The sequence below is a fragment of the Scyliorhinus torazame genome, chromosome 19 (assembly GCF_047496885.1).
Source record: "Scyliorhinus torazame isolate Kashiwa2021f chromosome 19, sScyTor2.1, whole genome shotgun sequence".
NCBI classification, from domain to species: Eukaryota; Metazoa; Chordata; class Chondrichthyes; order Carcharhiniformes; family Scyliorhinidae; genus Scyliorhinus; species Scyliorhinus torazame.
The window spans coordinates 98,487,197-98,559,285 of NC_092725.1; the positions used below are offsets into that span (position 1 = coordinate 98,487,197).

The 72,089-nt window shown below is 53.4% G+C and overlaps 1 protein-coding gene across 2 annotated transcripts; it reads right to left on the bottom strand.

The window, feature by feature from the left end:
* Nucleotides 1-11,253: 11,253 nt before the first annotated feature.
* Nucleotides 11,254-59,996, bottom strand: LOC140396347 (carbohydrate sulfotransferase 1). 2 transcript variants are annotated; one of them, XM_072484890.1, is made up of 4 exons: nt 59,843-59,996; nt 44,467-44,485; nt 13,313-13,332; nt 11,254-12,355 (listed from the first exon to the last, which is right to left on the bottom strand). In XM_072484890.1, the coding sequence occupies exons 1-4, from the start codon at nt 59,993-59,995 to the stop codon at nt 11,288-11,290; spliced, it is 1,260 nt and encodes a 419-aa protein (XP_072340991.1). In that variant the 5' UTR covers nt 59,996; the 3' UTR covers nt 11,254-11,287. The 2 variants fall into 2 exon arrangements, with proteins under 2 accessions (XP_072340991.1, XP_072340990.1); XM_072484889.1 differs by lacking the exons at nt 13,313-13,332; nt 44,467-44,485 and having other exon boundaries at nt 11,254-12,405; nt 59,851-59,996.
* Between the last annotated feature and the right edge of the window lie 12,093 nt (nt 59,997-72,089).

The window sequence follows — 72,089 nt, forward strand, 5'->3', positions numbered from 1 at the left end:
ACTACCAGAGGAGGTATCTGAGACATATGAGGAGGTGAAAAAATCCATCTTAGGTGCATATGAACTAGTGCCTGAAGCCTACAGACAAAGGTTTAGAAATTTAAGGAGAGAATTTGGTCAAGCATACATGGAGTTTGAAAGGATCAAACAGAGTAATTTTGATAGGTGGATAAGGGCTTTGAAAATAGACCAAACGTATGAAGCTCTCAGAGAAATTATACTTTTGAAGGAGTTTAAAAATTCAATTCCTGATGTAGTGAGAATTCATGTGGAAGAGCAGAGGGTTAAAATTACAAGATTGGCAGCAGAAATGGCAGATGATTATGAATTAGTTCATAAATCAAAGCTTGGTTTCCGACATAAGTTTCAGCCTGTGAGGGATAGAATCTGGGGACATGAGAAATACTCAAGTGGTAAAGATAAAGGTGATCTGATGGGAGATAATAAGGAGAGTGTACCTCAGATTAAAAAAGAAATCCAGGAGGGTGGAAAAGAAATTAAAAATGTCAAATGTTTTCACTGCAATAAACTAGGCCATGTAAAGTCACAGTGTTGGTGGTTGAAGAAAAGCACTGGGAAGGCTGATGTGGTAAAACAGGATAAGACAGTGGGGTTTGTTAAAGTGGTAAAGGAAAGCCCAAGTGAAGCGAAGGAGGTGCAAAAGATTGTACAGCCTGATCAAGAGATAATTGATAAGATGGTGCCAGATCTCTTTAAAGAATTTACTTGTGTGGGTAAAGTTTCCTCATGTGTATCATGTAGGTAAAGAAGTCACAATTTTAAGAGATACGGGAGCTAGTCAATCTTTAATGGTAAGAGATGAGGAGTTATGTAGTTTGGGAAGAATGTTACCAGAAAAGGTGGTAATATGTGGAATTCAGGATGAGAGGAGTAGTGTTCCATTATATAAGGTAAGGTTGGAAAGTCCAGTGAGGAGTGGTGAAGTGGTAGTATGAGTAACAAGGTCGCAAAGTCACAGGTTAAGACAAGAGGAGAAATCAAAGAGTGAAGATGATGTTGAAGTGCAATTATCAGAAACGATTGTTGATCAGATGGTTGAAAAAGAACAAGAACAGATGGAGGATGAGGCAGATATTTTTAGTTCAGGAAAATTGGCGGAGTTACAACAGAAAGATGTAGAAATAAAACGGATGTGTCAGAAAGCATATACGGAAGAGGAATCTGAGTGTATACCAGAGTGTTATTACTGTAAAAGTGGTGTCTTGATGAAAAATGGAGACCTTTACATATGCAGGCAGATGAAAAGTGGGCAGACGTTCATCAAGTAGTATTGCCGGTAGGGTATAGAAAAGAGGTGTTGCGAGTTACACATGAGGTACCAGTGGGAGGTCATTTGGGAACAAGGAAAACTCAAGCTAAAATCCCAAAACATTTTTATTGGCCTGGACTACATAAAGATGTAGTTAAATTTTGTCAATCATGTCACACATGTCAAGTGATAGGGAAACGTCAAGCAGTGATAAAACCAGTGCCCTTAATACCCATTCCAGCATTTGAGGAACCTTTTACAAGGGTCCTAATTGATTGCGTAGGACCGCTTCCTAAAACAAAAAGTGGGCATCAATATCTTTTGACTATAATGGATGTGTCTACTAGGTTTCCAGAGGCCATTCCAGTACGTAATATTACAGTTAAAAAGATTGTGGAGGAGTTACTTAAATTCTTTACTAGATATGGACTACCCACAGAAATACAATCGGATCAATGATCAAATTTTACCTCAAGATTATTCGAAGAAGTTATGGATAGCTTAGGAATATAACTATTTAAATCAACTGCGTACCATCCAGAATCGCAGGGAGCATTAGAAAGGTGGCATCAGACATTAAAGACAATGTTGAGGGCTTATTGTCAAGATTATCCAGAAGATTGGGATAAAGGAATCCCATTCGTATTGTTTGCAATTAGGGATGCACCTAATGAGTCAACCAAATCCAGTCCTTTTGAAATAATTTTTGGTCATGAGGTAAGAGGACCACTTAAATTGATTCAGGAAGACTTCCGGGTGCGGCGATGACCAGCTAAGTCGCACGTTTCGGCAGCTCCCGGTGGAACGGACTTTTGGGCTCTTGATAGGAGCCCCAACGGCAATTTTAACAGCAAAAAACACTGTGCTGTAATCCAGAAGGGAATCCCCCCTAGACACGGATGGAAAAAAGAGAGGAAGGTGGCCGGATTGCGGTGGATCCTCTAGAGCAGCGGCCAGGAAGGCAGGCACAAAGCAAGATGGCGTCGGAAGGAGGCAGTTTAATATGGGGCCCTGACCAACAAGAGTTCCTGCGGCGTTGCGTGGAAGAACTCAAAAAGGAGATGAAGAAGGAGCGGTTGGCCCCGATATTACAAGCGATTGAGGGGCTAAAGGAGGAGCAAAAGACCCAGGAACAGGAGCTTCGGGTCGTGAAGGCAAAGGCTGCTGAGAATGAGGACGACATACAGGGCCTGGTGGTGAAAACGGAGATGCACGAGGCACAACACAAAAGGTGTGTGGAAAGGCTGGAGGTGCTGGAGAATAATGCGAGGAGGAAGAATTTAAGGATTCTTGGTCTTCCCGAAGGTGTAGAAGGGGCGGACGTCGGGGCATATGTGAGCACGATGCTGCACTCGTTAATGGGATCAGAGGCCCCGACGGGTCCGCTGGAGGTGGAGGGAGCCTATCGAGTTATGGCGCGAAGACCGAGGGCTGGAGAAATTCCTCGAGCCATAGTGGTGAGATTTCTCCGATATAAGGACAGAGAGATGGTCCTCAGATGGGCGAAGAAAACTCGGAACAGTAGGTGGGAGAACGCGGTGATCCACGTATATCAAGATTGGAGTGCGGAGGTGGCGAGAAGGAGGGCAAGCTTTAATCGGGCCAAGGCGGTGCTGCACAAACGTAAGATTAAATTTGGAAAGCTGCAACCGGCAAGACTGTGGGTCACACATCAAGAGAAACACCACTACTTCGAAACGGCAGATGAGGCGTGGACATTTATTGTCGAGGAGAAACTGGAGTGAGCGGGCCATAAAAAGAACGTTTGGGACAAAGTGGGTGGGTGAATATGTGGGATGAAGGGGGGGAAAAGAGGGAAGAGACGACTTCCCAAGTTGTTAATCCTGCGACCCTGTAACTTTTCTCTCTTCCCCATGTCGTGGGGGAGGGAGGATGAGGAGCTGAGGGCGCCGGCCATTGGGGGCGGGGCCAAAAGGGAAGCGCGGGCTTTGTTCCCGCGCTATGGTAATCACGGCGGGAACAGGGAAGCAGGAAGGAGGGGGCCTTGCACAGTGTGAGCCGAGGTCACGGGGGGAAGCCGAGATCGGCCAGAGTTTGCTGACTTCTGGGAGCAACATGGGGGGTGCAATTACGCTAGTTTGGGATCTAGCGGAGGGGGGGGGCGTTAACTGGGTTGCTGCTGTTGGGGAGAAGGGGGAGCTGGTATGGGGGGGGGCGGGGTGGTCGGGGCGGGGGGGCGCCGCTTGGGGGAGATACGGCTACGTGGGAACCGGGTGAGGAGCTGGATTGGAAAAGGAGATGGCTAGTCGTCAAGGGGGGGGGTAAAGAGCCCCCCAACCCGGTTGATCACGTGGAATGTGAGAGGGCTGAATGGGCCAATTAAGAGGGCACGGGTACTCGCACACCTAAAGAAACTTAAGGCAGATGTGGTTATGCTTCAGGAGACGCATCTGAAGCTGATAGACCAGGTCAGACTACGCAAAGGATGGGTGGGGCAGGTGTTTCATTCGGGGCTAGACGCAAAAAACAGGGGGGTGGCCATACTAGTGGGGAAGCGGGTAAAGTTTGAGGCAAAGACTATAGTGGCGGATAGTGGGGGCAGATACATGATGGTGAGTGGCAAACTGCAAGGGGGGCGGTGGTATTAGTGAACGTGTATGCCCCGAACTGGGATGATGCCAACTTTATGAGGCGTATGTTAGGACGAATCCCGGACCTAGAAGTGGGGAAGTTGATAATGGGTGGAGATTTTAATACGGTGCTGGACCCAGGGCTGGACAGATCGAGGTCCAGGACCGGAAGGAGGCCGGCTGCAGCTAGGGTGCTTAAGGACTTTATGGAGCAGATGGGAGGAGTAGACCCCTGGATATTTAGTAGACCTAGGAGTAAGGAGTTTTCGTTTTTCTCCTATGTCCACAAGGTTTATTAGATAGACTTTTTTGTTCTTGGAAGGGCACTGATCCCAAAGGTGACGGGGACGGAGTACACGGCTATAGCCATTTCGGATCATGCTCCACATTGGGTGGACCTGGAGATAGGGGAAGAAAAACAACAGCGTCCACCCTGGAGAATGGACATGGGATTATTGGCAGATGAGGGGGTGTGCTTAAGGGTGAGGGGGTGTATTGAAAGGTACTTGGAACTCAATGATAATGGGGAGGTACAGGTGGGAGTGGCCTGGGAGGTGCTGAAGGCAGTGGTTAGAGGGGAGCTGATATCTATTAGCGCACATAAAGGAAAGCAGGAGGGTAGGGAAAGGGAGCGGTTGTTGAAAGAACATCTGAGGGTGGACAGACAATATGCGGAGGCACCGGAGGAGGGACTGTACAGGGAAAGGCAAAGGCTACATGTAGAATTTGACTTGTTGACTACGGGTAATGCAGAGGCACAATGGAGGAAGGCACAGGGTGTACAGTACGAATATGGGGAGAAGGCAAGCAGGTTGCTGGCCCACCAACTGAGGAAAAGGGGAGCAGCGAGGGAGATAGGGGGGGTGAGAGATGAGGAGGGAGAGATGGAGCGGGAAGCGGAGAGAGTGAATGGAGTCTTCAAGGCATTTTACGAAAGATTATATGAAGCTCAGCCCCGGATGGGAAGGAGAGAATGATGTGCTTTCTGGATCAGCTGGAATTTCCCAAGGTGGAGGAACAGGAGAGGGTGGGACTGGGAGCACAGATTGAGACGGAGGAAGTAGTGAAAGGGATTGGGAGCATGCAGGCGGGGAAGGCCCCGGGACCAGATGGATTCCCAGTTGTATTCTATAGGAAATATATGGACTTGCTGGCCCCGCTACTGATGAGAACCTTTAATGAGGCGAGGGAAAGGGGGCAGTTGCCCCCGACTATGTCAGAGGCAACGATATCGCTCCTCCTAAAGAAGGAAAAAGACCCGCTGCAATGCGGGTCCTACAGGCCCATTTCCCTCCTGAATGTGGACGCTAAGATTCTGGCCAAGGTAATGGCAATGAGGATAGAGGATTGTGTCCCGGGGGTAGTTCATGAGGACCAAACTGGGTTCGTGAAGGGGAAACAGCTGAATACAAATATACGGAGGCTGCTAGGGGTAATGATGATGCCCCCACCAGAGGGGGAAGCGGAGATAGTGGTGGCAATGGATGCCGAGAAAGCATTCGATAGAGTGGAGTGGGATTATTTGTGGGAGGTGCTGAGGAGATTTGGTTTTGGGGACGGGTATATCAGGTGGGTACAGTTGCTGTATAGGGCCCCGATGGCGAGCGTGGTCACGAATGGACGGGGGTCTGACTATTTTCGGCTCCATAGAGGGACGAGGCAGGGATGTCCTCTGTCCCCGTTATTGTTTGCACTGGCGATTGAACCCCTGGCCATAGCATTGAGGGGTTCCAGGAAGTGGAGGGGAGTACTCAGGGGGGGAGAAGAACACCGGGTATCTCTGTATGCGGATGATTTGTTGCTATATGTGGCGGACCCGGCGGTGGGGATGCCAGAGATAATGCGGATACTTGGGGAGTTTGGGGATTTTTCAGGGTACAAACTGAACATGGGGAAAAGTGAGTTGTTTGTGGTGCAGCCAGGGGAGCAGAGCAGAGAGATAGAGGATTTACCGTTGAGGAAGGTAACAAGGGACTTCCGGTACTTGGGGATCCAGATAGCCAATTGGGGTACATTACACAGGCTTAACTTAACGCGGTTGGTGGAACAGATGGAGGAGGACTTTAAGAGATGGGACACGGTGTCCCTGTCATTGGCAGGTAGGGTGCAGGCAGTTAAAATGGTGGTCCTCCCGAGATTCCTTTTTGTGTTTCAGTGCCTCCCGGTGGTGATCACGAAGGCTTTTTTCAAAAGAATCGAGAAGAGTATTATGAGTTTTGTGTGGGCTGGGAAGACCCCAAGAGTGAGGAGGGGATTCTTGCAGCGTAGTAGGGACAGGGTGGGGCTGGCATTACCGAGCCTAAGTGAGTACTACTGGGCCGCCAATGTTTCAATGGTGTGTAAGTGGATGGGAGAGCGGGAGGGAGTGGCGTGGAAGAGATTGGAGAGGGCGTCCTGCAGGGGGACTAGCCTACAAGCAATGGTGACGGCGCCGTTGCCGTTCTCACCAAAGAAATACACCACAAGCCCGGTGGTGGTGGCTACATTGAAAATTTGGGGGCAGTGGAGACGGCATAGGGGAAGGACGGGACCTTCGGTGCGGTCCCCGATAAGAAACAATCATAGGTTCGTTCCGGGGAGAATGGATGGGGGGTTTGGAGCATGGCAAAGAGCTGGGGTAGTACAACTGAGAGATCTGTTCGTAGATGGGACGTTTGAGAGTCTGGGAGCGCTGACGGAAAAATATGGGTTGCCCCAAGGGAATGCATTTCGGTACATGCAATTGAGGGCTTTCGCGAGGCAACAGGTGAGGGAATTCTTGCAGCTCCCGACGCAGGAGGTGCAGGATAGAGTGATCTCAGAGACATGGGTGGGGGATGGTAAGGTGTCGGACATATACAGGGAAATGAGGGACGAGGGGGAGATCATGGTGGATGAGCTGAAAGGGAAGTGGGAAGGGGAGCTGGGGGAGGAGATTGAGGAGGGGCTGTGGGCTGATGCCCTACGTAGGGTAAACTCATCGTCCTCGTGTGCCAGGCTAAGCCTGATACAATTTAAGGTGTTACACAGGGCGCATATGACTGGAGCACGGCTCAGTAAATTTTATGGGGTAGAGGATAGGTGTGCGAGATGCTCGAGAGGCCCAGCGAATCACACCCACATGTTCTGGTCATGCCCGGCACTACAGGAGTTCTGGGTGGGGGTGGCAAATGTGCTTTCGAAGGTGGTGGGGGTCCGGGTCGAACCAAGCTCGGGGTTGGCTATATTTGGGGTTGCAGAAGAGCCGGGAGTGCAGGAGGCGAGAGAGGCTGACGTGTTGGCCTTTGCGTCCCTAGTAGCCCGGCGCAGGATATTGTTAATGTGGAAGGAAGCCAAACCCCCGGGTGTGGAGACCTGGATAAACGACATGGCAGGGTTTATAATGTTAGAACGGATTAAGTTCGTGTTAAGGGGCTCGGCTCAGGGGTTCACCAGGCGGTGGCAACCGTTCGTCGATTACCTCACAGAAAGATAGAGGGAATGGAAATGAAGTAGACAACAGCAGCAACCCAGGGGGGAGGGGGGGGGGGGAGCGGGGGGGTGGGGGGGGGGGGGATTGAACGGACTCTCAGAGATGTTATTGTATATGTATAATATGTATAGGTAGTTGTTATAGGTAATTGTATATTGGATTGTTGGATTGTATTTTTGGAGAGTATTTATTTTGGACAAGGCAGTTGCCATTCAGTTCTGTTTTTGTTTTTGTTTATATATTATTTATTTATTTGTTTAAAACTGGCCACTGTTATTTATATTGCTTTATTGTTGTGTAAAAGAAACACTACGTACTGTTATGTTTGGCCAAAATTCTTGAATAAAATATATTTTTTTTAAATTTAAAAAAATTGATTCAGGAAAATTTGGTGAGTGAGAAATTACATTACTGGATTACGTGTCAAATTTTAGGGAACGATTAAGTAGAGTGGGTGAATTGGCTAGACAACATTTGAAAGTTGCACATAATGTGATGAAACGGGTAGCGGATAAGAAATCCAAAGTTCATAGTTTTGCCAGTGGAGATAAAGGGCGAAATTCCCCCCAATGGCGCGATGTCCGCCGACTGGCGCCAAAAACGGCGCCAATCAGACGGGCATCGCGCCGGCCCAAAGGTGCGGAATGCTCCGCATCTTTGGGGGCCGAGCCCCAACATTGAGGGGCTAGGCCGACGCTGGAGGGATTTCCGCCCCGCCAGCTGGCGGAAATGGCATTTGTTGCCCTGCAAGCTGGCGCGGAAATGCGGCGCATGCGCGGGATCATCAGCGGCCGCCGACAGTTTCCCACGCATGCGCAGTGGGGAGAGTCTCTTCCGCCTCCGCCATGGTGGAGGCTGTGGCGGAGGCGGAAGGGAAAAAGTGCCTCCACGGCACAGGCCCGCACGCGGATCGGTGGGCCCCGATTGCGGGCCAGGCCACCGTGGGGGCACCCCCCAGGGTCAGATCGCCCCGCGCCCCCCCCAGGACCCCGGAGCCCGCCCACGCCGCCTGGTCCTGCCGGTAAATACCAGCTTTGATTTACGCCGGCGGGACAGGCAATTTCTGCACGGGACTTCGGCCCATCCGGGCCGGAGAATTGAGCGGGGGGTCCCGCCAACCGGCGCAGCCCAATTCCCGCCCCCGCCCAATCTCCGGTACCGGAGACTTTGGCGGGGGCGGGGGCGGGATTCACGGCGGCCAACGGCCATTCTCCGACCCGGCGGGGGGTCGGAGAATGACGCCCAAAGTTTTAGTGTTGTTACCAGTGGTAGGTGAGCCTTTAAAATCTAGGTTTTGTGGACCTTATCAGCTTGAAAGGAAATTAAGTGAGGCTAATTATGTGGTAAAAACACTGGATAGAAGGAAAACTCACCAAGTATGTCATTTCATAGAATTTACAGTGCAGAAGGAGGCCATTCAGCCCATCGAGTCTGCACTGGCTCTTGGAAAGAGCACCCTACCCTAGGTCCACACCCCCACCCTATCCCCATAACCCAGTAACCCCACCCAGCACTAAGGGCAATTTTGGACACTAAGGGCAATTTATCATGGCCAATCCACCTAACCTGCACATCTTTGGACTGTGGGAGGAAACCGGAGCACCTGGAGGAAACCCCCGCACACACGGGGAGGATGTGCAGACTCCACACAGACAGTGACCCAAGCCGGAATCGAACCTGGGACCCTGGAGCTGTGAAGCAATTGTGCTATCCACAAAGCTACCGTGCTGCCCAATATGCTTAAAAGGTACTTCGAAATGGAAGGAGAGAAAAAGGAGGTTTTAATGATTCTAACTCAAAGTGACAACCAAATCCAGATGACTGTGAATTTGACATACCTCAATTTAAATTGGAAAACGAGAATGTTCTTAAAAATTGGGATAAATTGTTGAGTTACCTTCCAGAGGAAAAACGGACTGACCCGAAAGAGTTATTGATATCACATGGGCAAGTTTGTAGAGATAAATTGGGATGTACTAAAATGGTTTACATGATGTAGATGTGGGAAATGCTGTTCCAATCAAACAACATCCAGATAGACTAAACCCTTTAAAATTGGTGCAGGTTAACAAAGAGATTGAGAGTATGCTTAAAAATGGCATAATTGGAGTGCGTTGCCACCAATGGAGCTCACCCATAGTGATGGTACCTAAACCAGACGGTACCCAACGGTTGTGTGTGGACTATAGAAAGGTTAATGCAGTTACAAGAACGGACTCTTATCCTATCCCACGTTTGGAGGATCGCATTGAGAAAGTGGGACAATCAGCTTTTATTTCCAAACTGGATTTACTTAAAGGTTACTGGCAGGTACCTTTATCCGAATGTGCGAAGGAGCTTTCAGCTTTCGTGACTCCAGATGGTATATACCAATTCAAAGTTATGCCATTTGGATGAAAAACTAACAAAGTTGTTTCATGATTACCCAATTGTGCAGTATAGATCGATGATCTGATAATTTTCAGCCAGACATGGAAAGAACATTTCAAACATCTGATGGAGTTATTCGATTAACTTCAGGAGGTAGGTTTGGTGATAAACCTAGCCAAAAGTGAATTTAGAAAAACCCAAGTCACTTTCATTGCAGTTTCCGATATCCTCGAGACGAAGGGAAATAATGCAATTTCTTGGCATGCGTGGATTTGATCGAACATTTGTGAAATGTTTTTGTAGCGTGGTTGCTCCACTGATAGACTTGCTGAAGAAACGTCGAAAATTTCAATGGACAGCGGACTTTCAACAGACATTTGACTGTCTAAAAGCTGTGATAACTATTGCTCCTGTGTTGGAGAATTACAAGGGACTCTGTGATCAGATTGAACTAAAGTATCTGACTTTAAAGAGAAATGCCGAGGCATAGAGAAATGGACATATCGTGCAGAGACCTTCTTGTTCAAAGAGATGTCAATCGAGAAGGATTGTTTGTTTTAAAAAGGTTAACTTGAATTCATAGAACAATGTTTTGCTTAAAAAAATACTTTTCCATTTCTGCTGTACCACACCTGTAGAGTGGGCCGTGTGCTCCCCATTCCACAATCTATTAAAAGTTGTGGGTCAGGTGAACCCCATGATACACTTTGGGGTTCTCTAAACCCTGGCCCATAACACTTCATTAGTACTCTTTCCCTAAATCACCATTCTCTTCCTCACCATCCTAATCACCCTCTCTCTCTCCACTCTCTTGTCCATTTCTCTCTAAATCACTCACTCTCTCTCCCTTATAATGTCCCCGTGCTATATGTAAGACCATAAGACATAGGAGCAGAAGTAGGCCATTCAGCCCATCAAGTCTGCTCCACCATTCAATGAGATCATAACTCATCTGATATGGTATATAACTCTTTCTCTCTTATCCATTTCTTCTCCCTCCCAATCTGCCCTCTCTCTTTCTCCTGTTCACCACTCGCTCCCTCCTAATCCCTCTTTTGTCCTCCTAATATCCTACACATTCCTGATCACCCACTTACCCTATCTCTCCCTCCTACTCGTCTATTCTGTCGCTCTCCTTTCTTATCTTTTCCACTACTAATCACTCTTTATGTCCTTCTCTCCCTCCTAATTCTTCTCTCTATCCCCTAATCACACCATCTCTCCCTCTGCCATCTAATCACTCTCTCCATCCTAATCCCTCTCTCCCTCTTTCTCTCTCTCTCTCTGCTGATCGATACTGCTGCCAGGGATTCAACATCCAGCTCAGCGTTGTCCCCATGGATCGGATGAGCTCTTCTGAAGTCTGACTGGAGACCACAGGAGTAGGCCGTGGTGGGGGGGGGGGGGGGGGGGGGGCAATTCCGGGTGTGACTTTAGCCTCCGGTGTCCACCACACTTACTTCAGGCCCGTGGATGGACCCAACCCAATTTCCGCCCTACCTTTCCTGGCTCCCCTTCCTGTGGGCTCCCCTCATCCCCCCAGGAAGCTCCCCATCTCAGAAGACCCTCAGTTGATCATTCAAGATGTAGTCACAGAGAATGTGGCTACAGGAAAGGTGTGAATGTCTTGGATTCCACTAAACTGTTGGAAACGTTCCGCAGTTCCCTGAGTGAGTGCACCGGTTGGTAGCCCAGCTGGGTCAGAGTGCCATTGCACAGATGTTGTACTGTTTGGGTAATCTGGAAGGAAAGGCTGAGTCTCCAGCTTTCTGCAGTTGCTGTTGAGTTTCGTGTGGTTGTGTATTTATAATTTCTTGCTGTACCACTTGTTCCCCTGGTGTTCTGAAGTATCCATTTCTTAACCTGATTGTCCACATCCAAACCGATGAAGTGGTAAATCTCAGTGATTTTTTTGAAGGGTTCTCTGGCCAGTTCCTCGTATCTCACCAACATGTACTTCCCCCTCAGCCAGGGCGGTTTGCTGAGTCCAGTGCCGACTGAGTTGAAGAGATCGTTGCAAGTGGTTGCTATTTGGGATAGATCCACACTCCGTGGCTTTCTGCCGGTGGCGTTCCAGATTTTCCAGGCCCGGAAATTATCCGTGAAAGTCCCCATCCTGGAGGCGAGTATCCCCCTGGGATCTCGGACCAAGTGGATGATCTTCAGATTGAGCCTGGGGTCCTCACTCAGCAGGCGGAGGTCTTTGATCTCAGGAATCCTGACCGTCTTTATTGCCATGTGTGAGCGTGTCTGACAAACCTGAGATGCCAGCGTTAGGTTCAGCACTTTGCACTGCTTGGCACAGAGGTGTTCAAATGGGTCTTTCGAATTCTGATTCAGATGGCAAAGCGGCGGTTCGCACAGAGCGTTACTGGCACCCCTGCGGAAAAACACTGTGGTCGCATGGTCCCTAGGCGCGGGTTTCATATAATTCTCCAGGAAGTTCAGATTGCAGTCGTACAGGTTGCTGAGCAGGTCCCGGTGAGCCCCCAGGAGAGCTCGTCTGTCCACCACATTCCTCATTCTGGTACTGGAGTTCACAAACACCTGTTGCACGTGATAGAGAGGCTCAAAGAGGTAAAAGATAGCAGGGTGTTGATTGAATAACTGCCCCAGGAAGGACGATCCACTCCTGGTGGTGGCAAAGATCAGGATGTGCTTCCTGTCGGGTGCCTGATCGCCGTTTCCGGGCGGGTGAGACAATCCAAAACAGCCACTGAAACCTGCAACAAAACAGAGGAAAGGCCACAGCCTGTCAAACGTTTTGGCGTGGAGCTGTACTTTCCAGCTGCCAATGTAATATCTGACTCAATAATGGGCCACACATTCCCTGCAGCAAGAGGTTCACAAGAATGATCCCTGGAATGAAGAGCTTGTCGTATGAGGAACGACTGAGGACTCTGGGTCTGTACTCGGAGTTTAGAAGGATGGGGGGGGAGGAGATCTTATTGAAACTTACAGGATACTGCGAGGCCTGGATAGAGTGGACGTGGAGAGGATGTTTCCACTTGTAGGAAAAACTAGAAGCAGAGGACACCATCTCAGACTAAGGGACGATCAGAGAAAGAGGAGAGGAGAAATTTCTTCAGCCAGAGGATGGTGAATCTGTGGAACTCTTTACCGCAGAAGGCTGTGGAGGCCAAATCATTGAGTGTCTTTAAGACAGAGATGGATAGGTTCTTGATTAATAAGGGGATTAGGGGTTATGGGGGGAAGGCAGGAGAATGGGGATGAGAAAATATCAGCCATGATTGAATGGCGGAGCAGACTCGATGGGCCGAGTGGCCTAATTCTGCTCCTATGTCTTCTGGTCTTATACCACTACCTTTACACTGACGGCTATGAATTCTCTACCCCAGAGGGCTGTGGAAGCCCAGTCATTGAGTATGTTTAAAGCAGAGATGGATAGATTTCTGTTTAACAATAGCGTGGGGGTAATGGGTAAAAAGCATTGAAGTGTCTGATCAGCCATGATCCTATTGAGTGGCGGAGCAGGCTCGATGGGCTGAATGGCCTACTCCTACTTCCTATGAACCTATACCCGTAAATCATTTAATTCAGGAGATATGTACCCAGTGCTCTAGGTGTAACGGTGCAGACTCATTTCCTCGTGGGATTTGCCTTCCAAACCTCCCAAGCGGACCAGTCACCTTTGGAATACTGAATCAGAAACCCAACAAACTCTAATCTTCCCTTAGTGGAGAGCACCCTCATCTTTGACTCAGAAGCTGATGAGATCAACCTCACCACAGCACACTTTCCAGGTCGACACCCCCAGCCCTTAACCAACAATGGGAAGGGTTCAGATGAGGGGAAATCTGTTGGAGCACCTTGAGGTCCTAATGGACAGACTAAACGCTTTGGGGATGTCGTTAATGTATCTCTAAAGAGGCAAAACATCCTCACTGACAGGTGGGAGTTCCTGGTCTGTGATCAACCAAAATGGAGGCGGTTTGTTTAGCAGGGCACCAAACACATCGGGAATCTGCAGAGGCAAGGTGAGATGTCGGAAAGAGCTCACAAGCAACTGATCTACCCAGCCCCTCGAGTGCCACGTTCCCCACGTGTGGCAGAGTCCACAGATTGTGTGCTGGAATTATCAGCCGTCTCAGAAAGTGTCGAACTGAGATGGGAAGCAAGTCATCCTTGATCCCGAGGGACCGCCGAAGAAGAAGATATAAACGTTTTCTTTCATTCCCCAGGTCTTTCGTTTCCTCAGAAAGTTCCAATAAATCTGTGAAGGAATCCCCACCCCCTCCTAAACCCACAGTGACTCTGTCTTGCCCTTTCTCTGCATTTCATTATCCCCAAAACCCCCGCCACTAATACTTTACCCACAGTACAATCTCAACATTCAGGTTTGTAAAATGTATTATTCTCTGCAGTGTTTGGGAAATATTTCTTTGACCGCACCAGCTGTCGATGGGCATCACTATGGCCATGGTTTATAAGTCGCTGAGTCCAGTGGGAATCATGGGCAGACACAGAGGCTGAAACTTAGATTTCCTCTCCTCCACCTCACTTATCACCAAATGTCACATTGACTAAATTGAGAAAGTTAGAAGAAGGAAGGTTCAGCAGCAAACAAAATTATTCTCTCTGCTCAATCCAATTCAAAATGACAGACATAGTCTGCTGGTACGGAGGAGGGGGAGATAGAGCATCGAGGGCGGGTCGCTCTGTGGTTGGCCACTGAATCCCGAGGACTGGTGAGCAGGGCAACACTTTGCACGAGGATGGATTCTGAAATAAAGATCCGCCTTTCGGAGCAAAGGGCTAAATAGCGTGGGTGTCAAAAACCTGAGACCTGAAACAGAAAATGCTGGAAACACTCAGCAGGTCAGGGAGCCTGTAAAGAGGGAGAGAGACAGAGGCAGAGAGAGAGAGGGAGAGGGAGGCATGGGGTTAATGTTTTAGCCTATCATCAGAACTCATGATACTGCCTGACCTTTGGAGTGTTTCCAGCCTTTTCTCTTTTTGTTAAAGCTTCACTTTAGTATAAACCCGCTGACAATCGAGACACGCTGTTGCACCAATCACTGATGACCTTCACGGAATTTTACGCTATCAAATCACATCTGAGTGCTGGAGAGTCTGAGACAGTCTTAAACCTATGTCAAAATCTGCAATGACACAGGAATAAGGGATGATCTCATTCAACCTCTGCTCGATAAAACTTTGACATCGGTCACTGGAAATAAAACAAATACAGACTCAAAATGACCAATTACAAAGTAAACTAATGCTGGCCAAGATAATCCAGAAATGTCATTAAATGACTTCTCGTACTTCTGTATTGTTTTGGCCTGTATACTTTATTAGGTGGTAATGTTTTAAACTGTCTCTTTTATTTTAAGGTTAAACAGAGGGCGGGATTCTCCCAACTGAAGGCAGAGTGTTAATGCCGTCGTAAAAACTGGAGTGTTTAACCACGGTGTCATCAGACGGCTATGTGTAGTGATCCTCTGCCCTACAGGAGGCCAGCACGGCACTGGAGTGACCCATGCGTCAAATGGCCGCCGCAGGTCTGCGCATGCACACTGCGACCGGCGCCGACGCAACATGGCGTAGGGCTACAGCTGCAGGAGGCTCAACATCTTGTGCAATAAAGCCTCAATAGTTTCACCATTTTCGTCTCGTGGACATTGATGGTACATCACCCACCCAGCCACCCAATTGGCAAATCACCTGCTGGAGGCTTCATGTCAATGGGTGAATGTAAAAAAGACACCTTGTGCTATCTAACACCAGCAAACCACAGGAAAGGTCTGACGGGTAAATTTCAACACAGTTTATTCCAAACTCTAACGTGTAGAAATTGGAAGAAACCACAAGAAAATATACCCAGCAATACAGTAATCACAGCAAGATATTTTTTCACCTCAGACACACCCTTGGTCCGCTTAGGAGCCTCTAATGACAAAACAAACCAACACATTCACAAGAATTAATAGTGCAACAGGTTTCAAATCATTCTTCAGGACATAAATCTAATCACTTCCGGCAACATACATGGAACAGGACTGCAGGACCCACAGAGAGAGGGTAGAGGATTATGGGGAATGGGATTGAGGGAGAGCTCCTTCAGAGAGAGGGTACAGGATTATGGGGGATGGAATCAAGGGAGAGCTCCCTCAGAGAGAGGGTAGAGGATTATGGGGAATGGGATTGAGGGAGAACTCCCTCAGAGAGAGGGTACAGGATTATGGGGAATGGAATCGAGGGAGAGCTCCCTCAGAGAGAGGGTAGAGGATTATGGGGAATGGGATTGAGGGAGAACTCCCTCAGAGAGAGGGTAGAGGATTATGGGGAATGGGATTGAGGGAGAGCTCCTTCAGAGAGAGGGTACAGGATTATGGGGGATGGAATCAAGGGAGAGCTCCCTCAGAGAGAGGGTAGAGGATTATGGGGAATGGGATTGAGGGAGAACTCCCTCAGAGAGAGGGTACAGGATTATGGGGAACGGAATCGAGGGAGAGCTCCCTCAGAGAGAGGGTAGAGGATTATGGGGAATGGGATTGAGGGAGAACTCCCTCAGAGAGAGAGGGTAGAGGATTATGGGGAATGGGATTGAGGGAGAACTCCCTCAGAGAGAGGCTACAGGATTATGGAGAATGGGATTGAGGGAGAGCTCCCTCAGGGACAACATCAACATAGGAATGGTGGGCCAAAAAGGGAAAAGTAGGACTCTAATCCCCTCAAACACTTCACAGCAGCTGAAGCAGGTTTGACTATTTCAAGGTGCTTTGACAGGCTACTAGAGATTTGCAGGTGTATTTTATTTGCATGTTGACCAATTGCAAAAAGAGTTTACGACCATGAGTTTAATGGCAGATGGTGAGGGTGCAGCCTGGGGTCTGATGTGTGGTCCTCTGTACATTGCACTAGTCCAATATCCCATTATTTCTTAAAAGCATTTCCTAAAACGCCTTTCGCAATCTATCTCAATGGCTTTGAGAGTAAACGCACAGGGCGCCATCGACCGCAAATCACGTTATGGCCGCTAAATCTCTCGCGTGGCCAGAAAAGGAATTTGCGCGGCATGATCTGTTTGAGATATTCCCCGCCCCTCGCCAGTGATGTCATCAGGTTTATGTGCGCAAAGAGCATAAACCTGATTTCCATCGGGTGGCCCAATGCTTGTGGGGGTGGTCCTCCGTGTCCATGGGGGGTTGGGAGAACTATATTTTAAATGCAGATCAGGGTGCTCTGTCAAGATTCTGCCCGATCTCTGTGAAGCCGGCCTTACCAGCTCTACCAGGTTTGCTGTACCAGAATGACGGCGTCAACCACGCCTCCAGATTTTCTGTGCATTAGTGTCTGAAAAATCTGGGGCGAAATTCTCCGGCATCGGCGTGATGTCTGCCGACCGGCGCCAAAAACGGCACAAATCAGTCAGGCATCACGCCACCCCCAAGATGCCTTGAGGGGCTAGGCCCGCGCCGGACTGATTTCCGCCCCGCCAGCTGGCGCGCAAATGACTTTGCCGTGCGGCGCATGCGCGGGAGCGTTAGCGGCCGCTGACGGCATTCCCATGGACCAGGAATCAGCAGGTACTGCCAGGGGCTTTACGCTGCGTGCCTGCTAAACCACATCAGACGGAAGACCGGTGCAGCTTTTGTGCCGTTTTTGTTTCGGCCGTAAAACACCACTGTCCCCACGCCGGCGTCGGCTCTTAGTCTTCAAATCGGGGAATTCAGCCCCATGTTTTAAAATTACTCCACGGTCTCATCCGCCACCTGGGGCGAAATTCTCCCGAAACGGCGCGATGTCCGCCGACTGGCGCCCAAAACGGTGCCAATCAGACGGGCATCGCGCCGCCCCAAAGGTGCGGAATGCTCTGCATTTTTGGGGGCCGAGCCCCAACATTGAGGGGCTAGGCCGACGCCGGAGGGATTTCCGCCCCGCCAGCTGGCGGAAACGGCCTTTGTTGCCCCGCCAGCTGGCGCGAAAATGACATCTCCGGGCGGCGCATGTGCGGGAGCGTCAGTGGCCGCTGACAGTTTCCCGCGCATGCGCAGTGGAGGGAGTCTCTTCTGCCTCCGCCATGGTGGAGGCTGTGGCGGAGGCGGAAGGGAAAGAGTGCCCCCACGGCACAGGCCCGATCGCGGGCCAGGCCACCGTGGGGGCACCCCCCGGGGCCAGATCGCCCCGCGCCCCCCTCAGGACCCCGGAGCCCGCCCACGCCGCCTTGTCCCGCCGTTCAAAAGGTGGTTTAATCCACGCCGGCGGGACAGGCAATTTATCAGCGGGACTTCGGCCCATCCGGGCCGGAGAATCCAGCGGGGGGGCCCGCCAACCGGCGCGGCCCGATTCCCGCCGAATATCCGGTACCGGAGACTTCGGCAACCAGCGGGGGCGGGATTCATGGCGGCCGACGGCCATTCTCCGACCCGCTGGGGGGTCGGAGAATGACGCCCCTGAGCCCCCAAACCCACCCTCATTGTAACCTTGTCCAGTACCACGGCAACATTACCCACATACAGCCCAACCCACTCCCCAACCCTACCCCAAACTCTCTCCATCTGACTCTGGCCCCTTGGTGAACAACAGCCACTTTCATCCCACCATTGGTGGCCATCCCTTCAGTCGCCTGTGCCCCACACTCGAGAATTCCCTCCATCAACTTCCTCACCTCCATGAAGATAATCCTGAAAACAACCCTCTTTGACCAAGCATCTGGTCGACTGATCTCTGCTTTCCCGTATCCTGGGGATGTTTTCCGTGTCACAGGTGTTCTACAAGGGTACGGCGCTGTGGCTGTTAAAGCTCACTCGTCATCTTTTATCATCAGTTAAATCAAAAGCCTAAACTCAAAATGTTCAGTCCGTCAATATAAATCGATTTACTCTGCATTTCCAGCAATTGCAGGTTTACTTAAAATTTAATCTGCTCGGGTGAACTTGCTTCATGACATATAATATTTACATTAAATTTTCATAGAAAATCAACCACAAAGAAATAGGCATCATAAATAATCCACTCTCGCACTGACAATAATCTACATCACCCTCACACAGACAATATCCTTCACTTCATAACGATCACAGCTAAGTCTGTCCTGTTTTTGCATTAACTTTCAAATAAATGCCATTCTAGTGTTGAGAGCAGGTTAGGGTCATTGATCCAAATGGCAAAGATCTTGGGCGAGATTCTCCGACCCCCCACTGGGTCGGAGAATTGCCGGGGGCTGGCGTGAATCCCGGGTATCATTCTCCGCCGGCGGGAGTCTCCGTTTTGCCGGCGCCCGGGGGTTTCCCGACGGCGTGGGGCTGCCCCACAATGGGAAACCCCATTGACCGGCCGGTGTAACGGAGACTCCCGCTGGCCGGTCGGGGCAGAAATGTGGCGGGGCGGGTAGGAGAATTTCGCCCCCTGCCCCCGCCGGTTGCCGAATTCTCCGGCACCGGATATTCAGCGGGGGCGGGAAGCGCGCCGCACCGGTTGGCGCCCCCCCCCCCCCCGTGATTCTCCGGCCCGAATGGGCCGAAGTCCCGCCGCTAAAATGCCTGTCCCGCCGGCGTAGATTAAACCACCTACCTTCCCGGCGGGACAAGGCGGCGCGGGTGGGCTCCGGGGTCCTGGGGGGGGTGCGGGGCGATCTGGCTCCGGGGGGTGCCCCCACGGTGGCCTGGCCTGCGATCGGGGCCCACCGATCTGCGGGTGGGCCTGTGACGTGGGGGCACACTTTTCCTTCCGCCTTCGCCATGGTCGCCACCATGGCAGAGGCGGAAGAGACTCCCTCCACTGCACACGGCCGGGAATGTTGTCAGCGGCCGCTAACGCTCCCGCGCATGCGCCGCCCGGAGATGTCATTTCCGCGCCAGCTGGCAGGGCACCAAAGGCCTTTTCCGCCAGCTGGCGGGGTGGAAATTCGTCCGGCGCGAGCCTAGCCCCTTGTGGTTGGGGCTCGGCCTCCCAAGATGCGGAGCATTCCTCACGTTTGGGGCTGCGCGATGCCCGACTGATTTGCACCGTTTGGGCGCCAGTCGGCGGACATCGCGCTGATACTGGAGAATTTTGCCCCTTTGGTGGGATTCTCCGACCCCCGGACGGGTCGGAGAATCACCGGGGGGGGCGGCGTGAATCCCACCCTGATTCCCCCGAAGGTGCGGAGGATTCCGCACCTTCGAGCGGCCCGACGCCGGAGTGATTCACGCCACTCCTTTGCGCCGGAGTTGCCTGCCCCGCCGGTTTGCGGAGAATCCCGCCCCTTCTCTCTCTCGCTCAGTCTCATTTTTTCGATATATATCGGCACCTCTTTGATCTAAAAGAACTGACTTGTCCCCAGTAATAACGCATATGATTCAACACTGACAGCAGAACCTTCACACCACACCACTGACTTCCTGTAAATTAAGACGACGATCTTTGTCAAGTTTGTTTCCTCCGTTTAATTGCATTTATTCTCAAAATTATTTTGATTTGCTGCAGCAATCTCCTGCACTAATTAACACGTACAAGAATCTGTTTGATTTTATCAGAAAGGCCCTAAAGTATCAGTATTGGGGATTAGGGATAGAGGTGGCGACCAGTCAGCCCCTCATATCTGTCCTGCCATTCAATGAGATGCTGACAGATGTGTCTCTGAACTCTATCCACTCTCCTTGGCTCCATCTCCTTTACAGAATGACTCTCAAAAATCTAGTGGTCTCAGATGTAAAATGATGAACTGAGCTAGCCTCGGTCGCTTTCTGTGAGACAGAGTTCCGCACTTCTACCCTTCTTTGTGCGAAGAAATGTTTTATACCCTCTCTCCTGGATGGCCTGGCTATGATTTTAAGGTTATGTACTCTTGTTCCCCCACCAGTGAACAATGTTTATCTCTCTACTGTCATGATATGCAGATACACACATAATAATATACAGATAAGTAGCTAATGGACACAGAGAACAGGACATGCCCAATAAGCAGGCAGGACACACAGGGGTGGGATCTGTCTATAAGACACGAGGCACTCACACTCCACCTCTTTCCACTGATGAACATCTAGAGAATCAGTCAAGGGTGTTGTTACAATCTCACACCTCCACCACGTGGTTAAGAGCTGGTCTGGTTCAGTCAGACAGAGTAACCACACTTAAGTTAGCAGAGAGTCGAACTCACAGAGAACTGTGCTAACTGTGCTACTGGTTCAATAAATCAGATTGAACTAACTTCAAGGTCTGGAGTATCTTTCTGATCCAAGCTGCATCCAGTTGCATCCAGTGTTAGACCAGTGTACCTAACACGACATCTACCACACTTACAAGAGCAATGATTCAAAAGTACATCATTGGCTATAAAATGCTTTGGGACACCTTGTGGTCAAAGATGCTACACAAATCCAACAGCCTTTCTTTCCTTTCAAATTCCTTTCAAAATCCTAACAATCTCAATCTTTTCAACAACAATCAAGATGCACCATCCACGACAAAGCAACCCACTTGATTGGCACCCTTCCACAAACATTCACTCCCTCCACCACTGGCGAATAATAACAGCAGATGCATTATAGTAACTCACCATGCACCTTCCATACCTCAGGGACTGCACCTCACTACCACCTTCTGAAGGGCAACTAGGGCTGGGCAATAAATGCTGGCCCAACCAGCGACGCGCACATCACATAAATTAATTTTTCTTAAAGTTCACGTGCTGTAGGAACACCCGAGGGAGGGGGGTTCCAGGATTCTGGCTCAGCGAGAGTGAAAGAATGGCAACATATTTCCAAGTCAGATTGATGTGTGATGTGGAGGTGAACCTCCAGGTGGTGGGTTTCCCATGCATCACCTGCCCTTGTTCTTCGAGATGTTAGTGGTCGTGGGTTTGGTAGGTGCTGCCGAATGAACATTGGTGAACACTTGCAGTGTACCTTGTAGGTGGTACACACTCCTGCCACCTGTTTATCGGTGGTGGAGGGAGTGAATGTTTGTGGAGGGGGGGAGGGATTCAATCAAGCGGGCTGCAGAGATTCAAGGAGGCGGCTCCCCACCACCTTCTCAAGGGCAATTAGGAATGGGCAATAAATGCTGGCCTAGCCAGCGAAGCGCACATCCCATAAACAAAAATATCAATCAGCCCGATCCAGGGAATAGAAACGGACTTAATGTGACACAGCAATAGGTTTGGCTGAGTTTAATCTGCATCAGTTATCAAGTTTGTGGAGTAGTGTCAGGAGAAAAGTTATTGAAAATATGGAAAGATGTGTAATTTGAAACATAGAAGTCTGGCAATATCTGGTCTGAGAGAAACATGAGAGGATACAGGGAAAGATCCCACAAAGGGTTAACAGCAGCTGCAAGGAGCAGGATTGTAAAATGCAGATAGCCTTAGTCAAGCAGGCTTAGCAAACACACAGGATTTTGAATGAAGCCAAAAACAATGGCTCACACCTTCATTGAAAGTAACTATCTTAGTAAGCATCTGGAAAAGCATGGATGATGGTTTCAGTTGAGCTAAGTGATAAATGTAAACCTTTGAAGTTATAACCAAGTGGATTTTTAGCATAAAGCTAAAAGCAATGTTTCACACCTCTGTTGAAATTAACTATCTTAGTAAGCAGCTGTAAAGGAAAGGATGAGGTTCAGTTGAATTTGGTGACAATTCTAGGTGTGAAATTTTGCTACTACCAGGTAAATTAAAGAAAACTGGAGACTATCAGTCTACGAGAAACATCAAAGTCAAAATTATGAGCTGAGGACACAATTGGAAAATAAAACTATAGAAATGACAGGAACCAAACCAAAATTTGGGGCTGTTTAGCACAGGGCTAAATCGCTGGCTTTGAAAGCAGTCCGAGGCAGGCCAGCAACACGGTTCGATTCCCGTAACAGCCTCCCCGAACAGGCGCTGGAATGTGGCGACTAGGGGCTTTTCACAGTAACTTCATTTGAAGCCTACTTGTGACAATAAGCGATTTTCATTTCATTTTCATTTCATTTCATTTTTCAAAATTCACACCTCTTGAAACCAAAGCATTTTTGAATATCACAAAGGAACTTTGAACATCACAAAGGACACAATGTAATCAGATCTATGAGGTGAGGTCATGTCAAAATGAATACTTAGTTGTAACAGAATGTTTAGATCAAAGATACTTTTTACAAACAAAGTGATAAAAGTTACTTTACAATAAAGTCATAAAAACTTAATAACTGTTAGAAAGAGAATATAAACCTAGAGACCAGAGCAGGAACTACCAGAACTCCGAGAGAAGCAGAGAGGCAGAGAAGCAGAGCAGGAACAAGCAGCTCAGAGTCAGATTACAGTCAGCTCGGCCATGGGAAAGGGACAGGGCAAAGCAGCCGAGCTAAAACAGCTAATACATCTAAGGAAGACTAGAATTTAAAGAGTAGGCAGAGTCAGCTCAGAGTCAGCTCAGAGATAGCCAGCAGAGCCAGCTCTCACAGCTCGGTACATGGGAAAGATAGGACACAGCAACCGAGCTAACCAGTGAATACATCTAAAGAAGACCAGATTTTAAAAAGAAGATTGATTGTCAAGTTGGGCCTGAAGGTCCCTTCAACCAACCAGAAGGATCCAGAAGCAAGATCTTTTTACCTTTCTGTAAATACAGTAATTGCAGCTTTTAAAAGAAAAAATATAATAAAATAACTTAATTTAACCTGAAATAGTTGTTATTCCTAAGTCTACTTTTCTTACTTAGCAATGCAGGACCCAGGATCGATGCTACTAAGTTGATGAAATCTTCGGTGAAGGTATGGGTTATACCGGGGGATAACTTGAAAATATAGTTTGACCTGAATAGCACCCACTAAAGCCTGCATTGGAGTCAGAGAGTGAGAATCCCTGTTCACCATTTAGAATGTCAGAAATTTTCGGTATATGGGGACTTCTAAGAATAGTGGTGAGTTTTCAACAACATCTTGTAATTTACCTTGTGCTCATGGTGTGGTCAATGTTAAGAAGCACGGTAGCATTGTGGATCGCACAATTGCTTCACAGCTCCAGGGTCCCAGGTTCGATTCCGGCTTGGGTCACTATCTGTGCGGAGTCTGCACATCATCCCCGTGTGTGCGTGAGTTTCCTCCGGGTGCTCCGGTTTCCTCCCACAGTCCAAAGATGTGCAGGTTAGGTGGATTGGCCATGATAAATTGCCCTTAGTGTCCGAAATTACCCTTAGTGTTGGGTGGGGTTACTGGGTTATGGGGATAGGGTGGAGGTGTTGACCTTAGGTAGGGTGCTCTTCCAAGGGCCGGTGCAGACTCGATGGGCTGAATGGCCTCCTTCTACACTGTAAATTCTATGATAAGCTGTACTGAGCTTGTTCCCTGATCATACGGTGCCTAATGATGTTAAATTAGTTTGTAACTTTCAGACCAGGTAAAAGCAGCAGGTTAACTTTCCCTGAAGATATTAAAGTGAGCTTATTGGATTCCTGTAATAATGGTTCAGTCCTCCTCCTCAGGTTACCTTGGAGCTGTATACAAATGTTCATACCAATGGAATTATATAAAGAAGGGAACTCAACATATTTTAATATCTCCAATCCTGTTGTAATTGCAAACTAGCAAGAGGATGGTAAAAGGCAATCTCGATGCACCTTTCCCCTTCTTCATTCTGCCAATCCTAAATTCTAATTTATAGAGCGACCCCACCCCAGGCAGGTCAATTAGTTTCAGAAGTACGGTCGCCAGCAAAAAACTGGAACGGAATCAGGAGTGGTCCTAATTAACCCATTGAGGGCTCTCTCACTCTCTGCGTTTCTGTCAAACCTTCGGGAATTGCTGTTTGCTCGGTGCCTGCTTTTACTGGTTGTAAATAAATTAGTAATGGCTCCAAGGTGAATGTGTTGACCCCATGCTGCTGATATTGACTGTCGAGCTCTGTGATGAACTACCGTTGCCCCGTTAGCAACAGAGGCGCTGGTGGAAATTCTTAATCCCACGGGTAAAAATAAGGCAGGAGGGTCAGTAACCAGAGGATAAAGATTCAAGATAATTGGCAAAAAGGTCAGAGGGGGAACTGAGAAGAATTCTTTTACACAGGGAGGTTTTGTGATCTGCCTGAGAGGATGGTGGAAGAAGATTCAACAGTAACTTTCAAAGGATAACTGAATGAATACGAAAGCTAGGAAGGAAGGAGGCTGCAGGGCTATGAGAAGTGAGGACGGCAGTGGGGCCAATTGGAAAGATCATTCAAGGAACTGGCGTGGGCACGTTAACATTAAACCAAGGACCCACCAGCCGGAGGCATGGTAGCACAGTGGTTAGCGCTGTTGCTTCATAACTTCAGGATCCAGGTTCGATTCCCGGCTTGGGTCACTGACTGTGCGGGATCTGAACATTCTCACTGTTTCTGCGTGGGTTTCCTCTGGGTGCTCTGAATTCTCCCTCAGTGTTGGAATGTGGTGACTAAGGGCTTTTCACAGTAACTCCATTGCAGTGTTAATGTAAGCCTACTTGTGACACTAAGATTATTATTATGTAAAAGTTCCCAGTCGGAATGCCCTGGCCACTTGCTGGCAGCGGGATTCTCTGATCCCGCAGCGTCACCGTTCGCAGATTTCCCGGCGGTGTGGGGTGATTTCAATGGGAATTCCCAATGACAGCGGCAGGAGACAGGAATCCCACCGCCAGTGATCGGCGAGCTGCTAAGAAACACGTGGCTGGGAGGTCAAAGTTTCCCACACCCCACATACACTATTTTGAAGAAAAGCAGGGGAGCTCTCCCCGGTGTCCTGGCCAATATTTATCCCTCAATCGACATCACCGAAACTGATTATCTGATCATTATCAGTTTGTGGGAGCTTGCTTTGTGCAAATTGGCTGCAGTGTTTCCTACATTATAACAGTGACTACACCTCAAAAGAACAGCTTTTTGGTTTAAAGTACTTTTGAGACATCCAAGCCGGGATTCTCCGAGCCTCCGCTCCGCAATCACGCTCGGCGCAGGGGCGGAGAATGGCCGTCAGACCCACGATCGGGTCTGATACCTTCCCACGATTCTCCAGGGACCGGAGAATCGCTGGCAATCGCTCGTGCGCGGTTCGACGCGGTGTCGGTCGGGCGCCATTGAAAGCGGCCCCCGTGGCAATACTGCGCCGGCAACGTGCCGAGTTCCCACCGGCACCCTTCACTCACGGTTCCACACAGTCCGTGGCCGCCCTGGTGGGGGGCGGGGAGATCCGTCATTGGGGGGGGGGGGGGGGCCTCCAGGATGGCCAGGCTCACAATCAGGGGCCACCGATCGGCAGGTGCACGCGATTTGGGGGGGGCGGGGTCTATATTATCGAGGCCGCCCCGCTGTGTGGGTCCGCCAAGTTGCGCAGGGCCGCCGCCACAGGCGGTTGCCGCAAACATGCGCAGACCCGCAGCAGGAAGTGCAGGGCCCCTTATCAGCAGCCGGAGCTGCCCGAACTACTCCGGGATCCTGCAGGCCCCCTTCAAAACGGAGACTCACTCTGGACTTTCTCCAGGGAAGTGCAGAGTGATTCGTGCCCATTTTCTCACAGGCGTGAGGACATAGCCCCATTTTCAGAGAATTCCGCCCCCAGTCGTTTTTTTGTGTGACGCTGGAGCAGGCACAACTAAACAGGCACCAGTGCTGACTGGCGGCATGGCAGCACAGGGGTTAGCACTGTTGCTTCACAGCACCAGGGTCCCAGGTTCGATTCCTGACTTGGGTCACTGTCTGTGCGGAGTCTGCACGTTCTCCCTGTGTCTGCGTGGGATTCCTCCGGGTGCTCTGGTTTCCTCCCACAAGCCCCGAAAGACGTGCTGTTAGGTAATTTGGGCATTCTGAATTCTCCCTCTCTGTACCCGAACAGGCGCCGGAGTGTGGCAACTGGAGGCTTTTCATTGCAGTGTTAATGTAAGCCTATTGTGACAATCAGGATAATTGTCATTAACACATTTCAAATCATACAGGTCTTGGTAAGGCCACACCTGGAATATTGTGTGCTGTTCTGGTCTCTTTATCTGAGGAAGGATGTTCTTGCTCTGGAAGGAGTGCAGCGAAGGTTTACCAGGCTGAGTGAGATAGCGGGACTGACGTATGGGGGGAGATTGAATCGTTTAGGATTGTATTCGGTGGAGTTCAGAAGAATGAGGGGGATCTCATAGAAACCTATAATATTCTAACAGGACTAGACAGGGTAGAAATGCAGGACAGATGTTCTCAATGGTGGGTGTGTCCAGAAACAGGGGCGAGATTCTCCGACCCCCCGCCGGGTCAGAGAATCGCCGGGGGCTGGCGTGAATCCCGCCCCCGCCGGTTGCCGAATTCTCCGGCACCGGATATTCGGCGGGGGCGGGAATAGCGCCGCGCCGGTTGGCCGCCCCCCCCCCACCCCCCTGATTCTCTGGCCCGCGTGGGCCGATGTCCCGCTGCTAAAATGCCTGTCCCGCCAGCGTAGATTAAACCACCTACCTTACCGGCGGGACAAGGCGGCGCGGGCGGGCTCCGGGGGGTGCCTCCACGGTGGCCTGGCCCGCGATCGGGGCCCACCGATCCGCGGGCGGGCCTGTGCCGTGGGAGCACTCTTTCCCTTCCGCCTTCGCCACAGTCTCCACCATGGCGGAGGCGGAAGAGACTCCCTCCACTGCGCATGCGCGGGAATGCCGTCAGCGGCCGCTAACGCTCCCGCGCATGTGCTGCCCGGAGATGTCATTTCCGCGCCAGCTGGCGGGGCACCAAAGGCCTTTTCCGCCAGCTGGTGGGGCAGAAATTCGTCCGGCGCGGGCCTAGCCCCTTAAGGTTGGGGCTCGGCCCCCCCAAAATGCGGAGCATTACGCTCCTTTGGGGTGGCGCGATGCCCGACTGATTTGCGCCATTCTGGGCGCCAGTCGGCAGACATCGCGCCGATACCGTAGAATTTCACCCTTGGGGTGGGATTCTCCGACCCCCGGCCGGGTCGGAGAATCATCGGGGGGGGGGGGGTCGTGAATTCTGACCCCGTTGGCTGCTGAATTCACCGATCACGCCGATACCGGAGAATTTCGCCCCAGGATTCACAATCTGAGGATGCAATGGGTAGACTATTTAGGACAGAGAGGAGGAGAAATTTCTTCACCAGAGAGTGGTCGGCCTGTGGAAATCATTACCACAGGAAGTAGTTGAGGCCAAAACATTGCATTTTTTCAAGAAGCAGTTACATAAAGCACTGAGGGCGAAGGGGATTAAAGGATATGGGTGGAAAGTGGGATTAGGCTATTGAGTTGGATGATCAGCTACTCAGGGGCAGTTGCTCATACAGTCTAAGATGGAAAATGAAACCCACACAAACACTCTGCTGACGTCACTACAGATCATACGCTACATGATGTTCCATCAGCCGGGATGTATTTTCTGATACATAACAATAATAATTTTAAACCATACTAATAAATATGAGTGTTACATCAAATTTAAGTTCAGTTTTAATTAAATGTCGCTGTCCTAGGCGCAAGGCAATGGCACTAAATCTAAAGTAAAACAAGATATTACATGAGGTTAAAACCACACCGATTTACAACACAGAGGGTGATTTTTCAGACCATATTTCATGCCCTGGCTCCTTCCGAGACGAACCCCAAACTAGTCCCACTGCCCACCATCTCCCCTCAACCCTGGATCAGCCCTGATCTAATCCCATTCTCTCTCTTTCGCCCTGTTTCTTTCACTGTTTCAGTCTATCCTTCTCCTCATTGAACAACCTGTCCACCCCGGAGCTGAGTGCTCAGGAACATTTCCTGCCACAATGTAATCTGTCCCTGCCCTTACTGCTCTCTGTCCCTGAACCCCTCAGCTATGTGTCTCACACCCGCGTCCTCTCAAAGTCCTGGATTTAACACTAGATTCTTCTTTAGATTCTCAGGGATTTATTCTCTGGTACGTAACAGTAATAAAAAATTTAATTAAAACCTTGAATAATAAACATAATTACAAGAATGCTACCATCAAATTTAAGTTCAGTTTTAATTAAATGTTGCCATCCCAGGAGCAAGGCACTAAATTTAAAGTCAAATAAAACATTACACGAGGTTAACCCCATGGATTTGCACACTGATCTAGGGGGCGGGATTCGCCCCTACCTGGCGGAGCAGGGGGTTCCGGCGTAATGGAGTGGCGGGAACCACTCCGGCGTTGGGCCGTCTCCGCACCTTTAGGGGCCAAGCCCTCACTTTGAGGGGCGAGGCCCGCGCCGGAGTGGTTTGGCTCCGCCGGCTGGCGGGAAAGGCCTTTGGCGCCAAGCCAGCCGGCGCCGAAAGGACTTCGCCGGGCGACGCATGCGCGGGAGCGTCAGCGGCTGCTGATGTCATCCCCGCTCATGCGCAGGGGAGGGGGTCTCTTCCGCCTCTGCCACAGTGAAGACCATGGCGAAGGCGGAAGAAAAAGAGTGCCCCCACGGCACAGGCCCGCCCGCGGATCGGTGGGCCCCGATCGCGGGCCAGGCCACCGTGGGGGCACCCCCCGGGGCCAGATCGCCCTGCGCCCCCCCAGGACCCCGGAGCCCGCCCGCGCCGCCTCTGTCCCGCCGGTAAGAGAGGTGGTTTAATCCACGCCGGCAGGACTGGCATGCCAACAGTGGGACTTCGGCCCATCTCGGGCCGGAGAATGGGCGGGGTGGGCCCGCCGACCGGCGCGGCGCGATTCCCGCCCCCGCCGAATCTCTGGTGGGTGAGACTTCGGGACACGGCGGGGGCGGGATTCACGCCAGCCCCCGGTGATTCTCCGACCCGGCGTGGTGTCGGAGAATCCCGCCCCAGGTCTCCTCTGATCTGGAGGGTGGTGAATCAATTCAAGGGGCAATTAGGCAATAGTTTGGCCCAATGATTGTTACAGAGAATTCCTCTCACCTGTACCAGTGACTAATCTTGTATATCCCACACTGCTAAACAGAGAGAGATGATGATCCAACTATCCACTTCTACAGGTATGATTTTAGCTTTTGATGACAAAATCATTAACATAAACTCCAGTTTGCTAGGAATTTTATTTATTTACAACTTTGTAACAAGAAACCTGGCAAAGCGCATCCGCATTGTCACAGCTTTGGGGGTTGCACAAGTTATCTCTTAAATCTCAGAAGAAGCATTCTGACTACAGTCACCCACAAACAAACACCCACACAACACTCCCCACACCCCCACACACAACACTCCCCACCCCCCACACACAACCGCACAACACTCCCCACACCCCCACACACAACACTCCCCACCCCCCACACACAACCGCACAACACACCCCACACACAACACTCCCCACCCCCACACACACCCACACAACACTCCCCACACCCCCACACACAACACTCCCCACCCCCACACACACCCACACAACACTCCCCACACCCCCACACACAACACTCCCACCCCCCACACTCAACTCCCACCCCCCCCACACACACACAGATACACCCACACAACACTCCCCACACCCCCACACACAACACTCCCCACCCCCCACACACAACCGCACAACACACCCCACACCCCCACACACAACACTCCCCACCCCCCACACACACCCACACAACACTCCCCACACCCCCACACACAACACTCCCACCCCCCCACACACAACTCCCACCCCCCCCACACACACACAGATACACCCACACAACACTCCCCACACACACCCACACACAAAACACTCCCCCCCACACACACACAGATGCACACACACAACATTCCCCCCCACACACACACAGATACACACACACAACACCCCCCACCCCCCAGACACACACACAGATACACACACACAACACTCCCCACACACACCCACACACAAAACACTCCCCCCGCACCCACCAACACTCCCCACCCCCCCACACACACACAACACTCCCCAACCCCCACACATACACAAACACTCCCACCCCCCCACACACACACACAGATACACACACACAACAATCCCCACCCCCCAACAACACCCACACAACACTCCCCCCCCCACACACAGATACACACACACAACACTCCCCATCCCCCCCACACACACACAGATACACAGACACAACACTCCCCACCCCCCAACAACACCCACACAACACTCCCCACCCCCACACACACCCACACAGATACACACACACACAGCACTCCCCACCCACACACTGATACACACAGACACACCCACACAACACTCCCCAACCCCCCACACACACCCACACAGAGATACACACACACACAGATATACCCACAGAACACCCTCCACCCCCACCCACAGATACACACACACGCACACCCACACAACACTCCCCACCCCCACACACCCGCAGACACACACACACGCACACCCACACAACACTCCCCACCCACCCGCAGATACACACACAGACACACCAACACAAAACTCCCCACCCCCACACACAGACACACCCACACAATACTCCCCCCTACACACAGACAACCCACACAACATTCCCCACCCCCACACAAACCCACCCACAGATACACACACACAGACACACACACACAGCACTCCCCCCCCACACACACACACCCACAGATACACACACATTGACACCCACAACACTCCCCACCCCCCACACACAGACTCACACACACAGACACACCCACAAAACACTCCTCCACACCCACCCACACACAGATACACCCCCACAACACTCCCCACACCCCCACTCAAACACAGACATCCATGCCCACACAGACACAAACACACCACGCGCACATAAACACCGCGCTCTCTCTCACACACACACACCAATACCCACACAGGCACACACTCCCACATCTAAATATTCCCCCACACATACACCCTCACACACACCCATATACCATATACCTCACACGCACCCACAAAGGCACAGCCACAAAAACACACTCCCACAAACCACACCCACCCCACAGATACCCACAGACATAAGCACACACATACTAAGCTACGGATACCTACATCCACACACACATCCCCACACACACACACACAGGCTAACAAACTCACGCTCACACACCCAAATGCCCACAACCATCTTCACCTGTGTATGCCCACAACCGCACACACATACATCCCACACACACCGACACTGAAACCCACAAAGACAAACACACACCCTCACACTCACACACCCACTCATATGCTCACACACACATACTCACACACTCATACACACACCCGCACACCTCCTCACACACACCCACACCCACAAACATACCCCGCCACACACACCCACAGATAATGACACAGGCATGAAAACACAGACACACACAGACACACACAGTCATGCAGACACTCATGCACACAGACACTGCACAAGCATCCTCACAGAGACACACCCACAATCATACACCGAAAGACACACACTAACATACATAGACACACACACACATACACTGAGACATGTCATGTGAGAGTCCCTTTAAGAAAAGTGTGTTTCATCAAATGGCTGCAGTGATGTCATTGTGTGGGTGGAGCTGGGCTTTGCTATGCTTTTACTATTGTTTTGAGCTGAAAGCTGTTTTTGACTCTGAGTTTAGTTTTGCTTTCAGTTGGAGAGCTGCATCCAAACCAAGCAGGTGTATGTTTGATCTCTCTGCATGATAAAGAATGTCTCCAGATCACTTGAGGATTTCCAATACCTGTTTCTGTAGAGAATTTAAACTATGGTCTTTGTTTAAAAAGGGTTTAACTTATGGATGTTGTTAGAAATCGTATTAAGGGTTATGTATAGAGTACTGTATCTTTTGGGAGGTTATCAGGATTGGTAGTTGATAAACTGTTTACTGTGTGTTTATAAAATGTTAACTGGATTCATAGAAGAAACATTGTTTTTGTTTAAAATTCTCTGCTTTTAGTTCTCTGTTGCATCACACCTGGAAAGTGGGCCGTGTGCTCCCCATAACCAAAATCTATTCAAAGTTGTGGGTCAGGTGAACTCCATGATATACTTTGGTGTTCTCTAAACCCTGGCCCATAATAGACACACACGCACACACTGAGATACGTGCAGGCACATACCAAAACAGACTCTCGCGCAACCAGACACACAGACACACAGACACAGACCATACACATGGATGAATTGATGTACACACACAGACAGAAACACAAACACACATACACACAGTGGGATACATCAACACAGTCAGACACAAACAGATAAACACAGGCAACCACAGACACAGACCATAACACCGACTCATCCACAAAAAGACTCAACTACACACACAATGCACTCTGGGGGCGATTCTCCGAGCCCCACGCTGGGCCGGAGAATCACCGCAACCGCGCCACAACGCCCTGATGCCGGCGCGCGATTCTCCGAGGTGCGGAGAATCGGCGCCATTTGCGCCGGCGTGTTTGGCGCAGCGCCGTGGGCCGCTGGAATCGGCGGGGCCGCCGATTCTCCGGCCCGGATGCCGAGCAGCCGCCCCGATATGACAGAGTTCCGCCGGCGCCATTCACCCCTGGTCGTTGCCGGCGTGAACTCTGCGGGAACGCTCGGGGGGGGGCGGCCTGTGGGTGGGGGAGAGGGGGCTCCTTCACCGGGGGGGGCCTCCGATGGGGTCTGGCCTGCGATCGGGGCCCACCAATCGGCGAGCCGGCCTCTCCCCCACCCCGGGCCTACTTTCCAGCGCGGCCGGTCCCTGAACAGCGACCCCATGTTGGGTCGGGGCCGGCGCACGTAAGAAGTTCCCCGCGCATGCGCAGGATGGCATGGCCCAATTGCGCATGTATGGGTTGGCACGGCGAGGCGGGAGCGACGGCGCGAACACTTGGCCTCCATATCGGAGAATCGCCCCCTCTCTCTCGCACACACATACAAACTCTCACAAACAAACAGATCTCTCTCAGACACACACTCACATGCAAACATACCCCCCAACGTACACCCTCGCACACACCCCATGCACAAGCCAATGCACGCAAATGCAGACGCACACACGTCAACGCACACAGGCACCCATTTACATGCATACAGACACATACGCAGACATACACACACATAGACATGCGTACAAACAATTGCAGACCTACACAGACGCATATACAAATTTATACAGACAGACACATACACAGACATGCACACACCAACACACACAGATGCATAAACACAGACACGAATACAGAGACAGACACAGGCACACACAGATATGCACACCAGTATGGACAGATGCACAAGCACAGGCACATACGCGCAAACATTGACATTGTTAGGATACCGGACCAAGCCCCAATTTTTGTTAGGATATCGGACGAGAAATCCCAAATAATCTGCAACTTGTAAAACTGTGAGGAAAGGGTACTTCACCCCAGGAGTGATTACACTGACCAATTGGTATATTTTATGTTAAAACAAACTTTTAATTTCAACACATTAACATCAAAGGAACAGCTTTTACAGTTAAATAGTTAAATAATTAAGGAAAATGAAAAACATTAACTTTTGCTATATCCTAACCAAGCAACCCAATATAGCTCAAATGCCGCTTATAAATAAAGTTAGGCAGGTTTATTTGTTCTCCTCTGTGTAGAGAGTCTACAGAGAGACCCTTTCAGAAACAACCTGAAAATCCTTCTGGCTTGTCAGGCTCAAATCCTATGGCAAAACTGCCAAAACTACAGACAGACCTGGCTCCTCCCATTAATTACACCACCTGTATCCCACTGAGATGTCCCATGACCTGCTTAGCTAGGACTAAAGATCATCCTTCAAATTATCTACAGCCCAAGGAACTGTTCAAATATAAACAATATTCCATTGTCCATCTATAGGTGAACAAATAAATCGGTAGGGTCAATATTTACCTCACTTTATGACACCTTAATTACAGCTTTAGGAGACACACTGCCTGTATGAATTTTAACCCAGGGTTGTTAATAACATTACTGCAACAAAATATAAAATATATAACAATTTCCTACATTCATCACAACTTGCACACAGACGCATGTGCACACACATATACACAGACACACATTCAAAAGTACATACACACATGCAGACACACATAAAGACTGATATGCACACACACGGATACACATTGGCACAGACACACATATACACACAGAGAGTCACACAGACACCACATACACACACCCAGACATATTCACGCAGACACACACACATTACAGTCACATATATATTATTTTAGTGGTCTTGCAGTGTAGTTAGCCCTCCCTCTTAGCTAGAAGCTTCAGGTTAAAGCCGCAGCAAGGATGACCAAAGAGGGTTTGTTCCTAACATGGCCAGACAGGTTGAGTATCAACTGTTGTAAATCTTTCCAACACCCACCAATGGCAGGCAGTAAGATCGGGAGAGATTCATGGTAAACCATTTATTGGAAGGAGCATTTGATCCATGGCTCCAGATTGCAACATGTAAAAGTGCATGTTGCCACAGCAACCCAAATTCCCTGAGTGAAGTGTAACTCACCCCCACCACCATATTAGGCTAGTCTCATTGTGCCAATTTTGGTGCATATAGTTCCAATCTTCAGCCAGCGGATTGACGCACACTAGCGTTACAGCTGCACTATGTTGGCATAAACAAATCATTAATGTCCCACATGCAGCTGTTCCAGTGGCGCTAATCCTGGAACAAAGTCTCTAATTGATCGTAGTGAGAGGGAAAACTACTGGAAAAAACAACAATACGAGGTACAAAAGAGGAATCTTCTCTCCAGTCCAAGAAATATTTCGACACCTTCATCCTCAGCTTGATTCCATTTGCACAGAGCACCTACACCACCAGGAGGAGAAACATGAGGTCATTCAAATCCTTCAGCATGTTCCACCATTCAACCGGATTATGGCTGGTCTGTATCCCAGCATCATCTAATCACCTGGGTTTCCTAATCATTGATGCAGAAATTTATGAAAATGAAATTTGCTTATTGTCACAAATAGGCTTCAATGAAGTTACTGTGAAAAGCCCCTAGTCACCACATTCCGGCGCCTGTTCGGGGAGGCTGTTACGGGAATTGAACCATGCTGCTGGCCTGCCTTGGTTTCAAAGCCAGCAATTTAGCCCTGTGCTAAACAGCCCCACTATCAATCTTAATATGAAACTTTCATACCTGCCCCAATATTCTTTTTGTGTGGGAGGGGGTTGTGGGGGGTGGGCAGCATTCCAGTTTTCTTTAGTGTAGTGAAAATTGCATTGTACATTGTGTGCACTTGCAGCTACAATATGCACATGTACCAGCAGAGGGAGGCTGCTGGGAAGAGCAAATAGAGGATCCATATTTAACAGCTCATGCGGTACAAATTCTAATTGTCCCTGGCTAAATATAAAAGTGTTTCTATCCAAAGTCTTCACAATTCCCCCAACCTTTTGTGTGAAAAAAAGGCTTCCTGATTTCACCCCTGAACAGACTAGCTCTAATTGTAGGTTTTTAAAAAATAATTTTTATTAAAGGTTTTCATAAAATATCAATAACAAAATGAAAAAGAAATCCAACAGGGTTAAGTACAAAACACAGTCCAGAAAAACAACCCTCCATACCCCCCTCCCCCCTGTACATAAATAATAAATTAACATTAACACCCCGACTTAATACAACAAGTATATACACCCCCTCAGACCCTCCAGTGTAACAAAAACAAAAAAATATAAAGTGACCCCCCCCCCCCCGGGTTGCTGCTGCCATTGACCAATGTCTACCGCTCTGCCAGGAAGTCTAAGAACTGTTGCCACCGCCTAAAGAACCCTTGTACCGACCCTCTCAAGGCGAATTTCACCCTCTCCAATTTAATATATCCCGCCATATCGCTGATCCAGGATTCCACGCTTGGGGGCCTCGCATCCTTCCACTGAAGAAGGATCCTTCGCCGGGCTACCAGGGAAGCAAAGGCCAGAATTCCGGCCTCTTTCGCCTCCTGCACTCCCGGCTCCTCTGCCACCCCAAATATCGCGAGCCCCCAGCCCGGTTTGACCCTGGATCCTACCACCCTCGACACCGTCCTCACTACGCCCTTCCAAAATTCCTCCAGCGCTGGGCATGCCCAGAATATATGGGTGTGATTTGCTGGGCTCCCTGAGCACCTAACACACCTGTCCTCACCCCCAAAGAACTGGCTCATCCTTGTCCCGGTCATGTGTGCCTTGTGCAGCACCTTAAATTGTATGAGGCTGAGCCTCGCGCACGATGAGGAAGAGTTCACCCTCCCTAGGGCATCTGCCCACGTCCCTTCCTCAATTTCCTCTCCCAACTCCTCCTCCCACTTACCTTTTACCTCCACCACCGAGGCCTCCTCCTCCTCCTGCATCACCTGGTAAGTTTCCGAGATCTTTCCCACTCCCACCCACCCCGAGAGCACCCTGTCCTGTACTGTGTGTGGCAGTAGCCGCGGGAATTCCACCACCTGTCGTCTGGCGAACGCCCTTACCTGTAAGTACCTGAAGGTGTTCCCCGGGGGGAGCCCGTACTTCTCCTCCAGCTCACCCAAGCTCGTGAACTTCCCGTCCACAAACAGGTCCCCCGGTTTTCGTATCCCTGCCCTGTGCCACCCCGCAAACCGTCCACCTGTTCTTCCTAGGGCGAATCGGTGGTTCCCCTGTAATGGGGTCCCAGCCGAGGCCTCCACTTCCCCCCTGTGCCGCCTCCACTGCCCCCAAACTTTGAGGGCAGCCACCACCACCGGGCTCGTGGTATACCTCCTTGGAGGGAGCGGCAGCAGCGCCGTTGCCAGCGCCCCCAGACTCGTACCCACACAAGACGCCGTCTCCAGCCTCTTCCATGCAGCCCCCTCCCCCTCCATCACCCACTTGGGCACCATCGTCGCATTGGCGGCACAGTCGTATCCACAGAGGTTGGGCAGCGCCAGTCCCCCCCTATCTCTACTCCGCTCCAGGAACACCCTTCTCACCCTCGGAGTCCCTCGCACCCACACAAACCCCATTATATTCCTGTTAACCCGCCTGAAAAAAGCCTTCGGGATAAACACGGGGAGGCACTGGAACAGGAACAAAAACCTTGGGAGCACCGTCATTTTGATTGACTGCGCCCTACCCGCCAAGGACAGCGGCAACGCGTCCCACCTCTTGAACTCCTCCTCCATTTGCTCCACCAGCCTTGTAAAATTAAGCCTATGCAGGGCCCCCCAGCTCCCGGCCACCTGGACTCCCAGATACCTGAAGCTCCTCTCCGCCTTTTTTAGTGGGAGCTCGCCAATCCCCCTCTCCTGGTCCCCGAGCTGAACTACGAACAGCTCGCTCTTCCCCATATTGAGCTTGTACCCCGAAAAGTCCCCGAATTCCCTAAGAATCCTCATTACCTCCGGCATTCCTCCCACCGGGTCCGTCACATACAGCAGCAGGTCGTCCGCATAAAGCAACACCCTATGCTCCTCCCCACCCCGCACCAACCCCCTCCAGTTCCTTGACTCTCTCAGTGCCATAGCCAGGGGTTCAATCGCCAGTGCGAAGAGCAGGGGGGACAGGGGACACCCCTGTCTCGTCCCTCGGTGCAACCGAAAGTACTCGGACCTCCTCCTATTTGTGGCCACACTCTCCATCGGGACCTCATACAACAGCCTAACCCACCTGACAAACCCCTCCCCAAACCCGAACCTCTTCAGCACCTCCCACAGGTACCCCCACTCTACCGTTTCGAAGGCTTTCTCAGCGTCCATCGCCACCACTATCTCCGCCTCCCCCTCCCTCGCCGGCATCATGATAACGTTCAAAAGCCTCCGCACATTCGCGTTCAACTGTCTCCCCTTCACAAACCCCGTCTGGTCTTCATGGATGATCTGCGGCACACAATCCTCAATCCTCGTGGCTAAGACCTTCACCAGCACCTTGGCATCTACATTTAGCAAGGAAATCGGTCTGTAAGACCCACATTGCAGGGGATCCTTGTCCCGCTTCAGGATCAAGATCAGTGCCCGGGACATCGTCGGGGGCAAGGCCCCCCACTCCCTTGCCTCATTGAAGGTCCTAACCAGCAACGGGCCCAACAATGCCTTTTCCCCATACTCGTAAATCGCCCCTGGGCCTTCCTCCTCTGCACTTGAATTTGTCCTGGAGGCTACGCCTCTTCCTCAACAATCCTTCCTCGGGCTCCTCCGCATACCTCCTGTCTACCCTCACCATCTCCCCCACCAGCCTCTCCCTCTCCCCCCACTCCTTGTGGGCCCTAATGGAGATCAGCTCTCCCCTCACCACCGCATTCAGTGCCTCCCATACAATCCGCACTCGGACCTCCCCGTCCTCGTTGGTCTCCAGGTACCTCTCTATACTTCCTCGGACCCGCTTGCTCACTTCCTCGTCCGCCAACAGCCCCACCTCCAAGCGCCACAGCGGGCGCTGGTCCCTCTCCTCCCCCATCTCTAAGTCCACCCAATGCGGGTCGTGGTCCGAAATGGCTATTGCCGAATACTCAGTATCCTCTACTCTCGCTATCAGCGCCCTACTCAAGATGAAAAAGTCGATTCGGGAATAAGCCTTATGGACATGTGAGAAGAATGAAAATTCCCTAGCCCCCGGTCTTGCAAATCTCCAAGGGTCCACCCCTCCCATCTGGTCCATAAACCCCCTCAGCACTCTAGCCACCGCCGGCTTCCTACCCGTCCTAGACCTGGACCGATCCAGTGCCGGATCCAGCACCGTGTTAAAGTCTCCCCCCATTATCAGGCTCCCCACTTCCAAGTCTGGGATCCAACCCAACATACGCCGCATAAAACCCGCATCGTCCCAGTTCGGAGCATACACATTGACCAGTACCACCCTCTCTCCCTGCAACTTACCACTTACCATTATGTACCTGCCGCCATTATCTGCCACAATGCTCGACGCCTCAAACGACACCTTCTTTCCCACCAAGATTGCCACCCCTCGATTTTTGGCATCCAGCCCCGAGTGAAACACCTGACCTACCCACCCTTTCCTCAGTCTTACCTGGTCTGCCACCTTCAGGCGTGTCTCCTGAAGCATAACCACATCCGCCTTGAGCCCCTTCAGGTGCGCAAATACGCGGGCCCGCTTAACCAGCCCATTCAGTCCCCTTACATTCCAGGTTATCAGCCGGATCAGGGGGCTACCCGCCCCCCTCCCCCGCCGACTAGCCATGACCCTTCCTCGGCCAGCCACGCGCCCGCACTCCACACCCGGCCCGTTCCCCACAGCGGCATACCCCCGTCTCGACCCCCCCCCACTCGCTCCAGCTCCTCCTTGACCATAGCAGCAGCAACTCTGAGGTACCCTCAATAATGATGCTTAGAGATTAAACTGTAAAGAAGGCTTTATTAGGCTAATAACTATGCTACAGATTTGGACGAGAGCTGACTGCTATACAGACCATGAGGCAGGCCTTTATGTATGGCTCCCAGATGGGCGGAGCCAGAGGCGGAGTCCCCAGGGTTCCAAGCCTGGTCTTAATGGGGACTTCACCTTACATGATGATAAGGCAGTAACCGTTCATCACATTCACCCCCTGTTTAAAAAGGAGTCCGGCGGGGGTGAAGTGCCATCATAGATCCATCCGTCTCGGCGGCCGGATCGTCCTCCTCGATCTCCTCAGTTCGGGCGGTGGTGCGGCGGGCACGGACGTCCCGGTTGAGGGCACATCCGGGAGCACAGCGGTCGGAGCTTCGGTCCGGGTCGGGGCAGAGGAACTAGGCAGGGCCGGGGGTAATGGAGCCGGGGCAGAGGAATTAGGCAGGGCCGGGGGTAGCGGAGCCGGCGCCGGCGGGGCGTGTAAAGGGGGGGCGCACGGTAGGAGCTCACCAACGGGTGGTAGGGCCGGAAGGGGGTGTGTTGTAGGGGGCGACGGGTCCTGCAGGGGAGCGGCGCGGGAAGGGGCGTCTGTGCTGGAGGATCCAGCGGGCGCCAGATCCCGGAGGGAAACCGTATCTTGCCTGCCGTCGGAGTACTCCACGTAGGCGTAACTGGGGTTGGCGTGGAGCAGTCGGACCTTTTCAACTAGGGGGTCCGTTTTATGGCTCCTCGCGTGCCTCCGGAGAAAAACAGGTCCCGGAGCCGTCAGCCAAGGTGGAAGCGAGACCCCGGAGGTAGACTTCCTGGGGAAGAGAAACAATCGCTCATGCGGGGTCTCATTTGTGGCCGTGCAGAGGAGTGACCTAATGGAGTGTAGGGCATCGGGTAGGACCTCCTGCCAGCGGGTGGTTGGGAGATTTCTCGACCGCAGGGCCAGAAGGACAGCCTTCCACACGGTCGCGTTCTCCCTCTCCACCTGCCCGTTTCCCCGTGGGTTATAGCTGGTCGTTCTGCTCAAGGCGATGCCTTTGCTGAGCAGATACTGACGCAGTTCATCGCTCATGAACGATGTACCCCGGTCGCTGTGGATATAAGCAGGGAAACCGAACAGGGTGAAGATGCTGTGCCGTGCCTTAATCACCGTGGCTGAGGTCATGTCGGTGCAGGGAATGGCGAATGGGAAACAGGAGAACTCATCGATCACGGTGAGGAAATAGGCATAACGGTTGGTGGACGGGAGGGGCCCCTTGAAGTCCACGCTCAGTCGCTCAAAGGGGCCCGAGGCCTTCACGAGCTGAACCTTGTCTGGCCGATAGAAGTGCGGTTTGCACTCCGCACAGACCTGGCAGGCCCTGACCATGGCCTTGACCTCCTTGGTTGAGTAAGGTAGGTTGCGGGACTTGATGAAATGGACGAGCCGGGTAACCCCCGGGTGGCAGAGGTCATTGTGGATGGCTTGCAGGCGGTCCTCCTGCGCGTTGGCGCATGTGCCGCGGGACAGGGCATCTGGGGGCTCGTTGAGCTCCCCTGGACGATACTTGATATCGTACGAGTAGGTGGAGAGTTCGATCCTCCACCTCAAAATTTTATCGTTTTTTATTTTGCCCCGTTGCGTGTTATCGAACATATAGGCGACCGACCGTTGGTCGGTGACGAGGGTAAACCTCCTACCGGCGAGGTAGTGTCTCCAGCGCCGCACAGCCTCCACAATGGCTTGTGCCTCCTTTTCGACTGCAGAGTGTCGAATCTCGGAGGCGGTGAGGGTTCGGGAGAAGAACGCTACTGGTCTGCCTCCTTGATTGAGGGTAGCAGCCAGGGCGATGTCTGATGCATCGCTCTCTACCTGGAAAGGGATGGTTTCGTCCACCGCGTGCATGGCGGCCTTGATGATGTCGGCCTTGATGCGGTTGAAGGCCAATTGGGCCTCAGCCGAGAGGGGAAAAGTGGTGGGCTTTAGGAGTGGGCGGGCTTTGTCCGCATACTTGGGGACCCACTGGGCGTAATAGGAGAAAAGCCCCAAGCACCGTTTGAGGGCCTTGAGGCTGCGGGGGAGAGGGAGTTTTTAAGGGGGCGCATGCGGTCGGGGTCGGGACCTAGGACCCCGTCTTCCACGACATAGCCGAGGATGGCCAGCCGGGTGGTGTGGAAAACGCATTTGGCCTCGTTATAGGTCAGGTTAAGGGCTCGGGCGGTCTGGAGGAACTTTTTGAGGTTAGTGTCATGGTCCTGCTGATCATGGCCGCAGATGGTGACATTGTCCAAGTACGGGTATGTAGCCCGCAAACCGTACTGGTCCACCATTTGGTCCATCGCCCTTTGAAAGACGGAGACCCCATTTGTGACACCAAAGGGGACCCTGAGGAAGTGGAAGAGCCGGCCGGCTGCTTCGAAGGCAGTATAGGGGCGGTCTTTTGGTCGGATGGGGAGCTGGTGGTAGGCAGATTTGAGGTCGACCGTGGAAAAGACTCGGTATTGGACGATCCGATTTACCATTTCCGCGATGCGAGGAAGGGGGTACGCATCAAGCTGCGTGAATTGGTTTATGGTCTGGCTATAATCCACGACCATCCGTTTCTTCTCCCCGGACCGGACTACCACCACTTGCGCTCTCCAAGGGCTGTTGCTAGCCTCGATGACCCCCTCTCCCAGTAAACGCTGGACCTCTGACTTGATAAAAGCCATATCTTGGGCACTGTAGCGCCGGCTCCTGGTGGCGACGGGCTTACAGTCAGGAGTGAGGTTAGCGAATAGCGAGGGGGGTGCGACTTTCAGTGTCGCAAGGCAGCACACCGTAAGGGGGGGGCAAGGGTCCGCCGAACTTCAGTGTCAAGCTTCGGTGGCTGCACTGGAAATCCAGTCCGAGCAGCAGGGGGGCACAGAGGTGAGGGAGGATATAAAGTTTGAAACGGGTGTATTTGGCACCCTGGATCGAGAGATCCGCAATACAGTACCCCGTGATTTGTACCGAGTGGGACCCAGATGCGAGGGCTATGGTTTGGGATGTGGGATGGGTGCGTAGGGAGCAGCGCCTTACCGTTTCAGGGTGGATAAAGCTCTCCGTGCTCCCGGAGTCGAAGAGGCATGCAGTGCGTGCCCGTTGACCTGGACCTGCATCATGGAGTCCTGCAGGTGTTTTGGCCGAGTTTGATTGAGGGTGATCGCACCCAGTCGCGGGTAATCGGAGTCGTAAAATGGCCGCTGCCGTTGGTCGCACGTGTCGGGTCGAGAAGATGGCCGCCGACCAGATGGCCGCTCCCATGATTCGCACGAGGCTGATGACGCGTCAGAAGAGGACGTGTCGGGTCGGTGCGCAGCAGCATTGCGAGGCCTACGGGCCTGAGAGCCTGATTTTCGGGCCGGCTGTTCTTTGTTTTTCTGGCCCCTGGGTCTGGCCAGGCAGACCCTCGCAAAGTGCCCTTTCTTCCCGCAGTCTCTGCAGATCGCGGAGCGGGCTGGGCAGTGTGGGCGTGGGTGCTGGCCCTGCCCGCAGAAGTAGCAAGGTGTGCCCCCATGGTGAGCGGGTCACCGCGTGGCGCAGGCCTGTAATACGGGCGAGTCTGAGGCAGTCCGGGGGGGGCTGGCAGAGTCCGTGGGGTACGTACCCAAGTTAAGTCGGGCCACCTCCAGCGAGGAGGCGAGCGTTAGCGTCTCCTGGAGGTCTTTTGCCCCGTTTTCGAGCAGTCGCTGCCGGATGTAGGTCGAGCGGATGCCAGACAAGAATCTCTGATGTGCAGGTTCATAGGGACTTCCCCTGTCACATCCTGATGGTCACAGTCCCTGGCCAGCGCGGTGAGTTTCTCAACAAACTCGTCGAGCGATTCCCCCGAGCGCTGCCGGCAGGTAGAGAGCAGATGCCGGGCGTGCACCTCGTTGACGGGTTTGACAAATCGCTTGCGGAGCAACTCAATCGCTTCCTCATAACTCGTCGCCTTTTCGAGCGTGGCGGAGATTCTGTGACTCACCCGGGCGTGGAGTAGACGCAGCTTGCGTGGCCCCAGGATGGGAGTCTCTGCGGAGTCCAGGTAGGCCTCGAAGCACCGCAGCCAGTATTTAAAAATTTCCTTTGCCTCCGGCGTTCGTGCTTCCAGATTGAGCTTCTCTGGTTTTAGGCCTGCGTCCATCCTGAATCTAGTTTAGCCTAATAAATTGAGGTACCCTCAATAATGATGCTTAGAGATTAAACTGTAAAGAAGGCTTTATTAGGCTAATAACTATGCTACAGATTTGGACGAGAGCTGACTGCTATACAGACCATGAGGCAGGCCTTTATGTATGGCTCCCAGATGGGCGGAGCCAGAGGCGGAGTCCCCAGGGTTCCAAGCCTGGTCTTAAAGGGGACATCACCTTACATGATGATAAGGCAGTAACCGTTCATCACAAACTCGATACCCCTCCACCCAACACCCACCCATCGCCCCCCACCCCCCGCCGGCTAGGACCCATCCTAGCTGATTTACTCCCCCCATTGCACGTCGGCAAGTCAGCTGACTCCTGCTGACCCCGGCCACTCCCGCCTCTCCTTCGACTCCATCATTGTGTGGCACACCCTCCTCTCCCGTCCACATCCATAGGCTCTCCCCCTCCCCCTTCTGTTCTAAGCGCGGGAAACAACATTCGCTTCCCCGCCCCCTCCAGTCTTCAGCGCGGGAAAAAGCCCGCGCTTTCCACCTACCAGGCCCCGCCACCTCTGACACAGCTCCTTTTACAGGCCCGGTCCCCTCACCCCTGACTCGGGCCTCCCCCTCCCCGCGGGGTCCCATCTCACTTCCAAGAGCCCCCCCCGACCAACCCAACCAAAACAGTGCCCAACCCGCCCCAGCCACCCTCACCGACCCAAAAGAGAAAAAACACAAAGAAAAAGAAACCCGGCACAATACAAAGGCCCCCCCCTCGAAACAAAAATAAACATAGCATATCAACCGCAGTCCCCAATCGCCCATCCCGACCCACAATCTGTGTCCACCTTCTCGGCCTGAACAAAGGCCCACGCCTCCTCTGGAGACTCAAAATAATGGTGTCGGTCCTTGTAGGTGACCCACAGTCGCGCCGGCTGCAACATGCCAAACTTCTGTGCCCCTTTCTGTGCAGCACCGTCTTCGCTCGATTGTACCCGGCCCTCCTCTTCGCCACCTCCGCACTCCAGTCCTGGTATATCCGAACCTCTGCGTTCTGCTACCTGCTGCTCCTCTCCTTCTTGACCCACCTGAGCACACACTCCCGATCGACGAACCGATGGAACCTCACCAGCATCGCCCGCGGAGGCTCGTTAGCCTTGGGCCTCCTCGCCAGCACTCTAAGGGCCCCTTCCAGCTCCAGGGGCCCCTGGAAGGACCCCCCTCCCATCAGCGAGTTCAACATGGTGACCACATAGGCCCCCACGTCCGGCCCCTCCAGCCCCTCCGGGAGGCCCAGAATCCGCAGATTCTTCCGCCTCGACCGATTCTCCATCTCCTCGAACCGCTCCTGCCATTTCTTGTGGAGCACCTCGTGTGCCTCCACGTTTACCACCAGGCCTAAGATCTCGTCCTCATTGTCAGAGATTTTTTGTCGAGCCTCGCGGATCGCCACTCCCTGGGCCGTCTGTGTCTCCAACAGCTTATCAATAGAAGCCTTCATCGGCTCTAGCAGGTCCGTTTTAATCTCTCTGAAGCAGCGCTGGATACCCTCCTGCTGCTCTTCCGCCCACTGCATCCACGCTGCCTGGTCTCCGCCCGCCGCCATTTTGTCCTTCTTCCCTCGCACCTTCTTCGGGTCCACCACCACCTTTTTTGTCGCCCCGCTCCTAGTTGAAGCCATATACTGACGGGGAGCTGTTGTAGACTCCTTCCCACACCGGGAAACGGCGAAAAAGTTCCGTTGGGGGCCCTGAAAAGAGCCCAAAAGTCCGTTTTTGCGGGAGCCGCCGAATGTGCGACTTAGCTCCGCATAGCCGCAACCGGAAGTCCCCTCTAATTGTAAGGTTAATCACACACCAGAGGAAATAGTTTTCTCTATCTTATCATCGAATTTACAGTGATAGATTTTACAGTGCTGAAGGAGGCTATCCGGCCCATCGAGTCTGTACCGGCCCACACCTCCACCCCACCCCCATTGCCCAGCACCCTTTATCATTTTAAACTCCTTGGTCAGATCACCACTTCATCTTCTATATTGGCAGTGAAGCTGACCGTAGGAAGAAGGTTGATAAAACCCTGATCCATGCTGAATCAATGAGGAAGGACACAGTAAACATTAACTTGAATGATACCAGGAGTGAGAGATTTTGGTAATGGAAGAAAACTCAACAATTTGGGGGAGGATCTACCGACCTCGCAGCGGGCGCAAAAACGAGCGGGCCGCTTAGATCACCGGTGTTGCCAAAATCGAGAACCACGCCTTGCCGAATGGTTTTCAATCTAACCGGCCCGCTCTTGCTGGCGAGTTCCTGTGGCGTGGTGATCAGCAGGGGAGAGGGACCGATTGGCTATCAGGCTGAGATAGGCATGATGGGCTGAAGGGGCCCCTTCATTTCTGTATCATTCCGTGATTCAATTTATCAAATAGGCTTTTGAAAGTCACTTTTGAATCTGCTTCGCTGTACTTCCTCTCTCCCAGCCCACCCCCTCACCCAGCCCCCCTCTTCCAGCACCCCCCCTCTCCCAGCACCCCCCTCTCCCAGCACCCCCCTCTCCCAGCACCCCCCCCTCTCCCAGCACCCCCTCTCCCAGCACCCCCCTCTCCCAACCCCCCCCTCACCCAGCACCCCCTTCTCCCAGCCCCCCTCACCCAGCACACCCTTCTCCCAGCCCCCCCTCACCCAGCCCCACCCTCACCCAGCCCCCCCTCTCCCAGCAACCCACTCTCCCAGCACCCCCCCTCTCCCAGCACCCCTCTCCCAAACCCCCTCACCCAGCACCCCCACTCTCCCAGCACCCCCACTCTCCCAGCAACCCCCCTCTCCCAGCACCCCTGCTCCCAGCAACCCCCCTCTCCCAGCACCCCCACCTCTCCCAGCGCCCTCTCCCAGCACCCCTCTCCCAACCCCCCTCACCCAGCCCCCCCCTTCCAGCACCCCCCTCTCCCAGCACCCCCCTTCCAGCACCCCACTCTCCCAGCACCCCCCTCTCCCAGCACACCCTCTCCCAGCACCCCCCCTCTCCCAACCCCCCCCTCACCCAGCAACCCCTCTCCCAGCACCCCCCTCTCCCAAACCCCCCTCACCCAGCACCCCTCTCCCAGCACCCCCCCTCTCCCAGCACCCCCCCTCTCCCAGCACCCCCTCTCCCAGCACCCCCCTCTCCCAACCCCCCCCTCACCCAGCACCCCCTTCTCCCAGCCCCCCCTCACCCAGCACACCCTTCTCCCAGCCCCCCTCACCCAGCCCCACCCTCACCCAGCCCCCCCTCTCCCAGCAACCCACTCTCCCAGCACCCCCCTCTCCCAGCACCCCTCTACCAACCCCCACCTCACCCAGCACCCCCCTCTCCCAGCACCCCTCTCCCAACCCCCCTCACCCAGCACCCCCACTCTCCCAGCACCCCCCTCTCCCAGCCACCCCCCTCTCCCAACACCCCCCCCTCCCAGCAACCCCCCTCTCCCAGCACCCCAGCTGTCCCAGCGCCCTCTCCCAGCACCCCTCTCCCAACACCCCCCTCTCCCAGCACCCCCTCTCCCAGCACCCCCACCTCTCCCAGCACCCCCCTCTCCCAGCCCCTCCTCATCCAGCCCCACTCCTAGCCCCCCTCACCCAGCACACCCCTCTCCCAGCACCCCCTCTCCCAGCGCCCCCTCTCCCAGCCCCCCCCCTCGCCCAGCACCCCCCTCTACCAGCACACCCCCTCTCCCAGCACCCCCCCTCTCCCAGCACCACCCTCTCCCAGCACCACCCTCTCCCAGCACCCCTCTCCCAACCCCCACCTCACCCAGCACCCCCCTCTCCCAGCACCCCTCTCCCAACCCCCCCTCACCCAGCACCCCCCTCTCCCAGCCCCTCCTTGACCCGCCGACCCCCCAAGCCGCCACCTCTCCCAGCCCCCACCTCTCCCAGACCCCCACCTGCCAGCTCTCCCACCTCACTCAGCACCCCGCTCTCCCAGCGCCCTCTACCAGCAACCCCTCTCCCAGTGCTTCCTCTCCCAGCACCACCTCTCCCAGCATCCATCCTCTCCCAGCCCCCTCCTCTCCCAGCCCCCCTTCTCTCCCAGTGCCCCATCTCCCAGCGCCCCCTCTCCCAGCACCCCTTCTCTCCCAGTGCCCCCTCTCCCAGCACCCCCTCTCCCAGCCCCCCTTCTCTCCCAGTGCCCCCTCTCCCAGCGCCCCCTCTCCCAGCTCTCCTTCTCTCCCAGTGCCCCCTCTCCCAGCACCCCCTCTCCCAGCCCCCTTCCCTCCCAGTGCCCCCTCTCCCAGCGCCCCCTCTCCCAGCACCCCCTCTCCCTGCCCCCTCCTCTCCCAGCCCCCTCCTCTCCCAGCCCCCTCCTCTCCCAGCTCCCCCTCTCCCAGCCCAATCCTCTCCCAACCCCCTCCTTTCCCAGCGCCCCCTCTCCCAGCGCCCCTTCTCTCCCAGTGCCCCCTCTCCCAGCACCACCTCTCCCAGCACCCACCCTCTCCCAGCCCCCTCCTCTCCCAGTGCCCCTTCTCCCAGTACCCCCTCTCCCAGCCCCCCCTCTCCCAGCACCCACCCTCTCCCAGCCCCCCTTCTCTCCCAGTGCCCCCTCTCCCAGCGCCCCCTCTCCCAGTGCCCCCTCTCCCAGCCCCCTCCTCTCCCAGCCCCCTCCTCTCCCAGCCGCCCTTCTCTCCCAGTGTCCCCTCTCTCAGCGCCCCGTCTCCAAGCCCCCCTTCTCTCCCAGTGACCCCTCTCCAAGTGCCCCCTCTCCCAGCCCCCCTTCTCTCCCAGAGCCCCCTCTCCCAGTGCCCCCTCTCCCAGCCCCCGTTCTCTCCCAGTGCCCCCTCTCCCAGTGCCCCCTCTCTCAGCGCCCCCTCTCCCAGCCCCCCTCTCCCAAACCCCCCTCTACCAGCCCCCCTCACTCCCAGCCCCACCTCTCCCAGCCCACCCTCTGTCCCAGCCCCGCTTCTCCCAGCCCCCCTCTCCCAGCCCCCCTCTCCCAGCCCCCCCTCTCCCAGCCCCCCCTCTCCCAGCCCCCCCCTCTCCCAGCCCCCCCTCTCCCAGCCCCCCCTCTCCCAGCCCCCCCTCTCCCAGCCCCCGCTCTCCCAGCCCCCCTCTCCCAGCCCCCCTCTCCCAGCCCCCCTCTCCCAGCCCCCCCCCCTCTCCCAGCCCCCCCTCTCCCAGCCCCCCCTCTCCCAGCCCCCCCTCTCCCAACCCCCCTCTCTCCCAGCCCCCCTCTCTTCCAGCCCCCCTCTCTTCCTGCCCCCCTCTCTCCCAGTACCCCCCTCTCTCCCAGCCCCCCTCCCAACCCCCCTCTCCCATCCCCCCTCTCCCAGCCCCCCCTCTCTCCCAGCCCCCCTCTCTCCCAGCCCCCCACTCCCAGCCCCGCCCCTCTCAGCACCCCCCTCCCAGCACCCCTCTCTCCCAGCAACCCCCCTCTCCAAGCCCCTCCTCTCTCCTAGCCCCTCCTGTCCCAGCACACACACCCTCCCAACCCCCCTCTCCCAGCCCCCCTCCTCTCCCAGCACTCCCCTCCTCTCCCAGCACACACACCCTCCCAACCCCCCTCTCCCAGCCGCCCTTCTCTCCCAGCACCCCCTCCTCTCTCAGCCCCCCTCTCCCAGCCCCGCCCCTCCCGGCACCCCCTCTCCCACCCTCCCATTTTCTCCCAGCACCCCGCTCCTCTCCCAGCGCCCCCCTTCTCTCCCAGCAACCCCCCTCTCCCAGCCCCCTCCTCTTCCAGCCCCCTCTTCTCCCAGCCCCCCCCTCACCCAGCCCCCGTCCTCTCCCAGCCCTCCCAACCCCCCCCCTTTCCCAGCCCCCCCCCCCCCCCATCCTCTCCCAGACCTTCCTCACTCACCCTCCCTTGGTGGCGGACTTACAGACCTTAACAACTCTCTGTTAGAAACATATATTTAGTGAGGCACGATCAATTTGACTGGAGACAAATTTGAATCCAAACTGAGGCTTTATTAGTATCTGATGTGTGGCCTCCCACAGCAGCTGACGAAATGGCTGCGAGCTGGAGGCCACGCATATTTATAACCCAGCTCCTGGGCCCAGGTGAACCTGTAGTGCAGGTTCTACCGTACAACCTCTAATATCAGAACACAGTGGTTTACCACATTCACCCCCTGTTAAAATTGAGTCCGGCGGGGGTGGTGGATAACTATATACAATTAGCAGCAATTAATATTTACAGAGCAGTAAAAAAAATGTCTCTGCTCATCCAGTGGGCCGGTCAGAGGTTCAGCCGGTCCGATGCCTTAATGGTCCTTTGGGATCGACGAAGTGGAGCCAGCGATGTTGGTGCTGTCATGGTCGAAGTTGACTCCGGGAGCGTGCCGAAATCCTCTTCATCAATGGGGTGGGCAGGGGGAGGACAGACGGTCCTAGGGGGGGGTTGATGGGGGCGGCGGGGGAGGGGATGGTGGCGACGGGGGCGACGGGGGGGTGTTTGGGTGAAACCTGCTGGTGCCAAGTCCCTGAGGGAGACGGTTTTATCATAGATTATCATAAAATTTACAGTGCAGAAGGAGGCCACCCGGCCCATCGAGTCTGCACCGGCTCTTGGAAAGAGCACCCCACCCAAGGTCAACACCTCCACCCTATCCCCATAACCCAGTAACCCCACCCAACACTAAGGACAATTTTGGACACTAAGGGCAATTTATCATGGCCAATCCACCTAACCTGCATATCTTTGGACTGTGGGAGGAAACCGGAGCTCCCGGAGGAAACCCACGGACACACGGGGAGGATGTGCAGACTCCGCACAGACAGTGACCCAAGCCGGAATTGAACCTGGGACCCTGGAGCTGTGAAGCAATTGTGCTATCCACAATGCTACCGTGTTGCCCCCTATCCTGGCAGCCGTCGGGGAACGCCACGTAGGCCTACTGTGGGTTTGCGTGGAGCAGGTGCACCCTTTCCACCAACGGATCTGCCTTGTGGGGCCGCAATGTTTACGGAGAAGCACGGTTCCCGGAGCTGTGAGCCAAGTTGGGAGCGATACCCCGGATGTGGACTTCCTGGGGAAGGCAAAAAGACGTTCATGCAGTGTACTGTTAGTAGCAGTGCAGAGTAATGAGCGAATAGAATGTAGTGCATCAGGGAGGACATCTTGCCAGCGGGAGGCCGGGAGATTTCTGGACCGTAGGGCCAGCTGGATGGCCCTCCAAACCGTCCCATTCTCCCTTTCTACCTGTCCGTTTCACCAGGGGTTATAGTTCGTCGTTCTGCTGGAGGCGATACCCCTGCTGAGCAGGAACTGACGTAGCTCATCACTCATGAATGAGGATCCCCTGTCTCTGTGGATGTAGGCGGGGAAGCCGAACAGAGTGAAGATAGAATTAAGGGCTTTAATGACGGTGGCAGACGTCATGTCGGGGCATGGGATGGCGAAAGGAAACCGGGAGTATCCATCGATCACACTGAGGAAATATGTGTGTCGATCGGAGGAGGGGAGGGGGCCTTTGAAATCCACGCTGAGGCGTTCAAAGGGGCGGGAAGCCTTCACTAGATGCGCGCGGTCCGGCCGGTAGAAGTGCGGCTTGCACTCCGCACAGACCTGGCAGTCCTTGGTGATCGTCCTTACTTCCTCGACAGAGTAGGGCAAATTTTGTGCCTTAATGAAGTGGTACAACCGAGTGACCCCTGGGTGACAAAGGCTGTCATGCAGGGCCCGGAGTCGGTCTACTAAGTGCTTGCACATGTACCTCGGGATAGGGTGTCTGGGGGCTCGTTGAGTTTGCCAGGGCGATACTTAATCTCATAGTTATAGGTGGAGAGCTCGATTCTCCACCGCAAGATATTGTCATTTTTGATCCTGCCCCGCTGTGTGTTGTTGAACATGAAGGCTACCGACCGTTGGTCAGTGAGGAGAGTGAATCTCCTGCCGGCCAGATAATGCCTCCAATGTCGCACAGCCTCAACGATAGCCTGGGCCACCTTTTCGACGGATGAGTGCCGCATTTCGGAGGCATGGAGGGTGCGGGAAAAGAATGCCATGGGCCTGCCTGCCTGCTTGAGGGTGGCGGCAAGGGCGACGTCCGATGTGTCGCTTTCTACTTGGAAAGGAAGTGTTTCGTCTACAGTGTGCATTCCAGCTTTGGCAATATCAGCTCTGATCCGGGCGAAAGCCTGTTGGGCCTTGGCCGTCAGGGGGAAATGAGTGGACTGTACAAGTGGGCGGGCCTTGTCCGCATAGTTATGGACCCACTGTGCATAATACGAGAAGAACCCCAGGTTGCATTTGAGGGCCTTGGGGCAGTGGGGGAGGGGGAGGTCCATGAGGGGGCGCATGCGGTCGGGATCGGGCCCCAGAACTCCGTTCTGGACTATGCAGCCGAGGATGGCTAAGCAGTTTGTACGGAACACACACTTCTCCTTGTTATACGTGAGGTTGAGGAGAGTGGCGGTGCGGAGAAATTTAGCGAGGTTGGCGTTGTGGTCCTGCTGATCATGGCCGCAGATGGTCACATTGTCTAGGTAAGGAAACGTGGCCCGCAAGCCGTACCAGTCGACCATTCGGTGCATCTCCCTTTGGAAGACGAAATCCCATTGGTGACGCTGAAGGGGACCCTAAGGAAGTGATATAGCCGGCCGTCTGCCTCGAAGGCGGTGTATGGTCGGTCCAATTTACGGATGGGGAGCTGGTGGTAAACGGATTTCAGGTCCACCGTTGAGAAGACCCGGTACTGTGCAATCTGGTTAACCATATCAGATATGCGTGGGAAGGGGTACGCCTCGAGCTGCGTGTACCTGTTGATGGTCTGGTTGTAGTCCACGACCATTCGGTTTTTCTCCCCAGACTTAACCACTACCACTTGGGCTCTCCAGGGGCTGTTGCTGGCCTCGATGACTCCGTCCTGAAGCAACCACTGGACCTCTGACCTGATGAAGGCCTTATCCTGGGTGCTGTACCGACTGCTCCTGGTGGCGATGGGTTTGCAATCTGGAGTTAGATTGGCAAAGAGGGAAGGAGGATCGACCTTTAGGGTCGCGAGGCCACACACAGTGAGGGGTGGTAAGGGTCCGCCGAATTTAAGGGTCAGGCTCTGGAAGTTGCACTGAAAATCCAGGCCAAGGATAAGTGCAGCGCAGAGGTTAGGGAGGACATAGAGGCGAAAACCGTGGAACTCTACGCCTTGGACTGTGAGCGTGACCGTGCAGTACCGGATCACTACGCGATGGGTTTCGGAGGCCAGGGAGATACTTTGATTGGTAGGGTATACCTTAAGGGAGCAGCGCCTTACCGTATTCGGGTGTACAAAGCTCTCGGTGCTCCCGGAGTCCAGTAGGCAGGAGGTCACATGGCCGTTGACTTTCACGCTGGTGGATTTGATTGGATTGGATTTGTTTATTGTCACGTGTACCGAGGTAGAGTGAAAAGTATTTTTCTGCGAGCAGCTCAACAGATCATTAAGTACATGGGAAGAAAAGGGAATAAAAGAAAATACATAATAGGGCAACACAACATATACAATGTAACTACATAAGCACTGGCATCGGATGAAGCATACAGGGTGTAGTGTTAATGAGGTCAGTCCATAAGAGAGTCATTTAGGAGTCTGGTAACAGTGGGGAAGAAGCTGTTTTTGAGTCTGTTTGTGCGTGTTCTCAGACTTCTGTATCTCCTGCCCGATGGAAGAAGTTGGAAGAGTGAGTAAGCCGGATGGGAGGGATCTTTGATTATGCTGCCCGCTTTCCCCAGGCAGCGGGAGGTGTAGATGGAGTCAATGGATGGGAGGCAGGTTTGTGTGATGGACTGGGCGGTGTTCACGACTCTCTGAAGTTTCTTGCGGTCCTGGGCCGAGCAGTTGCCATACCAGGCTGTGATGCAGCCCGATAGGATGCTTTCTATGGTACATCTGTAAATGTTGGTATGGGTTAATGTGGACATGCTGAATTTCCTTAGTTTCCTGAGGAAGTAGAGGCGCTGTTGTGCTTTCTTGGTGGGAGCGTCGACGTGGGTGGACCAGAACAGAGTTTTGGAGATGTGCACCCCTCGGAATTTGAAACTGCTAACCATCTCCACCTTGGCCCCGTTGATGCTGACAGGGGTGTGTACAGTACTTTGCTTCCTGAAGTCAATGACCAGCTCTTTAGTTTTGCTGGCATTGAGGTAGAGATTGTTGTCGCTACACCACTCCACTAGGTTCTCTATCTCCCGCCTGTATTCTGACTCGTCGTTATTCGAGATCCGGCCCACTATGGTCGTATCGTCAGCAAACTTGTAGATGGAGTTGAAACCAAGTTTTGGCACGCAGTCGTGTGTGTACAGGGAGTAGAGTAGGGGGCTAAGTACGCAGCCTTGTGGGGCCCCGGTGTTGAGGACTATTGTGGAGGAGGTGTTGTTGTTCATTCTTACTGATTGTGGTCTGTTGGTCAGAAAATCGAGGATCCAGTTGCAGAGAGGGGAGCCAAGTCCTAGGTTTTGGAGCTTTGATATGAGCTTGGCTGGGATTATGGTGTTGAAGGCGGAGCTGTAGTCAATAAATAGGAGTCTGATGTAGGAGTCCTTGTTTTCGAGATGCTCTAGGGATGAGTGTAGGGCCAGGGCAATGGCGCCTGATGTGGACCGGTTGCAGCGGTATGCGAATTGCAGTGGATTAAGGTGTTCTGGGAGTATGGAGGTGATGCACTTCATGATCAACCTCTCGAAGCTCTTCATTACGACTGAAGTCAGGGCCACTGGACGGTAGTCATTGAGGCACGTTGCCTGGTTCTTCTTTGGTACCGGTATGATGGTGGTCCTCTTGAAGCAGGTGGGGACTTCGGAGTGGAGTTGGGACAAATTAAAGATGTCCGCAAATACCTCTGCCAGCTGGTCCGCGCCGGCTCTGCGTGCACGACCAGGGATCCCGTCCGGGCCCGTCGCCTTCCGAGGGTTCACTTTCAGGGAGGCCAATCTGACTTTGGAAGCTGTGATGGTGGGTATGGGTGAATTATGGGCTGCTGGGGCACTCGACAGCGGATTGTTGGTTACCTGCTCAAACCGAGTATAGAATGCATTGAGTTCATCGGGGAGGGGTGCGCTGCTGCCAGAGATACTGTTCGGCTTCGCTTTGTAGCCCATTATGTTGTTTAGTCCTTGCCACAACCGCCGAGAATCTGTCTGTGACTCTAGCTTGGTTTGACATTCTCTCTTGGCATCTCGGATGGCTTTGCGGAGGTCGTACCTGGATTTCTTGTATAGGTCAGGGTCGTCTGTCTTGAACGCCTCAGATCTGTCCTTCAGTAGGGAGTCAATCTCGCGATTGAGCCATGGTATCTGGTTGGGGAACGTACGTACTGCTTTCTTTGGCATGCAGTCATCCACACATTTGCTGCATTGGATGAGGTGGTCAGCATATGTGGTCGGGGCTGGTCGATTGCCATGGATGCGAGCCGTGGTTGATCGTCGGGTAGTGAGGCGGCCGTTGAGTTGAGGTCCTGATACGCCGTTGGTCTCCATATGCTGCGGGGTGGACAAGATGGCGGTGCCCGGAGGTCCTGGGGATTACAAATTGGTGGTGCCCATGGAATGCACGTTGCGGGGCTGGAGCAAGATGGCGGCACCCATGAAACGCACGTGTTGTGCGGGGGAGAAGATGGCAGCGCCCATTGCTCGCACATGGCCTGGGGAGGAGAGGAGGATAGCGGCGCCCATTGTCCGTGACCGGGGGCGGTGGAGGTGGCCGCGGCCGTTGAGCGGGCCTGGCACACCGCTGCACAGTGGCCCTTCTTCCCACAGGCCTTACAAAGGGCAGCGCGGGCCGGGCAGCGTTGGCGGGGTGTCTTTGTTGGCCGCAAAAATAGCATCGGGGTCCTCCGGAGATCACTGGCTGGCGTGTAGCGCAGGCGCATTGGGTGGGTAGCGCCCCCGCTGGGGCGGCTGCTTGTGGGGCCCATGAAGCGTAGGAGGAGTGGGCCGCGCGGTTGGGGGCGTAGGACTGTACTTTGCGCAGGGCGACCGTCATGGAAAGCGCTAGTGTTTTAGTCTCTGCGAGGTCGCGCATGGCCCCTTCTAGGAGCCGCTGCCTGATAACATCGGACCCAATCCCAGTTACAAAAGTGACCCACATAAGGAGATCTGAGTGCTCCTTAGCTGTAACGTCCTGGCAGTCACAGTCCCGAACTAGTGGGATCAGGGCCCTCCAGAAGTCCTCGATTGACTCACCAGGTAGTTGAGTACGCGTTGCGAGCGCGTGTCTGGCGAAGAGCGTGTTCGTCTTCTGCTCATAATTTTCTTTGAGTCGAGTCATGGCATCAGCGTAATTGGGCGCATCCTGGATCAGCGGGAAGACTTTAGAGTTGAGTCTGGAGTACAAGATTTGAATCTTTTGAGCCTCTGGAACAGGGGTCAGCGCCGCGTTGATATATGCTTCAAAACAAGCTAGCCAGTGCTGAAAGTCCTTTCTGGCGTCGCTTGCGTGTGGATCCAGCTGCAGTCGATCTGGTTTAATCCGGAGGTCCATCTTCTGAATCAGATACTAATAAATTGAGGCACGATCAATTTGGCTGGAGACGAAGTTGAATTCAAACTGAGGCTTTATTAGTATCAGTTGTGTGGCCTCCCACAGCAGCTGACGAAATGGCAGCGAGCTGGAGGCCACGCATATTTATAACCCGGCTCCTGGGCGGAGATAGCATGCAGGGGCCCAGGTGAACCTGTAGTGCAGGTTGTACCGTACAACCCTTAATATAAGAACACAGTGGTTTACCACATTTAGAAAGTGGTGTTTCGAGCATAACATTAAAGGCAGCTCTGTGAAGACTGTACATGATCAGCAGCTTAACTTGCTCCTACATTTGATCAGAAACCATTTAACTCCAGGACCATACACCCCACAAGTGCAATTAAATGCAAATCTCACCAATGGCCCATATTTAGTCTCACTGATCTGTGACTAATCTGATTATTTGGTGACCGCCCCTAACCTGCAACAGAGTCCAGCTTTCCCAATAAAATAGTGGCTACAATCCGCCCATTCCAGTTCGGATATTGCTGCATCCTCATTCCCTGTTTCCCATCCCCCATTCCTCACTCCCTGTTTCCCATCCCCCATTCCTCACTCCCTGTTCCCCATTCCTCACTCCCTGTTTCCCATCCCCCATTCCTCACTCCCTGTTTCCCATTCCTCACTCCCTGTTCCCCATTCCTCACTCCCTGTTTCCCATTCCTCACTCCCTGTTCCCCATTCCCCATTCCTTACTCCCTGTTCCCCATTCCTCACTCCCTGTTTCCCATTCCTCACTCCCTGTTCCCCATTCCTCACTCCCTGTTTCCCATCCCCCATTCCTCACTCCCTGTTCCCCATTCCCCATTCCTCACTCCCTGTTCCCCATTCCTCACTCCCTGTTTCCCATTCCTCACTCCCTGTTCCCCATTCCTCACTCCCTGTTTCCCATCCCCCATTCCTCACTCCCTGTTTCCCATTCCCCATTCCTCACTCCCTGTTCCCCATTCCTCACTCCCTGTTTCCCATCCCCCATTCCTCACTCCCTGTTTCCCATTCCTCACTCCCTGTTCCCCATTCCTCACTCCCTGTTTCCCATCCCCCATTCCTCACTCCCTGTTCCCCATTCCTCACTCCCTGTTTCCCATCCCCCATTCCTCACTCCCTGTTTCCCATTCCTCACTCCCTGTTTCCCATCCCCCATTCCTCACTCCCTGTTTCCCCAATCCTCACTCCCTGTTCCCCATTCCTCACTCCCTGTTTCCCATCCCCCATTCCTCACTCCCTGGTTCCCATTCCTCACTCCCTGTTTTCCATTCCTCACTCCCTGTTTCCCATCCCCCATTCCTCACTCCCTGTTTCCCATTCCTCACTCCCTGTTTCCCCATTCCTCACTCCCTGTTTCCCATCCCCCATTCCTCACTCCCTGTTTCCCATTCCCCATTCCTCACTCCCTGTTTCCCATTCCTCACTCCCTGTTTCCCATCCCCCATTCCTCACTCCCTGTTCCCCATTCCTCACTCCCTGTTCCCCATTCCTCACTCCCTGTTTCCCATCCCCCATTCCTCACTCCCTGTTTCCCATTCCTCACTCCCTGTTTCCCCATTCCTCACTCCCTGTTCCCCATTCCTCACTCCCTGTTTCCCATCCCCCATTCCTCACTCCCTGTTTCCCATTCCCCATTCCTCACTCCCTGTTCCCCATTCCTCACTCCCTGTTTCCCATCCCCCATTCCTCACTCCCTGTTTCCCCATTCCTCACTCCCTGTTCCCCATTCCTCACTCCCTGTTTCCCATCCCCCATTCCTCACTCCCTGTTTCCCATTCCCCATTCCTCACTCCCTGTTCCCCATTCCTCACTCCCTGTTTCCCATCCCCCATTCCTCACTCCCTGTTTCCCAATCCCCATTCCTCACTCCCTGTTCCCCATTCCTCACTCCCTGTTTCCCATCCCCCATTCCTCACTCCCTGTTTCCCATTCTTCACTCCCTGTTTCCCATTCCTCACTCCCTGTTTCCCATCCCCCATTCCTCACTCCCTGTTTCCCATTCCTCACTCCCTGTTTCCCCATTCCTCACTCCCTGTTCCCCATTCCTCACTCCCTGTTTCCCATCCCCCATTCCTCACTCCCTGTTTCCCATTCCCCATTCCTCACTCCCTGTTTCCCATTCCTCACTCCCTGTTTCCCATCCCCCATTCCTCACTCCCTGTTTCCCATCCCCCATTCCTCACTCCCTGTTTCCCATTCCTCACTCCCTGTTTCCCATTTCCCATTCCTCACTCCCTGTTTCCCCATTCCTCACTCCCTGTTTCCCATTCCTCACTCCTCACTCCCTGTTTCCCATTCCTCACTCCCTGTTTCCCATTCCTCACTCCCTGTTTCCCATTTCCCATTCCTCATTCCCTGTTTCCCATTCCTCACTCCCTGTTTCCCATTTCCCATTCCTCACTCCCTGTTTCCCATTCCTCACTCCCTGTTTCCCATCCCCCATTCCTCACTCCCTGTTTCCCATTCCTCACTCCCTGTTTCCCATCCCCCATTCCTCACTCCCTGTTTCCCATTCCTCACTCCCTGTTTCCCATTCCCCACTCCCTGTTTCCCATCCCCCATTCCTCACTCCCTGTTTCCCATCCCCCATTCCTCACTCCCTGTTTCCCATCCCCCATTCCTCACTCCCTGTTTCCCATTCCTCACTCCCTGTTTCCCATTCCTCACTCCCTGTTTCCCATCCCCCATTCCTCACTCCCTGTTCCCCATTCCTCACTCCGTTTCCCATTCCCCATTCCTCACTCCCTGTTTCCCATTCCTCACTCCCTGTTTCCCATTCCCCATTCCTCACTCCCTGTTTCCCACTCCCCACTCCCTGTCTCCCATTCCTCACTCCCTGTTTCCCATTCCTCATTCCCTGTTTCCCATTCCTCATTCCCTGTTTCCCATCCCCCATTCCTCACTCCCTGTTTCCCATTTCCCATTCCTCACTCCCTGTTTCCCCATTCCTCACTCCCTGTTTCCCATTCCCCACTCCCTGTCTCCCATTCCTCACTCCCTGTTTCCCATTCCTCATTCCCTGTTTCCCATTCCTCATTCCCTGTTTCCCATCCCCCATTCCTCACTCCCTGTTTCCCATTTCCCATTCCTCACTCACTGTTTCCCATTCCTCATTCCCTGTTTCCCATCCCCCATTCCTCACTCCCTGTTTCCCATTTCCCATTCCTCACTCCCTGTTTCCCCATTCCTCACTCCCTGATTCCCATTCCTCACTCCCTGTTTCCCATCCCCCATTCCTCACGCCCTGTTTCCCATTCCCCATTCCTCACTCCCTGTTTTCCCATTCCCCATTTCTCACTCCCTGTTTCCCCATTCCTCACTCCCTATTTCCCATTCCTCACTCCCTGTTCCCCATTCCCCATTCCTCACTCCCTGTTTCCCATTCCTCACTCCCTGTTTCCCATTCCCCATTCCTCACTCCCTGTTTCCCATTCCTCACTCCCTGTTTCCCATTCCTCAATTCCAATCCCACATTGTTACCTCTCCTTTGGGAGTGACAGTGTTTCCCTGTCTCGGTGCGAGGACAATGGGAAGTGACGCTGGCAGACAGGGATCGGAAAGCCGTGTACTGAATCCCTAGGGAAGCACAGACCAGAAGAAGGATAGTTTTCCAGGAACACTCCATTCTCTCAATATTACATCACGGCTACCATCTCCTCAGCTCCCATCTGGAAAACAGGAAGAATCAGTGAGCATGTTAACTCTGGGCTCCCAGTCAGAGGGACAAAGGCATCAACGCAAACTGGGCCCTTATTGATGCCTCCAAAAGATAAAAAACTCAACCTGCTGTATACTTTTTCCATTTACTAAGATAAAGGAGGGAAAATCTAAGCATAAATTGTGTGGCTGTCTTTTCCCGGTATTCTGGTCAGATTCACTGTTAACAGACTCAGAAACTGCTCCGAGTGACACATTGGGAGTTTATCAAATCACGGGCAGTTTTCAATCATACAGAACACCGTAGATAATTACTAATAGGCAGACTGCTGAAACCTCAGACAGTGATATTCTTTGATCAAGGATGTGATGGGGCTGAGACAGAGGAGAGGCTATAGGGGTGGGGAATGTGGGGAGGGTCTGAAAGAGAGGAGGGGCTGAGAGAAATAGGAGTGGCTGAGAGAGGAGGGGCTGAAAGGGGAAGGCTGGGAGATTAGGGGCTAGGAGACAGGAGCTAGGAGGGAGGAGAGGCTGGGAGAGAGGGGTTGGGAGTGAGGAAGGGACTAAGAGAGAGGAGGGGTTAGGAGAGGAGGGGAGGGAAACAAGGGGCTGGGAGAGATGGGCTGGGTGAGGAGGGGCTGAGACAGAGGAGGGCTGCGAGGGGAGAGGAGGAGCTAAGAGGGCAGGACAGGGCTTGTACACATCGTGACAGTACAGGGAGACGGTGTGTAAACACTCTGACAGCACGGAGACACAGTGTGCACACACGCTGATAGCACAGGGAAACAGTGTGTACACACCCTGACAGCACAAGGACACAGTGTGTACGCACTCTGACCGGGCAGGGACAGTGTGTACACATGCTGACAGAACAGGAACACAGTATGCACACGCTGACAGCACAGGGAAACAGTGTGTACACACTCTGACAGCACAGGGACGCAGTGTGCACACACGCTGATTGCACAGGGAAACAGTGTGTACAAACTATGACAGCTCAGGGACACAGTGTGTACACATGCTGACAGCACAGGGACAGTGTGTGCACACACGCTGACAGCACAGGGAAACAGTGTGTACGCACACTGACAGCACAGGGATACAGTGTGCACACATGCTGACAGCTCAGGAACACAGTGTGCACACACGCTGACAGCTCAGGAACACAGTGTATGCGCAATCTCATAGCACAGGGACACAGTGTGCACACACGCTGACAGCTCAGGGAGGCAGTGTGCACACACGCTGACAGCACAAGAACACAGTGTGCACACACGCTGACAGCACAAGAACACAGTGTGTACACATGTTGACAGCTCAGGGACGCAGTGTGCACACACGCTGACATCACAGGGACACAATGAGTACACACTCTGACAGCACAGGGACACAGTGTGCACACACGCTGACCGCACAGGGACACAGTGTGCACACACACTGACAGCAGAGGGACAATGTGTACGCACTCTGTCAGCGCAGGGACACAGTGCGCGCACACTGACTGCTCAGGGACACAGTGTGCACACACGCTGACAGCACAGGGACACAGTGTGTACACACTCTGACAGCACAGGGACACAGTGTGTACACACTCTGACAGCACAGGGAAACAGTGTGTACACACTATGACAGCACAGGGACACAGTGTGTACGCACTCTGACAGCACAGGGACACAGTGTGTACACACTCTGACAGCACAGGGACACAGTGTGTACGCACTCTGACAGCACAGGGACACAGTGTGTACACACTCTGACAGAGCAGGGCCACAATGTGTACACACTCTGACAGCTCAGGGACACAGTGTGTTCGCACTCTGACAGCACAGGGACAGTGTGTACACACTCTGACAGTACAGGGACTCAGTGTGTATGCACTCTGACAGCACAGGAACACAGTGTGTACACACGCTGCCAGCACATCGACAGTGTTTACACATTCTGACAACACAGGGACACAGTGTGTACACACTCTGATAGCACAGAGACACAGTGTGCACAGACGCTGACAGCACAGAGACACAGTGTGCACACACGCTGACAGCACAGGGATACAGTGTGCACACACTCTGACAGCACATGGACAGTGTGTACACACTCTGATAGCAGAGAGACACAGTGTGTACGCACTCTGACAGCACAGGGACAGTGTGTACACACTCTGACAGCACAGGGACACAGTGTGAATGCTCTCTGACAGCACAGGGACACAGGATGTACGCACTCTGACAGCACAGGGACACAGTGTGTACGCACTCTGGCAGCACAGGGACAGTGCGTACACACTCTGACAGCACAGGGACACAGTGTGTACACACTCTGACAGCACAGTGACACAGTGCGTACGCACTCTGACAGCACAGTGACACAGTGTGTACGCACTCTGACAGCACAGGGACACAGTGTGTACGCACTCTGACAGCACATGGACAGTGTGTACACACTCTGATAGCACAGGGACACAGTGTGCACACACTCTGACAGCACAGGGACACAGTGTGCACACACTCTGACAGCACAGGGACACAGTGTGCACACACTCAGACCGCACAGGGATACAGTGTGCACACACTCTGACAGCACATGGACAGTGTGTACACACTCTGATAGCACAGGGACACAGTGTGCACACACTCTGACAGCACAGGCACACGGTGTGCACACACTCTGACAGCTCAGGGACACAGTGTGTATGCTCTCTGACAGCACAGGGACACAGGATGTACGCACTCTGACAGCACAGGGACACAGTGTGTACGCACTCTGACAGCACAGGGACAGTGCGTACACACTCTGACAGCACAGGGACACAGTGTGTACACACTCTGATAGCACAGGGACACAGTGTGCACACACTCTGACAGCACAGGCACACGGTGTGCACACACTCTGACAGCTCAGGGACACAGTGTGTATGCTCTCTGACAGCACAGGGACACAGGATGTACGCACTCTGACAGCACAGGGACACAGTGTGTACACACGCTGCCAGCACATCGACAGTGTTTACACATTCTGACAACACAGGGACACAGTGTGTACACACTCTGATAGCACAGAGACACAGTGTGCACAGACGCTGACAGCACAGAGACACAGTGTGCACACACGCTGACAGCACATGGACAGTGTGTACACACTCTGATAGCAGAGAGACACAGTGTGTACGCACTCTGACAGCACAGGGACAGTGTGTACACACTCTGACAGCACAGGGACACAGTGTGTACGCACTCTGACAGCACAGGGACACAGGATGTACGCACTCTGACAGCACAGGGACACAGTGTGTACGCACTCTGGCAGCACAGGGACAGTGCGTACACACTCTGACAGCACAGGGACACAGTGTGTACACACTCTGATAGCACAGTGACACAGTGCGTACGCACTCTGACAGCACAGTGACACAGTGTACACACTCTGACAGCACAGTGACACAGTGCGTACGCACTCTGACAGCACAGTGACACAGTGTGTACGCACTCTGACAGCACAGGGACACAGTGTGTACGCACTCTGACAGCACAGTGACACAGTGTACACACTCTGACAGCACAGTGACACAGTGCGTACGCACTCTGACAGCACAGTGACACAGTGTGTACGCACTCTGACAGCACAGGGACACAGTGTGTACGCACTCTGACAGCACATGGACAGTGTGTACACACTCTGATAGCACAGGGACACAGTGTGCACACACTCTGACAGCACAGGGACACAGTGTGCACACACTCTGACAGCACAGGGACACAGTGTGCACATACTCAGACAGCACAGAGACACAGTGTGCACACACTCTGACAGCACAGGGATACAGTGTGCACACACTCTGACAGCACATGGACAGTGTGTACACACTCTGATAGCACAGGGACACAGTGTGCACACTCTCTAACAGCACAGGCACACGGTGTGCACACACTCTGACAGCTCAGGGACACAGTGTGTATGCTCTCTGACAGCACAGGGAAACAGGATGTACGCACTCTGACAGCACAGGGACACAGTGTGTACGCACTCTGACAGCACAGGGACAGTGCGTACACACTCTGACAGCACAGGGACACAGTGTGTACACACTCTGACAGCACAGTGACACAGTGCGTATGCACTCTGACAGCACAGTGACACAGTGTGTACGCACTCTGACAGCACAGGGACACAGTGTGTACGCACTCTGACAGCACATGGACAGTGTGTACACACTCTGATAGCACAGGGACACAGTGTGCGCACAATCTGACAGCACAGGGACACAGTGTGCACACACTCTGACAGCACAGGGACACAGTGTGCACACACTCTGACAGCACAGGGATACAGTGTGCACACACTCTGGCAGCACATGGACAGTGTGTACACACTCTGATAGCACAGGGACACAGTGTGCACACACTCTGACAGCACAGGGATACAGTGTGCACACACTCAGACAGCACAGGGACACAGTGTGTACACACTCTGACAGCACAGGGCCACAATGTGTACGCACTCTGACAGCTCAGGGACGCAGTGTGTACGCACTCTGACAGCACAGGAACAGTGTGTACACACTCTGACAGCACAGGGACACAGTGTGTACGCACTCTGACAGCACAGGTACACAGTGTGTACGCACTCTGACAGCACAGTGACACAGTGTGTACGCACTCTGACAGCACAGTGACACAGTGTGTACGCACTCTGACAGCACCGGGACACAGTGTGTACGCACTCTGACAGCACAGGGACACAGTGTGTACGCTCTCTGACAGCACAGTGACACAGTGTGCACACACGCTGACAGCACAGTGACACAGTGTGTACGCACTCTGACAGCACCGGGACACAGTGTGTACGCATTCTGGCAGAACAGGGACACAGTGTGTACGCACTCTGACAGCACAGGGGCACAGTGTGTACGCACTCTGACAGCACAGTGACACAGTGTGCACACTCTGACAGCACAGAGACACAGTGTGTACGCACTCTGACAGAGCAGGGTCACAGTGCGTATGCATTCTGACAGCACAGGGACACAGTGTGTACACACTCTGACAGAGCAGGGATTCAGTGTGTACGCACTCTGACAGCGCAGGGACACAGTGTGTACGCACTCTGACAGAGCAGGGTCACAGTGCGTATGCATTCTGACAGCACATGGACACAGTGTGTACACACTCTGATAGCACAAGGACACAGAGTGTACACACTCTGACAGCACAGGGACACAGTGTGTACACACTCTGATAGCACAAGGACACAGAGTGTACACACTCTGACAGCACAGGGACACAGTGTGCACACACGCTGACAGCACAGGGACACAGTATGTACACACTCTGACAGCACAGGGACACAGTGTGTACGCACTCTGACAGCACAGGAACAGTGTGTACACACTCTGACAGCACAGGGACACAGTGTGTACGCACTCTGACAGCACAGGTACACAGTGTGTACGCACTCTGACAGTACAGTGACACAGTGTGTACGCACTCTGACAGCACAGTGACACAGTGTGTACGCACTCTGACAGCACCGGGACACAGTGTGTACGCACTCTGACAGCACAGGGACACAGTGTGTACGCTCTCTGACAGCACAGTGACACAGTGTGCACACACACTGACAGCACAGTGACACAGTGTGTACGCACTCGGACAGCACATGGACAGTGTGTACACACTCTGATAGCACAGGGACACAGTGTGCACACACTCTGACAGCACAGGGACACAGTGTGCACACACTCTGACAGCACAGAGACACAGTGTGTACGCACTCAGACAGCACAGGGACACAGTGTGTACACACTCTGACAGCACAGGGCCACAATGTGTACGCACTCTGACAGCTCAGGGACGCAATGTGTACGCACTCTGACAGCACAGGAACAGTGTGTACAAACTCGGACAGCACAGGGACACAGTGTGTACGCTCTCTGACAGCACAGGGGCACAGTGTGTACACTCTCTGACAGCACAGTGACACAGTGTGCACACACGCTGACAGCACAGTGACACAGTGTGTACGCACTCTGACAGCACCGGGACACAGTGTGTACGCACTCTGGCAGAACAGGGACACAGTGTGTACGCACTCTGACAGCACAGGGGCACAGTGTGTACGCACTCTGACAGCACAGTGACACAGTGTGCACACTCTGACAGCACAGAGACACAGTGTGTACGCACTCTGACAGAGCAGGGTCACAGTGCGTATGCATTCTGACAGCACAGGGACACAGTGTGTACACACTCTGATAGCACAAGGACACAGTGTGTACACACTCTGACAGAGCAGGGACTCAGTGTGTACGCACTCAGACAGCGCAGGGACACAGTGTGTACGCACTCTGACAGAGCAGGGTCACAGTGCGTATGCATTCTGACAGCACAGGGACACAGTGTGTACACACTCGGACAGCACAGGGATACAGTGTGCACAAACTCTGACAGCACATGGACAGTGTGTACACACTCTGATAGCACAGGGACACAGTGTGCACACACTCTGACAGCACAGGGACACAGTGTGCACACACTCTGACAGCACAGGGACACAGTGTGTATGCTCTCTGACAGCACAGGGACACAGGATGTACGCACTCTGACAGCACAGGGACACAGTGTGTACGCACTCTGACAGCACAGGGACAGTGCGTACACACTCTGACAGCACAGGGACACAGTGTGTACACACTCTGACAGCACAGTGACACAGTGCGTACGCACTCTGACAGCACAGTGACACAGTGTGTACGCACTCTGACAGCACAGGGACACAGTGTGTACGCGCTCTGACAGCACATGGACAGTGTGTACACACTCTGATAGCACAGGGACACAATGTGCACACACTCTGACAGCACAGGGACACAGTGTGCACACACTCTGACAGCACAGGGACACAGTGTGCACACACTCTGACAGCACAGGGATACAGTGTGCACACACTCTGACAGCACATGGACAGTGTGTACACACTCTGATAGCACAGGGACACAGTGTGCACACACTCTGACAGCACAGAGACACAGTGTGTACGCACTCAGACAGCACAGGGACACAGTGTGTACACACTCTGACAGCACAGGGCCACAATGTGTACGCACTCTGACAGCTCAGGGACGCAGTGTGTATGCACTCTGACAGCACAGGAACAGTGTGTACACACTCTGACAGCACAGGGACACAGTGTGTACGCTCTCTGACAGCACAGGGGCACAGGATGTACGCACTCTGACAGCACAGGTACACAGTGTGTACGCACTCTGACAGCACAGTGACACCGTGTGTACGCACTCTGACAGCACAGTGACACAGTGTGTACGCACTCTGACAGCACCGGGACACAGTGTGTACGCACTCTGACAGCACAGGGACACAGTGTTTACGCTCTCTGACAGCACAGTGACACAGTGTGCACACACTCTGACAGCACAGTGACACAGTGTGTACGCACTCTGACAGCACCGGGACACAGTGTGTACGCACTCTGGCAGAACAGGGCACAGTGTGTACGCACTCTGACAGCACAGGGGCACAGTGTGCACCCACTCTGACAGCACAGTGACACAGTGTGCACACTCTGACAGCACATAGACACAGTGTGTACGCACTCTGACAGAGCAGGGTCACAGTGCGTATGCATTCTGACAGCACAGGGACACAGTGTGTACACACTCTGATAGCACAAGGACACAGAGTGTACACACTCTGACAGCACAGGGACACAGTATGTACACACTCTGACAGCACAGGGACACAGTGTGTACACACTCTGACAGCACAGGGTCACAGTGCGTATGCATTCAGACAGCACAGGGACACAGTGTGTACACACTCTGATAGCACAAGGACACAGTGTGCACACACGCTGACAGCACAGGGACACAGTGTGCACACGCTGACAGCACAGGGACACAGTGTGCACACACGGTGACAGCACAGGGACACAGTGTGCACACACGTTGACAGCACAGGGATACAGTGTGCACACACTCTGACAGCACAGTGACACAGTGTGCACACACGGTGACAGCACAGGGGCACAGTGTGTACACACTCTGACAGAGCCGGGTCACAGTGCGTTTGCATTCTGACAGCACAGGGACACAGTGTGTACACACTCTGACAGCACAGGGCCACAGTGTGTACACACTCTGACAGCACAGGGACACAGTGTGCACACACGCTGACAGCACAGGGACACAGTGTGCACACGCTGACAGCACAGGGACACAGTGTGCACACACGGTGACAGCACAGGGACACAGTGTGCACACACTCTGACAGCACAGTGACACAGTGTGCACACACGCTGACAGCACAGTGACACAGTGTGCACACACGCTGACAGCACAGAGACACAGTGGGCACACACGGTGACAGCACAGGGACACAGTGTGCACACACGTTGACAGCACAGGGATACAGTGTGCACACACTCTGACAGCACAGCGACACAGTGTGCACACACGCTGACAGCACAGGGATACAATGTGTACACATGCTGACAGCACAGGGACACAGTGTGCACACACGCTGACAGCACAGGGATACAGTGTGCACACACTCTGACAGCACAGGGACACAGTGTGCACACACGCTGACAGCACAGGGATACAGTGTGCACACACGCTGACAGCACAGGGACACCGTGTGCACACACACTGACAGCACAGTGACACAGTGTGCACACACGCTGACAGCACAGGGACACAGTGTGCACACACGTTGACAGCACAGGGACACAGTGTGTATGCACTCTGACAGCACAGGGACACAGTGTGTACACACTCTGACAGAGCAGGGCCACAATGTGTACGCACTCTGACAGCTCAGGAACACAGTGTGTACGCACTCTGACAGCACAGGGACAGTGTGTACACCCTCTGACAGCACAAGGACACAGTATGTACACATTCTGACAGCACAGTGACACAGTGTGTACGCACTCTGACAGCACAGGGACAGTGTGTATGCACTCTGACAGCACAGTGACACAGTGTGTACACACTCTGACAGCACAGGGACAGTGTGTACGCACTCTGACAGCACAGTGACACAGTGTGTACGCACTCTGACAACACAGTGACACAGTGTGTACGCACTCTGACTGCAGTGACACAGTGTGTACACACTCTGACAGCACAGTGACACAGTGTGTACGCACACTGAGTGCACAACGACACAGTGTGTTCACACTCTGACAGCACAGTGACACAATGTGTACACACTCTGACAGCACAGTGACACAATGTGTACACACTCTGACAGCACAGTGACACAATGTGTACACACTCTGACAGCACAGTGACACAATGTGTACACACTCTGACAGCACAGTGACACAATGTGTACACACTCTGACAGCACAGTGACACAGTGTGCACACACTCTGACAGCTCAGGGACACAGTGTGCACACACGGTGACAGCACAGGGACACAGTGTGCACACACTCTGACAGCACAGGGACACAGTGTGCACACACGCTGACAGCTCAGGGACACAGTGTGTACGCACTCTGACAGCAAAGGGATTCAGTGTGTACGCACTCTGACAGCACAGGGTCACAGTGGGTACACACTCTGACAGCACAGGGACACAGTGTGTACGCACTCTGACAGCACAGGGACACAGTTTGTACGCACTCTGACAGCACAGGGACACAGTTTGTACGCACTCTGACAGCACAGGGACACAGTGTGTACGCACTCTGACAGCACAGGGACAGTGTGTACCCACTCTGACAGCACAGGGACACAGTGTGTAGGCACTCTGACAGCACATGGACAGTGTGTACACACTCTGACAGCGCAGGGACACAGTGTGTATGCACTCTGACAGCACAGGGATACAGTGTGTACGCACTCTGACAGCACAGTGACACAGTGTGTACACACTCTGACAGCACAGGGACAGTGTGTACACACTCTGACAGCGCAGGGACACAGTGTGTACGCACTCTGACAGCACAGGGACAGTGTGTACACACTCTGACAGCGCAGGGACACAGTGTGTATGCACTCTGACAGCACAGGGACAGTGTGTACACACTCTGACAGCACAGGGACACAGTTTGTACGCACTCTGCCAGCACAGGGACGCAGTTTGTACGCACTCTGACAGCACAGGGACACAGTGTGTACGCACTCTGACAGCTCAGGGACACATTGTGTACGCACTCTGACAGCTCAGGGACACAGTGTGTACGCACTCTGACAGCAAATGGATTCAGTGTGTACGCACTCTGACAGCACAGGGACACCGTGTGTACACACTCTGACAGCACAGGTACAGTGTGTACGCACTCTGACAGCACAGGGACACAGTGTGTACACACTCTGACAGCACAGGGCCACAATGTGTACGCACTCTGACAGCTTAGGGACACAATGTGTACGCACTCTGACAGCACAGGGACAGTGTGTACGCACTCTGACTGCACAGGGATACAGTGTGTACGCACTCTGACAGCTCAGGGACACAGTGTGTACGCTCGCTGACAGCTCAGGGACACAGTTTGTACGCACGCTGACAGCAAAGGGATTCAGTGTGTACGCACTCTGACAGCTCAGGGACACAGTGTGTATGCACTCTGACAGCTCAGGGACACAGTGTGTACGCACTCTGACAGCACAGGGACAGTGTGTACACACTCTGACAGCGCAGGGACACAGTGTGTATGCACTCTGACAGCACAGTGACAGTGTGTACACACTCTGACAGCACAGGGACACAGTTTGTACGCACTCTGCCAGCACAGGGACGCAGTTTGTACGCACTCTGACAGCACAGGGACACAGTGTGTACGCACTCTGACAGCTCAGGGACACATTGTGTACGCACTCTGACAGCTCAGGGACACAGTGTGTACGCACTCTGACAGCAAATGGATTCAGTGTGTACGCACTCTGACAGCACAGGGACACCGTGTGTACACACTCTGACAGCACAGGTACAGTGTGTACGCACTCTGACAGCACAGGGACACAGTGTGTACACACTCTGACAGCACAGGGCCACAATGTGTACGCACTCTGACAGCTTAGGGACACAATGTGTACGCACTCTGACAGCACAGGGACAGTGTGTACGCACTCTGACTGCACAGGGATACAGTGTGTACGCACTCTGACAGCTCAGGGACACAGTGTGTACGCACGCTGACAGCTCAGGGACACAGTTTGTACGCACGCTGACAGCAAAGGGATTCAGTGTGTACGCACTCTGACAGCTCAGGGACACAGTGTGTACGCACTCTGACAGCTCAGGGACACAGTGTGTACGCACTCTGACAGCACAGGGACAGTGTGTACGCACTCTGACAGCGCAGGGACACAGTGTGTACACACTCTGACAGCACAGGGACACAGTGTGTATGCACTCTGACAGCACAGGGACACAGTGTGTACACACTCTGACAGAGCAGGGCCACAATGTGTACGCACTCTGACAGCTCAGGGACACAGTGTGTACGCACTCTGACAGCACAGGGACAGTGTGTACACCCTCTGACAGCACAAGGACACAGTATGTACACATTCTGACAGCTCAGGGACACAGTGTGTACGCACTCTGACAGCACAGGGACAGTGTGTACGCACTCTGACAGCGCAGGGACACAGTGTGTACACACTCTGACAGCACAGGGACACAGTGTGTATGCACTCTGACAGCACAGGGACACAGTGTGTACACACTCTGACAGAGCAGGGCCACAATGTGTACGCACTCTGACAGCTCAGGAACACAGTGTGTACGCACTCTGACAGCACAGGGACAGTGTGTACACCCTCTGACAGCACAAGGACACAGTATGTACACATTCTGACAGCACAGTGACACAGTGTGTACGCACTCTGACAGCACAGGGACAGTGTGTATGCACTCTGACAGCACAGTGACACAGTGTGTACGCACTCTGACAGCACAGGGACTGTGTGTACGCACTCTGACAGCACAGTGACACAGTGTGTACGCACTCTGACAACACAGTGACACAGTGTGTACGCACTCTGACAGCAGTGACACAGTGTGTACGCACTCTGACAGCAGTGACACAGTG

What these genes read in the sequence shown, in the direction of transcription:
- LOC140396347 (XM_072484889.1), bottom strand. Translation starts at nt 59,995, where the DNA reads ATGGAGTGTTCCTGGAAAACTATCCTTCTTCTGGTCTGTGCTTCCCTA. An exon ending in CTGTCACTCCCAAAGGAGAG is followed by an intron (nt 12,406 to 59,850) that starts GTAACAATGTGG and finishes GTTTTGTTGCAG; the next exon opens with GTTTCAGTGGCTGTTTTGGA.